Here is a 72,089-nt window from a genome sequence, read left to right as displayed (position 1 = left end):
TGTCGTTTGTTTATATAGAAACTAGACTCAAAGAGGAATCTATATATATATGGCATAACTCCTAATTATCTCTGTTTAATTTATAATGAATTTCCAAAGTCGAAACAGGGAATCCAGAAACCGTTCTGGTCCTGTCTTACGAGAACCTGAATATCTCTTAACATACTGTCCATATGATCATTTTGTTACTTTCCTATGAAAATAGATTCATCAAGGTTCGTTTACATAATTTATTCGCTATTTAATTCCATTCCTACTATTTTTAGTGATTTTCCAAATCTACATCACTGCTGCTGTCAGCATCTGCCTTTAAGGTAGACTTTACCTATTTCATAGTTTCCATGATTCAACTAGCCCTTTTAGCATAAATAGCACAAATTATGATAGTGATTAACCATTCCCATGGCCAATCCTTGTTAAGCATATCCACACCTCTCAATAACCATATCCATACCAAATGATTATAACATTATACTCAAACATATATAAGCCATTTTTGCATGGCTATCCAAAATTATACAAGTCCAAAGGGTCCATGACCCCCAACAAAAAGGGTAGTCCTATACATGCCATTTCGAAGTTCAACCAAAATTGTACCAAAAAGGGGGGGCTTTGATAGTGTGGGCGACTTCGACTTCAAAATACCGAGTCCGATAGCTGGAGAACCAAAATCTATAAAACAGAGAATCAAGGAGACGGAGTAAGCAATTTATGCTTAGTAAGTTTTGAGCAAGGGATTCCAGCACAACAAAAGTATAGCATTCATGTAGCTAAACGGATAATTTCATATGCACAATTTTTCAATATCATACTTACTTCACATTACCAACCCTTTTATTCATACACCAAGATCAACTTAGCCAAAGGCCGGTAGCTCATTTATCAACTGAGCGAATACTTATTTGTAAGGGCTCAACTAATTCAAAGCACATACGAAACATACCTCAATGTTGGGATGTTTCAAGCGTATTAACTGAAATTTTTACAGCAAGATCATTCATTCCCAAATCACGTACCTTCGGAATTTAACCGGATATAGCTACTCGTTCAAATGCCTTCGAGACATAGCCCGGTTATAGTAACTCGCACAAATGCCTTCGAGACTTAACCCGGATTTAGTAACTCGCACAAATGCCTTCGGGACTTAACCCGGATTTAGTAACTCGCACAAATGCCTTCGGATCTTAGTCCAGATATGGTCACTTAGCACAAAGCCTTCGGGACTTAGCCCGGACATCATTCAAATAACCATGCACATTTAACAATAAATCATGGCACATTCGTATTTCGTTTTCGTTAGCAAAACTCAAACACAAGACACTTATCATTCTTGCAATTTCGGCTCAATAGCCACACACAAGGAGCATGATTTTGATTTGCTTAAAACATGATCTAATCAAATCATAATTTAAGCTATTTTACTCAAGAACTTACCTCGGATGTTGTCGAACGATTCCGATGGCTACTCGACCACTTTTTCCTTTCCCTTATCCAACTGGGGTCCTCTAAGCTCTTGAGCTAATTCAAACAAATTTAACTCACTAAAGTCTCATTTTGCTAGCTTATGGCCGAATATGACAAGGAGTTTGATAGGTCATATGGCCACCCTTTTAGCTCAAATACACAATGGTCATACGCATTTTTAATCACGTCAAGCAATTTAATACAATTCATTCGAACATCAAAAGAGAAGCTCAAGGTACTTAGCCCATATATACATTAGACATTAGAGTCACATGTGTACGAAATCACAAATCGAATTCAACATACTAGCTAATATTTCCCCTTAGCCGAATATTCTAAGTCAAGCTAAAGTCATCAATAGGCTACCTATGGCCGAACATACACATAGCTTATGTACTTATTATGTGGCCGAACATACATGTCTATGTTGGGGCCGATTGCAACACTTAATACATTCTACAAGTATGGTTACTTGTATTGACTAAACACCATTTTGTTTCAAGTTCAAAACTTGGCTAATACACACATATATACACTAGTAAAGCATCCTCTCCCTTTCCATCAATTTAACACATGCATTACTCATTAATATACAAAAATTATATTCGGCCTTAGCACACAACTTGCTAGCCGATTCTTCTCCATCTAGCAACCAATGCACATATGTGCTCACTCAAAAATGCTAAAAAGAAGATTCAAGAATCATCAATCCACCATCACATGCATCATTAACAAGCTTCATATTTAGCATGCAATGGCATTAACACAAAATCCACCTAGGCCGAATATCATCCCCATGACATAGCAAAGATTTGAACCATGGGCTAATTAGAACTCAAGCTAGCAACTAAAAACATGCATGAATCTCATGGCACAACCTCAAACATACCTTGATCTAGATACAAGTATGGCCAAACCTCCTCCTAATCCTCTTCCAAACCAAACATGAAGCAAGAACTCCTTCCTCCTTCCTTAGAATTTTCGGCCAAAAGAAGATGAAAAAGGATGAACAAAATTTTTCTTTTCTTTTCTTTAACTCACGGCAATGGGGGGGAAACAACCACACATTTTTTTTTGTTTCCATTTCTTTATTACCCATACTCCTTATTTTATTTTTCCTAACATACCTCACTAACATAACATGTTTGTGACATGTTTCCACTCATAGCATGGCCGGCCACTATGCCTTAATTTGGGTAAATTGACATGCAAACCCATCATTTTCACAATATGCATTAATAGGCCACTTTGCATTTGCCTAGCACATTTCAAAATTTTCTCACATAAGTCCTATTTGATAAAATTCACTTACAATTAACAAAATTCAAACACGAAATTTTCACACATGCACATGTACATATAATGAGCATCAATTATGACGGTTAATTATTTTTATGACTCGGTTTAGTGGTCCCGAAACCACTTCCCGACTAGGGTCAATTTTGGGCTATCACAACTCTCCCCCACTTAAGAAATTTTCGTCCCCGAAAATCTTACCGGTAAATAGGTTTGGGTATCGTTCTTTCATCGAGCTCTCGGTTTCCCAAGTAGCTTCCTCGATCCCGTGTTTGAGCCATAACACCTTAACTAACGGAACCCTTTTTGTTTCGCAACTCTTTCACTTCACGAGCTAGGATACGAATCGGTTCTTCTTCATAACTCAAGTCAGATTGAATTTCAACTTCTGAGGGATTAATCACATGTGACGGATCGGATTTATAACGTCGAAGCATTGAAACATGAAAGACATCGTGAATCTTTTCAAGTTCAGGGGGCAAAATCAATCTATACGCAACCGGACCAACTCATTCGGAGATTTCGTACGGCCCAATGAATCTCGGGCTCAACTTGCCCTTACGGCCAAATCTGAGTACCTTTTTCCAAGGCGAAACTTTAAGAAACACTTTATCTCCCACCTGATATTTAATGTCTTTTCGTTTCAAATCCGCATATGATTTTTGACAATCTGTGGCTGCCTTCAGACTTTCACGGATTACCTTTACTTTCTGTTCGGCATCTTTAATCAAATCAACTCCAAAAATTTTACTTTCACCGAGCTCGGTCCAAAATAATGGTGTACGGCATTTACGACCGTACAAAGCCTCGTAAGGTGCCATCTTAATACTTGATTGAAAACTATTGTTGTAAGCGAATTCAATAAAAGGTAAATACCGTTCCCATGAACTACTGAACTCGAGGATGCAACATCTCAACATATCCTCAAGTATCTGAATTATCCGCTCAGATTGACCATCGGTTTGGGGGTGAAAAGCAGTGCTAAAATGCAGCTTGGTACCCAAAGCTTCTTGCAATTTCCTTCAAAATCGTGAGGTGAATCTCGGATCTCTATCCGGCACGATAGAAATAGGTACCCCGTGTAATCTCACAATCTGAGAAACGTACAATTCAGCTAGTTTATCCAATGAAAAATCCGTACGCACGGGGATAAAGTGAGCCGACTTAGTCAGTCTATCGACAACAACCCAAATCGTATCTTTCTTACTTGCTGACAATGGCAGTCCGGACACAAAGTCCATTGTGACTCGATCCCATTTCCACTCGGGTATCATGATCGGCTGAAGTAATCCTGAAGGCACTTGATGTTCTGCTTTCACTTGTTGACTTATTAAACATCTCGAAACAAAGTCGGAGATGTCTCATTTCATACCATGCCACCAAAACCGACGTTTCAAATCGTTGTACATTTTCGTACTCCCCGGGTGAATTGACATTCGGCTACAATGGGCTTCGTTCAGAATCATCGAAATGAGTTTCGAATTCCTTGGAACACACAAATGACTTCTGAACCTCAAACAATCATCATCATCAATTTGAAACTCCGATTCCTTGTTCGGAACACACTCAGCCCGTTTTGCAACCAATTCATCATCAACTTTCTGGGCTTCACGAATTTGATGAATCAATAATGGTTTGGCTTTTAATTCAGCTACTAACACATTGTCGGGTAGAACAGACAAGTGCACACTCATCGCTCGTAAAGCAAACAATGATTTCCGGCTTAAGGCGTCCGCAACCACATTAGCCTTTCCCGGGTGGTAATCAATGACAAGCTCGTAATCTTTCAACAACTCAAGCCAACGTCTTTGTCGCAGATTTAAGTCTCTTTGAGTCATCAAATATTTGAGACTTTTGTGATCCGAAAATACATGGCACTTTTCACCAAATAAGTAATGTCGCCATATCTTTAAAGCAAATACGATGGCAGCTAGTTCAAGATCATGGGTCGGATAATTTTTCTCATGTGGCTTTAATTGTCTCGACGCATAGGCCACCACTCGACCTTCTTGCATCAATACGCAACCCAACCCAAGTAGGGATGCGTCACTATAAATGACAAACTCTTTGCCTGATTCGGGTTGCACTAAAATTGGAGCTTCAGTCAAATAAGTTTTCAGTTGATCGAAACTTTTCTGACATTTCTCCGTCCATTCGAACTTAACATCCTTTTGAAGTAGCTTCGTCATTGGTGTGGTTATCATCGAGAAACCTTTGACAAATCGTCGGTAATAACCGGCGAGTCCCAAAAAGCTCCGAACCTCAGTAATATTTCTCGGAGGTATCCAGTTAAGTATGGCTGAAATTTTGTTCGGGTCAACTAGAATACCCAATGCGGATACCACATGACCCAAAAAGCTAACCTCTCTTAACCAGAACTCACACTTACTGAACTTAGCATATAACTGCTTATCCCGCAAAATTTGCAACACTAGTCTCAGGTGCTCAGCATGTTCGGTCTCATCTCTTGAATAGACCAAGATGTCATCAATGAACACAACTACGAACCGATCCAAATATGGTCTGAAGATCCGATTCATCAAATCCATAAATACCGCAAGGGCATTAGTGAGCCCAAACGGCATCACTAAGAATTCGTAGTGACCATATCTCGTTCTGAAGGCAGTTTTGGGTATGTCCGAATCTCGAATTCGCAACTGATAATAGCCCGATCTCAAATCTATTTTTGAGAACACTGAGGCTCCTTTTAGTTGATCAAACAAATCATCAATATGCGGTAACGGATATTTATTCTTTATCGTCACTTTATTCAGTTGACGATAGTCAATGCACAACCTCATGGTTCCGTCCTTCTTTTTCACTAACAATACTGGTGCACCCCAAGGTGAGAAACTTGGTCGAGCAAAACCTCTATCCGTCAATTCCTGCAACTGAGCTTTCAACTCTTTTAACTCGGTTGGTGCCATACGATACGAAGCTATCGAAATCGGCGTAGTCCCAGGTACAAGCTCAATACCAAACTCTATCTCCCGAACAGGTGGTAAACCCGGTAATTCTTCAGGAAAAACATCCGGGTATTCACAAACCACCGGCACAGATTCGGGTTTCTTTTCTAATTCTTTGCCATCAAGTACATACGCAAGGTATGCTTCGCGCCCTTTTCTTACATATTTCTGGGCCAACATTGAGGATATTACAGCTGACAACCCCTTTAAGTCCGTAGACTCAACTCGGATCATCTCGTTATTTGTGCACCTCAAATCAATAGTCTTGCTTTTGCAATTCACAACCGCCTCATGCGCGGTTAACCAATCCAAACCAAGAATAACATCAAATTCATCAAACGGCAAAAGCATCAAGTCCGCCGGAAAACAGGAACCTCGAATTACTAGGGGACATTTCTTACACACTTTGTCGACAAGCACGTAACGACCCAAGGGATTTGACACCCGAATTACGAACTCAGTAGACTCAATAGGTAAAGTCTTACTGGATGCTAAGGTTTCACATATGTAAGAATGAGTAGAACCGGGGTCAATCAAAGCAATTACATTAGTATCAAAGAGAGTAAAAGTACCGGTAATAACATCAGGCGAAGAAGCATCCTCGCGGGCACGTATTGTAACACCCCGAACCCGAAACCGACACCGGAGTCGAACACGAGGTGTTAACTGACTTTAACCCCTTACAAAATTTATTTTCCAGACACTGCCCAATCTGTGTACTAGTCGTTTTAAAAATCATATCTTGAGTTTCGTAACTCGAAAATCAGTTTCGTAATTTTTCTCAGAAACTAGACTCATGTGCCCATCTATGTATTTTTTTCTAGAATTTTTGGTCGGGCCAATTAGTACAGTTTATTAGTCAAATTCTCCCAAGTTGCAGGGGTCGACTACACTGACCTTTGCCCATTACGACTTGGATATCTCCCTGCACGGGGCTTCAATACTGATGCCGTTTGTTTCTATGAAAACTAGACTCAGAGAGGAATCTGTAAATATATGGTACGACCCCTAATTATCTCTGGTTAATTTGTAATGAATTTCCAAAGTCGGAGCAGGGAATCCAGAAACCGTTCTGGCCCTGTCCCACAATAATCTGATTATCTCTTAATATACTGCCCATATGATCTTTTCGTTACTTCCTCATGAAAGCAGACTCATCGAGCTTCGATTACATAATTTATTCATCAATTAATTCCACTCCTACTATTTTTAGTGATTTTTCAATCTCATGACACTGCTGCTGCCAGCATCTGTTACGAAAGTAACTAGGTCCATCTCATGCCTACCCTTGATCCAACTCAATCGAACATTCGTGCCATTTTCGCATGGCTTAAAGTTTACATGCCAAAATTCAAACACAACGTAATAGCTTATACATGCCAAAATGTTCTTCTAAGCCAACTAAGAAGAAAGTACCAAAACTTGCTATCCGGTGTGATGACTTCGATGACGGCCTGACCCCGTAAAAATAGATGAGTCCAAGCAACCTATAATGGGTGACAAGGAAACACCGAGTAAGTTTATAACTCAGTAAGTCATAAGCAATGCACTACCATCCATCAATAACATTATCACAAGAGGAAACAAAATGGAACGAGACAATTTACTCCATCCATACCGAACCATACCATAGTTCCTCCAACCTATCGATTCAATTTCATATCAATTCATGCATTCACAATCCATATACTCATCAATAGGACATTGAAGCATTTTCATAAATCAATTTATTTTCGTTACAATCAAACAACAAAACGGCCTTTCACCCATCCTACGATAAATTTTATGTACGTGACTTCAAGTATAGTTGTCACATAGGTTCAACTTACCGAGCTCAACACCAAGTATAAGCATAGCACATATTAGCCATGTACTCAAGACACTTACCCGATCCGCTGTCCGCGATCGACTCAATAGTGTCGCACACATAGTGTCCATAATGATTCACGAATGTATATTGAGCCCGCACACTCAATGCTATATAATCAACTCGCACACTTAGTGCTACGTAATCAAATCGCACACTTAGTGCTACATAGTCAAACTCGCACACTTAGTGCCGCATGGTCAATTCGCACACTTAGTGCATCATATTCATTTCGCACACTTAGTGCAACATAGTCAAATCGCACACTTAGTGCTGTACAATTTAATCCCGCGCACTTAGCGCCAATCTCATGGTCATAAATGGTTATCCCGCACGTTTAGTGCCGAGATCAACAACTCAGTACATCTTACCTCTTTTCTTTCATTCAACAATTTCATCATCACATACGTACATGCATATATATATATATATATATGTATATTTATTCATTCCATTCAGCATCAATACATAAACATTATGACCATTGAAATAATACCAACTACATGCTTAATGACTTACCTCGTGTTGGGTAAGACGGTTCCAACTCGGCTACTCAATGACCTTTTCTTTGCCTTTGCTCGATTCACCTCCTTTAACTCCTTGAGCTAAATCAAACAAATTTAACTCATTAAAGTCTCATTTTGCTAGCTTATGGCCGAATATGACAAGGAGTTTGATGGGTCATATGGCCACCTTTTAGCTCAAGTACACAATGGTCATATGCATTTTTAATCACATCAAATGATTCAATACAATTCACTCGAACATCAAAAGAGAACCTCAAGGTACTTAGTCCATATACACATTAGACATTAGAGTCACATATGTACGAATTCACGAATCGAGTTCGACATATTAGCTAATTTTCCCTTTAGCCGAACCTTCTAAGTCAAGATAAAGCCATCAACATGCTTACCTTTGGCCGAACATACACATCAACTTAGGTGCTCATTTATGTGGCCGAACACACACATGTCTATGTTAAGGCCGATTGCAACACTCAATACATCCTACAAGTATGGACACTTGCATTGACTAAACACCATTTCTATTATTTTTACTCCAAAGCCGAATGCCTCTCAAGCCCTAAGCTCATGATCCTTTCATCATTAAGCAAGTGTTATAGCACAACTAACATCCATTTTCAATTTGAACACCAACATAAAAATATTAAACATGAAAATCCATAGTCGAAACCCATACATGACATTACTCATTCCACCCATCGAAACAATATTTGTTCAAGACATCAAGCATTTTTATTTGGGTATTACATATATGAGCATTTAGAATTTATATTTTTAGCAAGATCAATTTCTTTCCTCAACACATTCTTCATCAAAACTTAAAGGAAGTAATCAAATTTCCTTCTTTAATAGCCATAGCCGAATGCTCCATCCATCCATCAAAGTTAAAAATTTTGCATGGTCTAAGTAAGAACCATGATAATTAACCTAAAACAAGCTAAAATTTCACAACTTTAACACAATATACTAACCTTATTAAGCATTCAAATGGCCGAAAGTCCTTTGCCCCTATTCCTTCCTTCACATTCGGCTTAGAAGAAACAAAGATGAACACTTAGTTTTCTTCACCCATTTCCCCCCCTTCTCAAGCTTCAAGTGACCGAATGTTTGCCCCAATTCTTTCTTTCAATCCGGCCAAGAAGACAAAGATGATGCTTTGTCTTCATTACTTTTCTTTTTATTCTTTCTTTAATCTATTTCCTTTCTTTTGCATAAAATAATGGCCATTTAATTAAGATTTAATACATATTATATATATATGACCATCATGGCCGGCCACCACTTAAAATAAAAGGGGTATTTGACATGCAAGTACAACTATTTGCAACATGCATAAATGGGCCACCTTACATTAGCCTAGCACATTTCTAAATTTTCTCACATAAGTCCTATTTAATAAAATTTCACTTACAATTTACAAAATTCAACCATGAAATTTTAACACATGCATATATACATATTCTAGACAATAAATATCACATTCAAACATTTCGGTGACTCGGTTTAGCGGTCCCGAAACCACTTCTCGACTAGGGTCAATTTTGGGCTGTCACACGTATAGCATAAGCTCTAGCAGGCGCACGAGCCTCAGATCTGGTCGTAGCATCTCTAGATCCTCTCTGACCACCACTAGCATTGCCCGTATTTTCAGATGGTCTATCTCGAGCAGTGGTAGCACCCGGTTTCCCACTCTGATTTACATTCTGTTCAGACAACCTCGGGCAATCTTTAATGAAGTGGTCAACTGATCCGCACTTGTAATAGGAGCGGTCAGGGAATCTACAACTCCCCGAATGCCATTTACCGCAATATCGACATTTCGTTCTGTCTCGACGTTCATTCCCAACACTGGCGACCGAAGTGCCTCGTGTACCCACAGGGGGTCGATCACGATCTCGTCTAAAAAGGCCCGAAGTGCCTCTAGACCGGCCCACATCATCTCGAAATTTCTTCGATGCCTGTTGAAGAGACTTTCCTGAGGATCTTTTACGAAACTCTCCAGTTCCCACATCAACTTTTTGTTTTTCTTTCTAAGCTCTTCGGCTTTACAAGCTTGCTCGACAAGTACTACGAACTCTCGTATTTCAAGAATGCCCACGAACATTTTTATATCTTCATTCAGCCCATCCTCGAAGCGTTTACACATGATAGCCTCGGACGAAACACATTCCCGAGCGTACCTACTAAGTCTAACAAATTTTCACTCGTAATCAGTAACTGACATAGAACCTTGCTTAAGCTCAAGAAATTCCTTCCGTTTTTTATCAACAAATCTCTTACTGATATACTTTTTCCGAAACTCAGTTTGGAAAAACTCCCAAGTTACTTGCTCTCGGGCACAACAGAAGTCAGAGTACTCCACCAATAGTAGGCAGAATCGCGTAGCAAGGAGATAGTACACTTTAAGCATTCATCGGGTGTACAAGATAGCTCATCGAGTACCCGGATAGTGTTGTCCAACCAAAATTCGGCTTGCTCGGCATCGTCGCTATCCGTAGCTTTAAATTTAGTAGCCCCATGTTTTCGGATTCTGTCAACTGGGGCTTATTTGACCTTATTTGGTCAGTTTCCGGAGGCATTGTAGGTGCGGGGGTGGTATTAGTCGGGAATGGAGGTTGTGGAACAGCCGTATTAGTTCGAATGTATTGGTTGAACCAATCATTCATCACGCTATAGAAAGATTGTCTAGCTTCATCATTCGGGTTACTAGCATTAGGTTGAGAGTCCGCCGGCGCTGTCCCTTGTGCGGGAGCAAGCGCTACACTCTCAAGATCATCAGCTACCGCTCGGTCGGGATCGGGATCCATTACTATAAATAAACACATTTACAATTGTCAGAAATCACCACACTATCAAATAATCACATAAAATGGCATGTATAGCTAGACCCAACGCATTACGGTAGTCCTAGAATCGACTAAACCGTAGCTCTGATACCAATCAAATGTAACACCCGAACCCGAGACCGTCACCGGAGTCAAACACGAGGTGTTAACAGACTTTAAACCACTTATAAAAAAATTTCCTAGACACTGCCAATCTGCGTACTAGTCGCTTTAAAAATCATATCTTGAGTTCAGAAACTCGGAATCCAGTTCCGTGAATTTCCCTGAAACTAGACTCATATGCCCATCTACATATGTTTTTCTAGAATTTTTTTGTTGGCCAATTAGTACAGTTTATTAGTCAAAGTCTCCCATGTTACAGGGATCAACTACACTGACCTTTGCGCATTACGACTTGGATATCTCCCTGTACAGGGCTTCAATACTGATGTCGTTTGTTTCTATAGAAACTAGACTCAAAGAGGAATCTATAAATATATGGCATGACTCCTAATTATCTTTGGTTAATTTATAATGAATTTCCAAAGTCGAAATAGGGAATCCAGAAACCGTTCTGGCCCTGTCTTACGAGAACCTGAATATCTCTTAACATACTGTCCATATGATCGTTTCGTTACTTTCCTATGAAAATAGATTCATCAAGGTTCGTTTACATAATTTATTCGCTATTTAATTCCCTTCCTACTATTTTTAGTGATTTTCCAAATCTACATCACTGCTGCTGTCAGCATATGCCTTTAAGGTAGACTTTACCTATTTCATAGTTTCCATGATTCAACTAGCCCTTTTAGCATAAATAGCACAAATTATGATAGTGATTAACCATTCCCATGGCCAATCCTTGTTAAGCATATCCACACCTCTCAATAACCATATCCATACCAAATGATTATAACATTATACTCAAACATATATAAGCCATTTTCGCATGGCTATCCAAAATTATACAAGTCCAAAGGGTCCATGACCCCCAACAAAAAGGGTAGTCCTATACATGCCATTTCGAAGTTCAACCAAAATTGTACCAAAAAGGGGGGGCTTTGATAGTGTGGGCGACTTCGACTTCAAAATCCCGAGTCCGATAGCTGGAGAACCAAAATCTATAAAACAGAGAATCAAGGAGACGGAGTAAGCTATTTATGCTTAGTAAGTTTTGAGCAAGGGATTCCAGCACAACAAAAGTATAGCATTCATGTAGCTAAACGGATAATTTCATATGCACAATTTTTCAATATCATACTTACTTTACATTACCAACCCTTTTATTCATACACCAAGATCAACTTAGCCAAAGGCCGGTAGCTCATTTATCAACTGAGTGAATACTTATTTGTAAGGGCTCAACTAATTCAAAGCACATACGAAACATACCTCAATGTTGGGATGTTTCAAGCGTATTAACTGAAATTTTTACAGCAAGATCATTCATTCCCAAATCACGTACCTTCGGAATTTAACCAGATATAGCTACTCGTTCAAATGCCTTCGGGACATAGCCCAGTTATAGTAACTCGCACAAATGCCTTCGGGACTTAACCCGGATTTAGTAACTCGCACAAATGCCTTCGGGACTTAACCCGGATTTAGTAACTCGCACAAATGCCTTCGGATCTTAGTCCGGATATGGTCACTTAGCACAAAGCCTTCGGGACTTAGCCCGGACATCATTCAAATAACCATGCACATTTAACAATAAATCATGGCACATTCGTATTTCGTTTTCGTTAGCAAAACTCAAACACAAGACACTTATCATTCTTGCAATTTCGGCTCAATAGCCACACACAAGGAGCATGGTTTTGATTTGCTTAAAACATGATCTAATCAAATCATAATTTAAGCTCTTTTACTCAAGAACTTACCTCGGATGTTGTCGAACGATTCCGATGGCTACTCGACCACTTTTTCCTTTCCCTTATCCAATTGGGGTCCTCTAAGCTCTTGAGCTAATTCAAACAAATTTAACTCATTAAAGTCTCATTTTGCTAGCTTATGGCCGAATATGACAAGGAGTTTGATAGGTCATATGGCCACCCTTTTAGCTCAAATACACAATGGTCATACGCATTTTTAATCACGTCAAGCAATTTAATACAATTCATTCGAACATCAAAAGAGAAGCTCAAGGTACTTAGCCCATATATACATTAGACATTAGAGTCACATGTGTACGAAATCACGAATCGAATTCAACATACTAGCTAATATTTCCCCTTAGCCGAATATTCTAAGTCAAGCTAAAGCCATCAATAGGCTACCTATGGCCGAACATACACATAGCTTATGTACTTATTATGTGGCCGAACATACATGTCTATGTTGGGGCCGATTGCAACACTTAATACATTCTACAAGTATGGTTACTTGTATTGACTAAACACCATTTTGTTTCAAGTTCAAAACTTGGCTAATACACACATATATACACTAGTAAAGCATCCTCTCCCTTTCCATCAATTTAACACATGCATTACTCATTAATATACAAAAATTATATTCGGCCTTAGCACACAACTTGCTAGCCGATTCTTCTCCATCTAGCAACCAATGCACATATGTGCTCACTCAAAAATGCTAAAAAGAAGATTCAAGAATCATCAATCCACCATCACATGCATCATTAACAAGCTTCATATTTAGCATGCAATGGCATTAACACAAAATCCACCTAGGCCGAATATCATCCCCATGACATAGCAAAGATTTGAACCATGGGCTAATTAGAACTCAAGCTAGCAACTAAAAACATGCATGAATCTCATGGCACAACCTCAAACATACCTTGATCTAGATACAAGTATGGCCAAACCTCCTCCTAATCCTCTTCCAAACCAAACATGAAGCAAGAACTCCTTCCTCCTTCCTTAGAATTTTCGGCCAAAAGAAGATGAAAAAGGATGAACAAAATTTTTCTTTTCTTTTCTTTAACTCACGGCAATGGGGGGGAAACAACCACACATTTTTTTTTGTTTCCATTTCTTTATTACCCATACTCCTTATTTTATTTTTCCTAACATACCTCACTAACATAACATGTTTGTGACATGTTTCCACTCATAGCATGGCCGGCCACTATGCCTTAATTTGGGTAAATTGACATGCAAACCCATCATTTTCACAATATGCATTAATAGGCCACTTTGCATTTGCCTAGCACATTTCAAAATTTTCTCACATAAGTCCTATTTGATAAAATTCACTTACAATTAACAAAATTCAAACACGAAATTTTCACACATGCACATGTACATATAATGAGCATCAATTATGACGGTTAATTATTTTTATGACTCGGCTTAGTGGTCCCGAAACCACTTCCCGACTAGGGTCAATTTTGGGCTGTCACACCAAGTTATCGCTACAAACCCCGAGATATTATTTCAGCGAGGGGTGAACAAAAATCTAGAATTCTGATTCAAAATTATCTTGACTCATCCACCAATGAGGAATTACCAAAACATTTGACCTTTCACACATTACAATATAAAGGATTAGTCAATCAAATAATAGATAGGGAATGGGTTGGTTTGAAAATAAATGAATTGCTTGTCGTAGAATATTATTCTCGTCAGACTTAAACCTAACTAAAATAACAAAACAAGGGTTCTGCCCCCTTTCCATCTGAGTTAAGGTTAAGTAAAAGGAGACAGGGGAATGGGTTTGCTTCAGATATTTTTCTCCTATTCATGTATGATAGATACGTAAGGAGATTTCCACCCCCTGTATGCTATTTTACGTATTCCATATTAAAAAGGAATTGGGAATAGAGAATCTATACTAAAGAAGGGTCTAATTCTTTATTATGTGTTCTTATTTGATACATTAGTAAGTTACATCGGCGAATTAGGTGAAGGTGCGAAAAGAGAGGGATTCGAGCCCTCGGTAAACAAGAGTCTACATAGCAGTTCCAATGCTACGCCTTGAACCACTCGGCCATCTCTCCTACATAATTATTATGGCCGATACTCCGAACGAATCGCAAGTTATTCATATTAGATTGTTCGATAGGTACGAACAATATCAGTTCTAACTAAGAAACTTGCTATAAAAATAGAGAACTTTTCATCACTTTTTTTTATCACTTTTTCTTTAGCCTCCGAGCTCGAAGAATTTTTAAAAAATGGAATGGGTACTTATTAAAATTTATAAATTTTAAATACTCCTATTATATACTCTTAATCATTTTAATTTTAATTTTTTTTAATGTGAACTGTGTTGACACTTGTGGTATCAAACTCGGTCCAGCATATTATAGTATAAATACTTACATTTCTTAATTTAATTAAAAAATAACCAATGCAGATATTTTCTTGCTTAAATGGAAGGCAAGAAGAAAAAGGGGTAAGTTATTGTAATTCTGGAATTCGCACATATTCATTTAATATTTAAGAAATACAAATTAAATAGATCGAGCACTCCTCCATGCACCGTCTTAGCTCAATTAAAAAAAATAAAATGTGAAGCTTAATCCAAGCTGTGTCGAAGCACGCATTTGTTTAGGCACATTTGAGTTGGACGGCCAAAGTCTTCCTGAGATGGGTACATGCGTCATTTTGGTTACTGAAAGGAATGCTATCTAGTGGGATTTGGCAGCTGGGCTTCCCCAAGCAATACTTCTCAACGACTTGCTTGGATTCTGGCGCTGTGCAATTTCCAATAAAGTAGGCTCCGCAAGCGCCAAATGGATCACCATAGCTCGCAAACTCCACTGCCACGATTTGCTTCTTGCCTGGACATTTCAATTCAGCCCTTGGTTTCAAATCATTCACTTTGGCTTGGAGACTACCATTTTTGGTTTCGAACAATCTCGGGGATGGTGGGTGAATTTCACTCACAGCACTGCAGATTGTATCCCTGTTGACTGTTACTATATGGACATCTTTAGGATTGCCTCCTTCTTCCTCAAGGAGGACAATCAGGTTCTTTGGCTTCAAGTATGCCCGTGGGATGTGGTACCTGCATTACATGAATTTTAGCTTCTTTCTAGTTTATAATTTATATCGGTTAAAAGACTGTTTCAGCGTTTATAGTGTACATACTCGGATTGTGTTGGCTTCTTAAGAGGACTAAGGTAATTGTTCCAATATCGGCCAATGCTTCTACCATTGACCCAAACCATACCCTTCCCCATACCAGTCATAACAATGGCAACTGGGTTGTCCCCTTCTGGTGCATCAAAATATCCCTTGTACCATGTTAATGGTCCTCCTTGGTCAGGCTTTGTCCACTGAACAGACTTTGAGCCTTCCTCAGTAAACAATTTCTTCTTTTCTCCATCAATTCCAACCTGAAAGGGGATTCCAAATTACGTTTAAGAAGCCATCTCCACCACAAAACTATTACTTGCCATCGAGATTTATTATAGAAAGTGACAAGTCCAGTGGGTACCTGGTGGCCCCAACCATTTTGTGATATGTCCAGTGTTCCAGTGTTCAAACCAAGGATGGTGATAGAACGAGGCCCAGCGAACCTTTTCTCCATGTAGGCTCCGCTATCCTGGATTAGCAAACAAAATCACATGTTAATTGATTTTATAAATTTCATTTTAAGCGTAACAAAGTGCTTTAAGTTGCAGAAGCCTTACAGGGAGTCCCACTAAGTAGCCCAAGAGAGCAATATGGTTTTCCCCTTCCTTCAAGCTTACAGCTCTCTGCAAAACAAAGCTCTTCTCAACTTTGCTCCCATGTGCAGAACCGGCGTATTCACCATTTACATAGGCATGGATTCCATGGCCAAGACTAGCAACCCGTAAAACTGGTCGGACATTTTTCTTCATTGGTAAATCTCGCCGACCCAACAAAAGGCTGCGGCCAGAAACTCATAGTTCAATATCCTTTCTATGTGTAACAGGTGAAAATCAAGGTGTTCATTTAAGTTTCAACTCACCTAGTTGTGTACCAAGCATAGTCGGTTGTATCTTTGGTCAAATGAAAAAGCTCCCTTGGCACGTCAAACTTAAATCCAAGTCCGACAGGAGGGACTTCCCTGTACATCTCCCAGTTAAAGTTCTTGTTTGCAATTTCTGATCTTACAAAGTTTCTTGAGTTATGTTGAGTTGTGACCTGAGTTAAAAAAATCAATGGTAAGTTAATTCACAGGTTGTAAAACACAATGGGGCAGCTTATGTGAGCTTGTAGAATTGGAGATACCAGTTGAGTGTTGAAAACCACGGTCTTGCAATCAGGGAGGACGCTAATGGAACGAGCCGGCAGGCGAATGTCCTGGCCCCTGAAATTCACATGTTGTGCCAGACGGGTGTTATTGTTGGCCAAGAAAGCTGCACAGGCTGAAGTTCCAGGTTGTTGCCAGACTATAGCCTGCAATATCGCAATACATAAACTTAATTCCCTAGTAAACTAACCAATATCTATTTACCCAAAAATCCAATTCGATTACTCCATATAGATGCATTGCTTACCTGTTGATCTGGACCCAGCTTTAGAGTAGTAGGAACCCCCCAAAATAGAGCCCTTTTGCACAAACTCAAGGCCCTGTGGACGTCCTTAAGATGACCCCACTTTGGTTCCCTTTGAAGACCTAAAGCATTAAAATGTGAAAGTTAGCTGCATACACAACCTCAATCCATACATCATCGATAACATGTTCTTGATCCTACCAAATTCATCAAGAGGGCCTTCGTCATAGTAACGAGTTGTTGTAAATGAGGCACTTGTCCTGCCAAAATTGGTGCCACCATAGTACTGCAGACACAAAAAGAACAGTGAGCTTTGTCTAAAAAGAGTGTCATTTAGCTAAGAAATGAACTCAGAGAAGACAGCCAATTATCTTCCTATACCATATAGTAGTTGACCATGCTTCCATTTTTGGAGAAGAATCGAGCAACTGAGTATGCCAAATCTTCAGCTGACCTTTGGGATGGTGGATCACCGAATACTCTATACCTGAATCGTTAAAAAACCCATTGAAACGGCCACAAAATTAGCCTATATATACACCAACATATTCGAATCTTCTTCAACATCTTCATATAAACTGCACCACTACTTACTGTGCAGTCCAGTTCTCAGTCCACAATGCCGGCTTGTTGCGCTTATTTGGACCATAGAAAGTATCTCCACAGTGCCTTCCATTGCATGTATTGATCTGAAGAACCAAGTATATTACATTTCTCACTTAGTTATGCCAAAATAAACACGTTTTCCATCTCTCTTTCTTTTTTTTTTTTTTATCAATTATAAACTTACAATGGGATCTGGGGCATCCCTCTGCTTGCACATGATCCATGGGACATTGGCATTCAAGCTAAGGGCCAGTTTACCGGCCCATTGAACATAACTATCCCCTTTTTCCCTGAATGCTCTTTGAATAGTGTTGTATTCATTCTCTATCTGTGCTAAAATAATAGGTCCTCCTTGTGGAGCAAACAACTTCTCTTGCTTCAGTTTGTCAACAATCAAGGTCACAAACCTTTTCATGTGTTTCTACACAGGTTAAAAGTTTGGTTCAGATTTGAAGCCTTGCATCATATTTTGTATATAACTTTGTTGATGTATTTATCCCTCAGAACATTACCTTGAAAGGTTCATTATCGGATCGGAAAATGATGCCGGGGACCTCTCTTAACCAATATGGTAATCCTCTGATAGTTTCAGTGCGAAAAAGTCAATATGGAGGACTCGTATCAATTTTAAAGAAGAATTTGGGAAAGTTTAAATGGTTACCCGTGATTCCATTCAGCCTGAATAAAGGGGCCAACCCTAACGACTGCATACAACTTATGCTCATGAATCAACTTGATGAACTTCACCAAGTCAAATTCTCCTTCAAAGTTGTACTGTCCCTCAACTGGTTCATGTCCATTCCAGAAAACATACGTCTCAATCGCATTGATGCCTCCCTGCTTAGCTTTTTTAATCAGGTCCGGCCACATCTGCAAAAACCCAGTAGTTGTAAATAATCTAAATCCATCCATCCATCAACCAAACTATATTATATAGAGAGAAAAGAAAAAGATGCATACATCTGGGGTGCTACGTGGGTAATGGATAGCTCCCGAAAAGAGAAGCTCTCGTTTGCCATTGATGATCAAGGACCTTGCGTCGTATGTCACACCCAGAGCCTTCTGACCTCCTACCTTAACTTCTTCGTCCCCTTCCTCGGTATCCTTCTGAATCTCTTCGACATTTGCATTGCTATAAGCAATCAACAATGTCGACAAAAAGAATATCAGGAGTAAACGCCGAGGTTCTACCATTGTTATATATACCAGTAGAAGAAATTACTTTTATTCTTCGGGGTTGGAGGGACGTTGCTACTATAAGTAATGAAAGAAGCCTCACTTTTACGGAAAGCCTCTTTAGCTTGGCAAAGAGGAGAAGCTCGAAGAACAACGTAGCATAAAGTCAATTATTTATAGTGTTGGGATTACTATTTTTAACCATCGAATGTTGCTGGTTTTACTATTTTTTGTTGAGAAAATTTGCTATCTTTGGAAGAAATTGAATTTTGGCTGTCACACATTATCTAATCTGTTCCCATTTTCAGCTCAACCAATTTCTAGTGGTTTTCGTGCATGTAAATCTGGCTATTTACTGTTTCTTTAGTTAAAATTTTAAAAAAGATGATTTATCTTGTGGTGAAATGTTTGTTAAATTAATATTTTTTATTATGATGATTATGATCTCATATGTTATTAATATAACCTCAAAAACATTTGTAGTATTATATTTAAGATTTGTGTCATGCAATTATTTTTTCAACTTTCAAATTTTAAAAATCTCATATGGCATGTTTCTTTTTCCTTTTCTTTTTTGTTTGGTGGCGATCCTAGTCTATCACCCTCTATTTCTTCCTCCCATCCATCAATTTTTTATTTTTGTTCGTTCATTTTATGTTTATCTCTTTATAGTTTGCAAATTTATTTTTTAAATACTTTTATTATTTTTACAAGTTGTGATAGATAGATATGGTGTTCGTTTGTTATTAAAACTTCACCCACCACCAACAAGTGGATGGCTCTTCATTAGCCTTTTAATTTATTTATGTTTTGGAAGTATGTCAGAATAATAAATAATTTCACACGTCAGTTTGGACTCATTTTTAATTGTTTAATAAGCCTTCGCTTTTAAAAGTTTTTGTATGTTGTTGTAACATATTTTTTTGTCTTGTTTTTACAAATGATTTTAGGAATGATTTTGTCGTTGTCCTCTGTAGTTAGGTGGATGCTTAGTTCTTTTGTCGATATATGTCTACTACTTTGGACCATACAGGGCTGATTTATTTATCGTATTAAGTGTTTGCAATCACTCGAGATATGTTGTGCTTAAGTTGTGACAGAACCAATTGTTATCATATCATAATGTTCTATTAATGTTGAGGTCGAAACTTTTGTTGTGCTGATAAAGTTTGCCCTTCACCACTTACGACAAGTTTTTGTTATTTTTTTTTCTCAAATTACATAATACTATTCCTAAAATTAATTAAAACATTTCCCTTCAGAGTAAAATTTTTAAAATTTTAAATTCACCATTTGCAATGAACATATTTATTATATTTTTTTCTCATATCATAAGTATAGTGTGTGATAACCTAATAAACTAGTTTCACTATTATCCTTGTTGACCTTATATTTACCTTGACCTAATGAATTTATCCAACTAATAATCTAATAAGAGATGTTACATTCTATAATTAGTCTCTCTAGTTTTATTAAACTTACGAATCGTAATTTGCTATTCATATTGTATTATTTAATTTAAATTCAAACTTGGATAATGTTATTTAAACTATTTGCAGATAAAAAACGAATATAAATTTTTAAACAATTTTTTGAATTTATATCTTAAATTTAAACTATGCATAATATTAAACCTGCATCCCTTCCTAATTTAAACTTACTAAATTAATTTTTATATTTTAAGTCTTTTAATTCTTATTTTTTTATATTTTTAAATCTTAATTTTATCGTTAACTCTTAAATTGTACCATTAAAAAATATAACTATAAACAATCAATAAGCTTCTGATACATATATACAACGTCATATCAAAACCATGTCATTAATGCTAAGTCATAATAAAAGAACAAGGATTAATTTGATAAACCATGTAAATCACATGAACTAATTAAAGAATTTTTTGGTAAATAAAAAAAAAGATTGAAAGGAAAACTAAACTCTAACTAGTCATTTTCCACAAGAATTAACTTGTGGAAAGGGTAGGAGACTCTTTAGAGGAGTAACAAGCAAAGTTGAATTCATAGTGGACCTTTGAGTTAATTTTGTCAAATGATCTATACACATGTTATCTTCTCGAAGAATGTGTCTAATTTTAACAACCCAACTTTTATTTAATAATGAGATGAAGTTGCTAAACGAGTAACACTTTATAAAATGGTCTGATTAGAAACTGGACAATTAACATTGCATCAAGCTCAATTATCAACCTTTGGATACCAACCGACTTAGCTTCCCATAAAAGCTCTGCTTGTACATTATCTAAGAGGCGAATCTTCAATACAAACCCTCGGATCCAATTACCAAACTCATCCCGACTGGCCAATGCAAGCCGTGTATGGGTTGTCACTGCTCCATCAGTGTTAAGCAAACACACCCCTGCCAGTGATCTGTTCCATTAGACCCAACGGGGTCCCCTAACAAGAGTAGGAACCGTCAACTGCATGGCCATCGTATTTTATTTAAATAAGAATTTGGGTCACTTAATTCTAACAATCTCCACCTTGACACAAATTCTCAATGAACAAGTTCTTCATCGCGAACTTTCAATAAAGAAGTTCTCCTCCTCTTCCATAAAACCCTTTAAGGGTTTAACTTCAACAATGAAGACCAACCAAGTCTAAGCAATGCTCAAACTTGGTTATAGGAAGTGACTTAGTCATCATATCTGCAGGATTTTCATGAGTACTAATTTTGCTCACAACAATATCACCACGAGCAATAATATCACGAACAAAATGATACCGAACATCAATGTGTTTTGTTCTCTCATGAAACATTTGATCTTTTGTAAAAAAGATGGCACTCGGACTGTCACAAAATACTATGCTGATTTGAAGGTCTTCATTGAGTTCACTAAAGAGTCCCTTCAACCAAATAGCTTCCTTACAAGCCTCAGTAATCGCCATGTACTCAGCTTCAGTGGTAGACAAAGCGACTGTAGACTGCAAAGTGGCTTTCCAACTGATTGCACAACCTCCGATTGTAAAGACATAACCTGTGAGAGATCTTCTTTTATCAAGGTCTCCAGCAAAATCAGCATCAACATACCCTATGAATCCATCTCTAGTTCTTCCAAACTGTAAGCAAACATCAGTAGTACCTCGTAAGTATCTTAGAATCCACTGAACTGCTTTCCAGTGTTCTTTACCGGGATTCACCATGTATCTGCTAACTGCACTGACTGCATATGATAAATCTGGACGTGAACAAACCATAGCATACATGAGAGATCCCACTGCACTAGAGTATGGAACATGTGACATGTACTCAATCTCATCATCTGATTGTGGAGACAAAACTGATGAAAGTCTGAAATGGGCTGCTAAAGGAGTACTAACAGGCTTAGCACTCTGCATACTGAACCTGCAAAGAACTTTCTCAATGTAACCCTTCTGACTTAGGTTCAATTTACTTGTTTTTCTATCTCTGAGAATCTCCATTCCAAGTATCTTCTTTGCTGGTCCTAAATCTTTCATCTCAAATTCTTTACTTAGTTGGGTTTTGACATTTCTTATCTCTCATTTATCTTTTGCTGCTATCAACATGTCATCAACATAAAGAAGTAGATATACAAAAGAACCATAATTGTTTTTCTTAAAGTAAACACAACTGTCAAAACTACTTCTTTTGAAATCATGAGAAGTCATAAAGGAATCAAACCTCTTGTACCACTGTCTTGGTGACTGTTTCAAACCGTAAAGGGACTTTTTCAGCAAGCAAACATAGTCCTCTTTTTCTGAGACTATAAAACCCTCTGGTTGTTGCATGTAAATATCCTCCTCAAGTTCTCCATGCAGAAATGCAGTTTTTACATCTAATTGCTCAAGCTCCAAATCATGCATAGCCACAATACCAAGCAAAGCTCGAATCGAACTATGCTTAACAACTAGAGAGAACACATCTGTGAAGTCCACTCCTGGAATTTGACTGTAACCCTTTGCAACAAGCCTTGCTTTATATCTGGGTTCTTCAACTCCTAGAGTCTCTTTTTTTCTTTTTAAACACCCATTTACAATGAACAACCTTTTTACCTTTAGGAAGTTTTACAAGGTCCCATGTTCTGTTTTTGTGGAGTGATTCCATCTCTTCTTACATAGCAAACATCCACTTTTCTGAGTCTTCACAGCTAACCCCCTCAGAATAATTAGATGGCTCTTGATTCGCATCTATATCTTCAGCCACATTTAAAGCATAAGCAACTATATCAGCCTCGGCATACTTCTTTGGAGGTTTAATTTCTCTTCTAGTTCTGTTTTTGGCGATAGAGTATTGTAGTGAAGAAGCAACTCTATTCTCAACTTTTGTTCTAGCTTGAGGAGTTGACTCTGTATTAATCTGATGCTCCACCTACTTTTGATTTTCTTTATTGGAAGAGTCTTTAAGAGATAAGTTAGGTAACATAGCAATTTCATCAAAAACAACATCTCTGCTAATCATAACTTTTCTATTTTCAGGACACCATAACTTATACCCTTTTACACCAGCTTTATAACCAAGAAAAATGCATTTAATGGATCTCGGTTCTAATTTTTCATTATCAACATGAGCATACGCAGGACACCCAAAAATCTTTAAATCAGAATAATTAGCAGGATTACCAGACCATACCTCTTGAGGAGTCTTTTTCTCAATGGCAATGGATGGAGATCGGTTGATTAAAAAACATGTAGAGGCTACTTCTGCCCAAAATGACTTCGATAAGTTGGCATTTGACAACATACATCGAACTTTCTCCATGATCGTTCTGTTCATTCGTTCTGCAACACCGTTTTGCTGTGGAGTATGACGAACTGTCAAGTGTCTCATGATCCCTTCTGACTTGCACAATCCATTAAACTCATCAGATCAGAACTCTAAGCCATTGTATGTGCGAAGGTATTTTATCTGTTTTCCCGTCTGTTTTTCAATCATAATTTTTCAAGACTTAAATTTGGAAAACACATCGCTTTTTTTGCTTCAGGAAGAACGCCCAAACTTTTCTGGAAAAATCATCAATAAAGGTTAGTATATAATTAGCTCCACCTCTCGAAGGCACTCTGGATGGCCCCCACAGATCAGAATGAATATAATACAATATTCCCTTCGTGTTATGGATTCCTCTAGTGAATCGAACTCTCTTTTGCTTCCCAAAAACACAGTGCTCACAGAAATTTAGTTTGCAAATTCCTTGCCCATCAAGAAGTCCTCTTTTACTCAATTCTACCATGCCATTCTCACTCATATTCCCTAGGCGCATATGCCAAAGTTTAGTAATATCATCATCTGACAAGGAAGAGGAAGCGACAGCTGCATCACCAGTAATAGTAGAACCCTGCAAAACATATAACTTGGAAGTTTTTCTTTGCCCTTTCATCACAACAAGGGAACCTTTGGAAATCTTTAAAATCCCACTTTCAGCTGTATATTTGTACCCTTTTGAATCAAGAGTACTCAATGAAATTAAATTTCTCTTCAATTCTGGAACATGTCGTACCTCACTAAGTATTCTGACAGCTCCATCAAACATCTTAACTTTAACTATTCCAACACCTGTGATTTTACATGAAGCATTCTTGCCCATCAAAACAACACCTTCAGATACTGTTTCATAAGTTGTAAAACAATCCCGATTAGGACTCATGTGGAAGGTGCAGCCTGAATCAGGTATCCATTCCTCGCTTATTTTAGAATCATTGATAGAAGTAACTAGAAGTTCACCATTGCTGTAATCTTCTACAATATCAACTTCACTGGAATTTTCTGGTTGTTTTCCCTTTTGATTCGTAGCCTCCCTTTTAATCTTATTTTGTAGCTTATAGCACTCAGACTTAATGTGCCCTTTTTTTCTTGTAGAAGTTACAAGTTTTACCTCTGTTTGAAGACTTCGATCTACCTTTAGATTTACCACACGGATTCTGTTCCTGTGTCCTACCACGATCATCATCAGCATTCTGATCTTGTCTTCCACGAACAATGAGACCCTCTCCCTGAGAGTTGGGTTTAACCACAAGATGCTTCATCTTATCATACAAGGTTAAAGAATCATAAACCTCATCAACTGTGAGAGACTCGCGGCAATATAAAATCGTGTCTCTAAAGGTTGATTAAGACGGGGGCAACGAACATAGTAGAATCAACCCTAGATCTTCCTTATCATACTGAACCTCCATGGCCTCCAAGTTTAAGAGAATTTCTTTAAACACTATTAAGTGTTCGTGTACAAACGCACCTCCTCCAAACGATGAGCATAAAGACGCTGCTTCATATGCAACATGCTTGTTAGAGTTTTCGACATACATATTTGTTCTAGCCTCTTCCATAATACAACGGCAGTCTTCTCTTTCATCACAACCTGTAAAATTTCATTGGACAAATGTAGATGTAATTGTGTTAACGCCTTTCAATCCTTACGCTTCTTCTCTTCATCTGTTAATGTCAAAGGCATCTTATCTATCCCTAGCAGGGCATCCTCCAAATCCATCTGTACAAGAACTGCTTGCATCTTAATTTGTCACAACGCAAATCTGGTGTTGCGATGTAACAGCGAAATTTCATACTTCAAAGATGCCATTACCGTGATCGAGATGAATAACTCGGAAGCTCTGATACCAATTTGAGAAAAATAAAATAAAATAAAAATAAAAATAAAGAACACACAAATTTTACGTGGAAACCCTTTCGGGAAAAAACCACGGGCCGAGGAGAAAAGTTTGCGAAGCTAGAAAAGTTTTCCCTTGAAAAACTTTTGCATTACGAGCTTTCCATAAGCCCCATAAAATAGTGACAAAGAGCATACCCCGAGGTAAACCAAAACTCACCATCATCGTCATCTTATAGTTCATTTTCAGCCAATCCGAAAAGGGCATACTGTAAAAATTTTGCAGCGCATTATCCGTTTGCAACTCAATCCAGATATCCTTAATTGATCGACAATCACATAGTATATGATTAATTGATTCAATCAGGTTACCACACGTGATACATGAATCTGGTATGGACAAGGTTTTCTTTCCTACTAACCTCATTGGTATTCAATTGATCCAAATACGCAAGCCAGACAAAAAAACCAAATGCGCTCAGGGCATTTAAAGTGCCAAATCTAGTTTATTTTTTGTATTGAATCCAAATTCATAGCAGTATTCGTCAGCCAATTATAAGCAGAGGAAACGGAGAACCAGCTTGTGCTTTCTAACCCCCATAAACATCTATCAGACAACATATTTTGATTCACCATAGGAAGTAGCATTATCGCAATGGCAAGAGCGACGGAATGCCAAAAAGAAATCAGCAACTCGCTCTTGTCAAGTAGTTACAGATGTGTTACCAATTTGTTTATAAATTGTGCCTTCCCCACCCACTAATTAGACCAAAAGCTCACCTAGGTACTAGCACCTATGCTCCATTTATAACCAAGCTCAATAATTGTTCTCGACTTCAAAAGACCCCTCCAAGTCGAAGAAATGTTCACTTTCAACTTGGCCCGCAAAATATTACAATGCGGAAGGTATTTTGTCCAAAAGCTCTGGAACCAACATGAACCATGTTGAATGAATATTCTCCACATAGATTTAGCGAGCATGGCCAAATTATTTAAATGAGCTTTATGCAGCCCTAACTCCCCAGTAGATTTCTCTCAACAAACCAAATCCCAGTTCACTTAGCGTTTATAAGAGTAATTATAACGATCCCATTTTTAGTGGTGTCAAAATACACGGCTTTGGAACCTCATTTTTGTATCTGAGTCTGTAAGGATGATAAATAATGATTGAAGAAGTTAATATGAAAATATAATAAAGATTAGTTAAGTAATTTAGCCAAAAAAGTAGTTAATCAAAATTCAATGACTAAATTGAAAAAGTCCAATCGTTATTGAGTTTTAATTTATAAAATGCTTGGGGACCTAGATAGAAATTATCCAACGAACTAAAAAAGTGAATAAACAAAATTTTAGCATGAGTTAATGAATGATGATGAATGTCCTACTTAGATTAATTAATAGTAAGATTAATTATAATTAAACATTAATTAAGTTAATTAAAGAAGTTTAATTAATGGTTAATCATGATATAAATACCAAAGTAAGTGGAGAAATATGATAATTCATCATCTTCTTCACATTCCACTTGAAGAAAACAAAAGAACCACCATTGTTGAAGTTTAAGCATTGGGCCAAGCAAATTTATTAGGTAATCAAGTCATTTTCTTGTAACTTTTATAGATTGATGATAATGAAAGCTTGATTTAACTAAGCCCGTGTATCAATTTGTTCAATTGTTGAGTTGTTAGCAAATTGCAATTAAAGGTAAATTGATGAATTAGACTTGAATTTGATAGATATTTGCCATTTGACAACCCGTGTCCCAAACCGTGTGAAACCAAAAACTTACCTAAAATCAAGCCATTTCAAGTCCAATTCACACCTAACCATTCAAACTATTTGGGCACGCATTCAAGGGATTCAAACATCATTCAAACAAACATAAACATGCCATTCCAAACATCCTAAATCACCTAACCAATATGTCATTCAAAGGTACCACAATTGTATCAAAACTAAAACAAGTCAATATTGCATATTTCCAAGCATAATAACCTAGTTCAATTAACTATCATACATGACCATTTGCAAGCCATCAAAAACATACCAAAAGAATCGTATTTACAAGCACTTAAAAGTGACCAATATGACATATCTTGGTAAGACATTAAAGTGCACAAAACCAACATAAACTCTAAAGCTTAAACATACCAAAACATACATTATAAAGATCCTATACATTCCATTATTAACCTTGGCCAAAATACACAAAATCTACCGATATGATTGTTGGATAGTGTGATAGGTTTCCAACGAGCTTCCAATCTATCGAGCTTCTGATAATCTATAAAACAAAGGAAAGTAACTATGTAAGCAACGAGTGCTTAGTAAATTCGTATAAACTAAAACATAACTTACCATTCCATTAGTACAATTCATAGATTACGCATAAGATCATTACCAAAGCCATAAGCTTAGTATAAGCCTATACAACATCATCAAACTTACAAGTTAGTTCACTTGTCCATGATACAAATGAATTCAACCTTAAGATAAGTAGATTTCCATATATAAATATACATCATTAAACTCATTAATCTTTCCATAAGATCATGATTCATTACATTTGCATATTTACCATTTCCCTTCCTTACCTGTTGAACCATCTAGAATTTCATTGGATACTTAGGAAAGCTCACACATAGTATGCATTTACATATAACCGTAATATTTCCTTTACATCAATGCTCACACGAGCTATGAAATAGGTCTGCTCACATGAGCTGTGGGTTGGAATGTAAGCTATACGATGCTGCTCACATGAGCTGTATAGAATCCGTAAAAAATGCAAGACCTTAACCATCGGCAGGACATTTAAGACCAGCATCCAAAACATGAAATCCCTAATGACATGTCATTTGTATCCTAAGAATTCTTAAGGTTCAAATGAGGTTCATTATCTGTTAATCCATCATAGCATACATAAACTTATACATAGATTCATTTACATTAAAACAACATAGCAATAGTTAATTAACTAACAGAAAGATAATCATAGTTCATACGAACTTACCTCGACAACTAGGGCGTAGAAGTAGAATCAAACACTAATCCGGAACTTTATCTTTTCCTCAATTCAAGTCTGAATGTGGTTTATCTTGATCTATATAGATAATTTCAATCAATTAAGTACTTATAGTATTTAATTTAATCATAGTTCATATTTATACAAAATTATAAATTTACCCTTAACATGTTATAGTTCAAAATTACAAAATTATAGTTCATATTTAATCCATAGTTCATATTTATTTTTTTATGTTAGTTGACAAGTCATTAATCTTTGTTGCAAAATAAACATGTTTTGTTAAGTGATTTTTGTTGAATTCTGAAAATAGGGATTAAATTGTTAAAAGTATATATCCATGGGTTTTTTTGTGAAATTTTGGTAATAATGGATCGTTTGAAGGTCTCTTGTAACATTGGTTAAGTTGGATTTATGCTAAAATGACTTATATTCAAGTTATGAGCTTAAAGACTAAATTGTGAAAAGTTAAAATGTTAAGGGAAAATTTATAATTTTGTATAAATATGAACTATGATTAAATTAAATACTATAAGTACTTAATTGATTGAAATTATCTATATAGATCAAGATAAACCACATTCAGACTTGAATTGAGGAAAAGATAAAGTTCCGGATTAGTGTTTGATTCTACTTCTACGCCCTAGTTGTCGAGGTAAGTTCGTATGAACTATGATTGTTTTTCTGTTAGTTAATTAACTATTGCTATATTGTTTTAATGCAAATGAATCTATGTATAAGTTTATGTATGCTATGATGGATTAACAGATAATGAACCTTATTTGAACCTTAAGAATTCTTAGGATACAAATGACATGTCATTAGGGATTTCATGTTTTGGATGCTGGTCTTAAATGTCCTACCGATGGTTAAGGTCTTGCATTTTTTGCGGATTCTATACAGCTCATGTGAGCAGCATCGTGTAGCTTACATTCCAACCCACAGCTCATGTGAGCAGACCCATTTCATAGCTCGTGTGAGCATTGATGTAAAGGAAATGTTACGTTTATATGTAAATGCACACTATGTGTCAGCTTTCTTAAGTATCCAATGAAATTCTAGATGGTTCAACAAGTAAGGAAGGGAAATGGTAAGTATGCAAATGTAATGAATCATGATCTTATGGAAAGATTAATGAGTTTAAAGATGTATATTTATATATGGAAATCTACTTATCTTAAGGTTGAATTCATTTGTATCATGGACAAGTGAACTAACTTGTAAGTTTGATGATGTTGTATAGGCTTATATTAAGCTTATGGCTTTGGTAATGATCTTATGCGTAATCTATGAATTGTACTAATGGAATGGTAAGTTATGTTTTAGTTTATACGAATTTACTAAGCACTCGTTGCTTACATAGTTACTTTCCTTTGTTTTATAGATTATCAGAAGCTCGATAGATTGGAAGCTCGTTGGAAACCTATCACACTATCCAACAATCATATCGGTAGATTTTGTGTATTTTGGCCAAGGTTAATAATGGAATGTATAGGATCTTTATAATGTATGTTTTGGTATGTTTAAGCTTTATAGTTTATGTTGGTTTTGTGCACTTTAATGTCTTACCAAGATATGTCATATTGGTCACTTTTAAGTGCTTGTAAATACGGTTCTTTTGGTATGTTTTTGATGGCTTGCAAATGGTCATGTATGATAGTTAATTGAACTAGGTTATTATGCTTGGAAATATGCAATATTGACTTGTTTTAGTTTTGATACAATTGTGGTACCTTTGAATGACATATTGGTTAGGTGATTTAGGATGTTTGGAATGGCATGTTTATGTTTGTTTGAATGATGTTTGAATCCCTTGAATGCGTGCCCAAATAGTTTGAATGGTTAGGTGTGAATTGGACTTGAAATGGCTTGATTTTAGGTAAGTTTTTGGTTTCACACGGTTTGGGACACGGGTTGTCAAATGGCAAATATCTATCAAATTCAAGTCTAATTCATCAATTTACCTTTAATTGCAATTTGCTAACAACTCAACAATTGAACAAATTGATACATGGGCTTAGTTAAATCAAGCTTTCATTATCATCAATCTATAAAAGTTACAAGAAAATGACTTGATTACCTAATAAATTTGCTTGGCCCAATGCTTAAACTTCAACAATGGTGGTTCTTTTGTTTTCTTCAAGTGGAATGTGAAGAAGATGATGAACTATCATCTTTCTCCACTTACTTTGGTATTTATATCATGATTAACCATTAATTAAACTTCTTTAATTAACTTAATTAATGTTTAATTATAATTAATCTTACTATTAATTAATCTAAGTAGGATATTCATCATCATTCATTAACTCATGCTAAAATTTTGTTTATTCACTTTTTTAGTTCGTTGGATAATTTCTATCTAGGTCCCCAAGCATTTTATAAATTAAAACTCAATAACGATTGGACTTTTACAATTTAGTCATTGAATTTTGATTAACTACTTTTTTGGCTAAATTACTTAACTAATCTTTATTATATTTTCATATTAACTTCTTCAATCATTATTTATCATCCTTACAGACTCAGATACAAAAATGAGGTTCCGAAGCCGTGTATTTTGACACCACTAAAAACGGGTCGTTATAATTACTCTTATAAACGCTAAGTGAACTGGAATTTGGTTTGTTGAGAGAAATCTACTGGGGAGTTAGGGCTGCATAAAGCTCATTTAAATAATTTGGCCATGCTTGCTAAATCTATGTGGAGAATATTCAGTCAACATGGTTCATTTTGGTTCCAGATCTTTTGGACAAAATACCTTCCGCATTGTAATATTTTGCGGGCCAAGTTGAAAGTGAACATTTCTTCGACTTGGAGGGGTCTTTTGAAGTCGAGAACAATTATTGAGCTTGGTTATAAATGGAGCATAGGTGCTAGTACCTAGGTTAGCTTTTGGTCTAATTAGTGGGTGGGGAAGACACAATTTATAAACAAATTGGTCACACATCTGCAACTACTTGACAAGAGCGAGTTGCTGATTTCTTTTTGGCATTCCGTCGCTCTTGCCATTGCAATAATGCTACTTCCTGTGGTGAATCAGAATATGTTGTCTGATAGATGAGAGTTAGAAAGCACAAGCTGGTTCTCCGTTTCCTCTGCTTATAATTGGCTGACGAATACTGCTATGAATTTGGATTCAACACAAAAAATAAACTAGATTTGGCACTTTAAATGCCCTGAACGCATTTGGTTTTTTTGTCTGGCTTGCGTATTTGGATCAATTGAATACCAATGAGGTTAGTAGGAAAGAAAACCTTGTCCATACCAGATTCATGTATCACGTGTGGTAACCTAATTGAATCAATTAATCATATACTGTGTGATTGTCGATCAATTAAGGATATCTAGATTGAGTTGCAAACGGATAATGCGCTGCAAAATTTTTACAATATGCCCTTTCCGGATTGGCTGAAAATGAACTATAGGATGACGATGATGGTGAGTTTTGGTTTACCTCGGGGTATGCTCTTTGTCACTATTTTATGGGGCTTATGGAAAGCTCGTAATACAAAAGTTTTTCAAGGGAAAACTTTTCTAGCTTCGCAAACTTTTCTCCTCTGCCCGTGGTTTTTTCCCGAAAGAGTTTCCACGTAAAATTTGTGTGTTCTTTATTTTTATTTTTATTTTATTTTATTTTTCTCAAATTGGTATCAGAGCTTCGGAGTTATTCATCTCGATCACGGTAATGGCATCTTTGAAGTATGAAATTTCGCTGTTGCATCGCAATACCAGATTTGCGTTGTGACAAATTAAGATGCAAGCAGTTCTTGTACAGATGGATCTGAAGGATGCCCTGCTAGGGATAGATAAGATGCCTTTGACATTAACAGATGAAGAGAAAAGCGTGAGGATTGAAAGGCGTTAACACAATTACATCTGCATTTGTCCAATGAAATTTTACAGGTTGTGATGAAAGAGAAGACTGCCGCTGTATTATGGAAGAGGCTAGAACAAATATGTATGTCGAAAACTCTAACAAGCATGTTGCATATGAAGCAGTGTCTTTATGCTCATCGTTTGGAGGAAGGTGCGTCTGTACACGAACACTTAATAGTGTTTAAAGAAATTCTCTTAAACTTGGAGGCCATGGAGGTTCAGTGTGATAAGGAAGATCTAGGGTTGATTCTACTTTGTTCGTTGCCCCCGTCTTAATCAACCTTTAGAGACACGATTTTATATAGCCGCGAGTCTCTCATAGTTGATGAGGTTTATGATTCTTTAACCTCGTATGATAAGATGAAGCATCTTGTGGTTAAACCCAACTCTCAGGGAGAGGGTCTCATTGTTCGTGGAAGACAAGATCAGAATGCTGATGATGATCGTGGCAGGACACAGGAACAGAATCCTTGTGGTAAATCTAAAGGTAGATCGAAGTCTTCAAACAGAGGTAAAACTTGTAACTTCTACAAGAAAAAAAGGGCACATTAAGTCTGAGTGCTATAAGCTACAAAATAAGATTAAAAGGGAGGCTGCGAATCAAAAGGGAAAACAACCAGAAAATTCCAGTGAAGTTGATGTTGTAGAAGATTACAGCAATGGTGAACTTCTAGTTACTTCTATCAATGATTCTAAAATAAGCGAGGAATGGATACTTGATTCAGGCTGCACCTTCCACATGAGTCCTAATCGGGATTGTTTTACAACTTATGAAACAGTATCTGAAGGTGTTGTTTTGATGGGAAATAATGCTTCATGTAAAATCGCAGGTGTTGGAATAGTTAAAATTAAGATGTTTGATGGAGCTGTCAGAATACTTAGTGAGGTACGACATGTTCCAGAATTGAAGAGAAATTTAATTTCATTGAGTACTCTTGATTCAAAAGGGTACAGATATACAGTTGAAAGTGGGATTTTAAACATTTCCAAAGGTTCCCTTGTTGTGATGAAAGGGCAAAGAAAAACTTCCAAGTTATATGTTTTGCAGGGTTCTACTGTTACTGGTGATGCAGCTGTCGCTTCCTCTTCCTTGTCAGATGATGATATTACTAAACTTTGGCATATGCGCCTAGGGCATATGAGTGAGAATGGCATGGTAGAATTGAGTAAAAGAGGACTTCTTGATGGGCAAGAAATTTGCAAACTAAATTTCTGTAAGCACTGTGTTTTTGGGAAGCAAAAGAGAGTTCGATTCACTAGAGGAATCCATAACACGAAGGGAATATTGTAGTATATTCATTCTGATCTGTGGGGGCCATCCAGAGTGCCTTCGAGAGGTGGAGCTAATTATATACTAACCTTTATTGATCATTTTTCCAGAAAAGTTTGGGCGTTCTTCCTGAAGAAAAAAAAGCAATGTGTTTTCCGAATTTAAGTCTTGAAAAATTATGATTGAAAAACAGACGGGAAAACAGATAAAATACCTTCGCACATACAATGGCTTAGAGTTCTGATCTGATGAGTTTAATGGATTGTGCAAGTCAGAAGGGATCATGAGACACTTGACAGTTCGTCATACTCCACAGCAAAACGGTGTTGCAGAACGAATGAACAGAACGATCATGGAGAAGGTTCGATGTATGTTGTCAAATGCCAACTTATCGAAGTCATTTTGGGCAGAAGCAGCCTCTACATGTTTTTTAATCAACCGATCTCCATCCATTGCCATTGAGAAAAAGACTCCTCAAGAGGTATGGTCTGGTAATCCTGCTAATTATTCTGATTTAAAGATTTTTGGGTGTCCTGCGTATGCTCATGTTGATAATGAAAAATTAGAACCGAGATCCATTAAATGCATTTTTCTTGGTTATAAAGCTGGTGTAAAAGGGTATAAGTTATGGTGTCCTGAAAATAGAAAAGTTATGATTAGCAGAGATGTTGTTTTTGATGAAATTGCTATGTTACCTAACTTATCTCTTAAAGACTCTTCCAATAAAGAAAATCAAAAGCAGGTGGAGCATCAGATTAATACAGAGTCAACTCCTCAAGCTAGAACAAAAGTTGAGAATAGAGTTGCTTCTTCACTACAATACTCTATCGCCAAAAACGAAACTAGAAGTGAAATTAAACCTCCAAAGAAATATCCCGAGGCTGATCTAGTTGCTTATGCTTTAAATGTGGCTGAAGATATAGATGCGAATCAAGAGCCATCTAATTATTCTGAGGGGGTTAGCTGTGAAGACTCAGAAAAGTGGATGTTTGCTATGCAAGAAGAGATGGAATCACTCCACAAAAACAGAACATGGGACCTTGTAAAACTTCCTAAAGGTAAAAAGGTTGTTCATTGTAAATGGGTGTTTAAAAAGAAAAAAAGGGACTCTAGGAGTTGAAGAACCCAGATATAAAGCAAGGCTTGTTGCAAAGGGTTACAGTCAAATTCCAGGAGTGGACTTCACAGATGTGTTCTCTCTAGTTGTTAAGCATAGTTCGATTCGAGCTTTGCTTGGTATTGTGGCTATGCATGATTTGGAGCTTGAGCAACTAGATGTAAAAAATGCATTTCTGCATGGAGAACTTGAGGAGGATATTTACATGCAACAACCAGAGGATTTTATAGTCTCAGAAAAAGAGGACTATGTTTGCTTGCTGAAAAAGTCCCTTTACGGTTTGAAACAGTCACCAAGACAGTGGTACAAGAGGTTTGATTCCTTTATGACTTCTCATGATTTCAAAAGAAGTAGTTTTGACAGTTGTGTTTACTTTAAGAAAAACAGTGATGGTTCTTTTGTGTATCTACTTCTTTATGTTGATGACATGTTGATAGCAGCAAAAGATAAATGAGAGATAAGAAATGTCAAAACCCAACTAAGTAAAGAATTTGAGATGAAAGATTTAGGACCATCAAAGAAGATACTTGGAATGGAGATTCTCAGAGATAGAAAAACAAGTAAATTGAACCTAAGTCAGAAGGGTTACATTGAGAAAGTTCTTTGCAGGTTCAGTATGCAGAGTGCTAAGCCTGTTAGTACTCCTTTAGCAGCCCATTTCAGACTTTCATCAGTTTTGTCTCCACAATCAGATGATGAGATTGAGTACATGTCACATGTTCCATACTCTAGTGCAGTGGGATCTCTCATGTATGCTATGGTTTGTTCACGTCCAGATTTATCATATGCAGTCAGTGTAGTTAGCAGATACATGGTGAATCCCGGTAAAGAACACTGGAAAGCAGTTCAGTGGATTCTAAGATACTTACGAGGTACTACTGATGTTTGCTTACAGTTTGGAAGAACTAGAGATGGATTCATAGGGTATGTTGATGCTGATTTTGCTGGAGACTTTGATAAAAGAAGATCTCTCACAGGTTATGTCTTTACAATCGGAGGTTGTGCAATCAGTTGGAAAGCCACTTTGCAGTCTACAGTCGCTTTGTCTACCACTGAAGCTGAGTACATGGCGATTACTGATGCTTGTAAGGAAGCTATTTGGTTGAAGGGACTCTTTAGTGAACTCAATGAAGACCTTCAAATCAGCACAGTATTTTGTGACAGTCAGAGTGCCATCTTTTTTACAAAAGATCAAATGTTTCATGAGAGAACAAAACACATTGATGTTCGGTATCATTTTGTTCGTGATATTATTGCTCGTGGTGATATTGTTGTGAGCAAAATTAGTACTCATGAAAATCCTGCAGATATGATGACTAAGTCACTTCCTATAACCAAGTTTGAGCATTGCTTAGACTTGGTTGGTCTTCATTGTTGAAGTTAAACCCTTAAAGGGTTTTATGGAAGAGGATGAGAACTTCTTTATTGAAAGTTCGCGATGAAGAACTTGTTCATTGAGAATTTGTGTCAAGGTGGAGATTGTTAGAATTAAGTGAGCCAAATTCTTATTTAAATAAAATACGATGGCCATGCAGTTGACGGTTCCTACTCTTGTTAGGGGACCCCGTTGGGTCTAATGGAACAGATCACTGGCAGGGGTGTGTTTGCTTAACACTGATGGAGCAATGACAACCCATACACGGCTTGCATTGGCCAGTCGGGATGAGTTTGGTAATTGGATCCAAGGGTTTGTATTGAAGATTCGTCTCTTAGATAATGTACAAGCAGAGCTTTTATGGGAAGCTAAGTCGGTTGGTATCCAAAGGTTGATAATTGAGCTTGATGCAATGTTAATTGTCCAGTTTCTAATCAGACCATTTTATAAAGTGTTACTCGTTTAGCAACTTCATCTCATTATTAAATAAAAGTTGGGTTGTTAAAATTAGACACATTCTTCGAGAAGATAACATGTGTATAGATCATTTGACAAAATTAACTCAAAGGTCCACTATGAATTCAACTTTGCTTGTTACTCCTCTAAAGAGTCTCCTACCCTTTCCACAAGTTAATTCTTGTGGAAAATGACTAGTTAGAGTTTAGTTTTCCTTTCAATCTTTTTTTTATTTACCAAAAATTCTTTAATTAGTTCATGTGATTTACATGGTTTATCAAATTAATCCTTGTTCTTTTATTATGACTTAGCATTAATGACATGGTTTTGATATGACGTTGTATATATGTATCAGAAGCTTATTGATTGTTTATAGTTATATTTTTTAATGGTACAATTTAAGAGTTAACGATAAAATTAAGATTTAAAAATATAAAAAAATAAGAATTAAAAGACTTAAAATATAAAAATTAATTTAGTAAGTTTAAATTAGGAAGGGATGCAGGTTTAATATTATGCATAGTTTAAATTTAAGATATAAATTCAAAAAATTGTTTAAAAATTTATATTCGTTTTTTATCTGCAAATAGTTTAAATAACATTATCCAAGTTTGAATTTAAATTAAATAATACAATATGAATAGCAAATTACGATTCGTAAGTTTAATAAAACTAGAGAGACTAATTATAGAATGTAACATCTCTTATTAGATTATTAGTTGGATAAATTCATTAGGTCAAGGTAAATATAAGGTCAACAAGGATAATAGTGAAACTAGTTTATTAGGTTATCACACACTATACTTATGATATGAGAAAAAAATATAATAAATATGTTCATTGCAAATGGTGAATTTAAAATTTTAAAAATTTTACTCTGAAGGGAAATGTTTTAATTAATTTTAGGAATAGTATTATGTAATTTGAGAAAAAAAAAATAACAAAAACTTGTCGTAAATGGTGAAGGCTAAACTTTATCAGCACAACAAAAGTTTCGACCTCAACATTAATAGAACATTATGATATGATAACAATTGGTTCTGTCACAACTTAAGCACAACATATCTCGAGTGATTGCAAACACTTAATACGATAAATAAATTAGCCCTGTATGGTCCAAAGTAGTAGACATATATCGACAAAAGAACTAAGCATCCACCTAACTACAGAGGACAACGACAAAATCATTCCTAAAATCATTTGTAAAAACAAGACAAAAAAAATATGTTACAACAACATACAAAAACTTTTAAAAGCGAAGGCTTACTAAACAATTAAAAATGAGTCCAAACTGACGTGTGAAATTATTTATTATTCTGACATACTTCCAAAACATAAATAAATTAAAAGGCTAATGAAGAGCCATCCACTTGTTGGTGGTGGGTGAAGTTTCAATAACAAACGAACACCATATCTATCTATCACAACTTGTAAAAATAATAAAAGTATTTAAAAAATAAATTTGCAAACTATAAAGAGATAAACATAAAATGAACGAACAAAAATAAAAAAATTGATGGATGGGAGGAAGAAATAGAGGGTGATAGACTAGGATCGCCACCAAACAAAAAAGAAAAGGAAAAAGAAACATGCCATATGAGATTTTTAAAATTTGAAAGTTGAAAAAATAATTGCATGACACAAATCTTAAATATAATACTACAAATGTTTTTGAGGTTATATTAATAACATATGAGATCATAATCATCATAATAAAAAATATTAATTTAACGAACATTTCACCACAAGATAAATCATCTTTTTAAAATTTTAACTAAAGAAACAGTAAATAGCCAGATTTACATGCACGAAAACCACTAGAAATTGGTTGAGCTGAAAATGGGAACAGATTAGATAATGTGTGACAGCCAAAATTCAATTTCTTCCAAAGATAGCAAATTTTCTCAACAAAAAATAGTAAAACCAGCAACATTCGATGGTTAAAAATAGTAATCCCAACACTATAAATAATTGACTTTATGCTACGTTGTTCTTCGAGCTTCTCCTCTTTGCCAAGCTAAAGAGGCTTTCCGTAAAAGTGAGGCTCCTTTCATTACTTATAGTAGCAACGTCCCTCCAACCCCGAAGAATAAAAGTAATTTCTTCTACTGGTATATATAACAATGGTAGAACCTCGGCGTTTACTCCTGATATTCTTTTTGTCGACATTGTTGATTGCTTATAGCAATGCAAATGTCGAAGAGATTCAGAAGGATACCGAGGAAGGGGACGAAGAAGTTAAGGTAGGAGGTCAGAAGGCTCTGGGTGTGACATACGACGCAAGGTCCTTGATCATCAATGGCAAACGAGAGCTTCTCTTTTCGGGAGCTATCCATTACCCACGTAGCACCCCAGATGTATGCATCTTTTTCTTTTCTCTCTATATAATATAGTTTGGTTGATGGATGGATGGATTTAGATTATTTACAACTACTGGGTTTTTGCAGATGTGGCCGGACCTGATTAAAAAAGCTAAGCAGGGAGGCATCAATGCGATTGAGACGTATGTTTTCTGGAATGGACATGAACCAGTTGAGGGACAGTACAACTTTGAAGGAGAATTTGACTTGGTGAAGTTCATCAAGTTGATTCATGAGCATAAGTTGTATGCAGTCGTTAGGGTTGGCCCCTTTATTCAGGCTGAATGGAATCACGGGTAACCATTTAAACTTTCCCAAATTCTTCTTTAAAATTGATACGAGTCCTCCATATTGACTTTTTTGCACTGAAACTTTCAGAGGATTACCATATTGGTTAAGAGAGGTCCCCGGCATCATTTTCCGATCCGATAATGAACCTTTCAAGGTAATGTTCTGAGGGATAAATACATCAACAAAGTTATATACAAAATATGATGCAAGGCTTCAAATCTGAACCAAACTTTTAACCTGTGTAGAAACACATGAAAAGGTTTGTGACCTTGATTGTTGACAAACTGAAGCAAGAGAAGTTGTTTGCTCCACAAGGAGGACCTATTATTTTAGCACAGATAGAGAATGAATACAACACTATTCAAAGAGCATTCAGGGAAAAAGGGGATAGTTATGTTCAATGGGCCGGTAAACTGGCCCTTAGCTTGAATGCCAATGTCCCATGGATCATGTGCAAGCAGAGGGATGCCCCAGATCCCATTGTAAGTTTATAATTGATAAAAAAAAAAAAAAAAAAAAGAGAGATGGAAAACGTGTTTATTTTGGCATAACTAAGTGAGAAATGTAATATACTTGGTTCTTCAGATCAATACATGCAATGGAAGGCACTGTGGAGATACTTTCTATGGTCCAAATAAGCGCAACAAGCCGGCATTGTGGACTGAGAACTGGACTGCACAGTAAGTAGTGGTGCAGTTTATATGAAGATGTTGAAGAAGATTCGAATATGTTGGTGTATATATAGGCTAATTTTGTGGCCGTTTCAATGGGTTTTTTAACGATTCAGGTATAGAGTATTCGGTGATCCACCATCCCAAAGGTCAGCTGAAGATTTGGCATACTCAGTTGCTCGATTCTTCTCCAAAAATGGAAGCATGGTCAACTACTATATGGTATAGGAAGATAATTGGCTGTCTTCTCTGAGTTCATTTCTTAGCTAAATGACACTCTTTTTAGACAAAGCTCACTGTTCTTTTTGTGTCTGCAGTACTATGGTGGCACCAATTTTGGCAGGACAAGTGCCTCATTTACAACAACTCGTTACTATGACGAAGGCCCTCTTGATGAATTTGGTAGGATCAAGAACATGTTATCGATGATGTATGGATTGAGGTTGTGTATGCAGCTAACTTTCACATTTTAATGCTTTAGGTCTTCAAAGGGAACCAAAGTGGGGTCATCTTAAGGACGTCCACAGGGCCTTGAGTTTGTGCAAAAGGGCTCTATTTTGGGGGTTTCCTACTACTCTAAAGCTGGGTCCAGATCAACAGGTAAGCAATGCATCTATATGGAGTAATCGAATTGGATTTTTGGGTAAATAGATATTGGTTAGTTTACTAGGGAATTAAGTTTATGTATTGCGATATTGCAGGCTATAGTCTGGCAACAACCTGGAACTTCAGCCTGTGCAGCTTTCTTGGCCAACAATAACACCCGTCTGGCACAACATGTGAATTTCAGGGGCCAGGACATTCGCCTGCCGGCTCGTTCCATTAGCGTCCTCCCTGATTGCAAGACCGTGGTTTTCAACACTCAACTGGTATCTCCAATTCTACAAGCTCACATAAGCTGCCCCATTGTGTTTTACAACCTGTGAATTAACTTACCATTGATTTTTTTAACTCAGGTCACAACTCAACATAACTCAAGAAACTTTGTAAGATCAGAAATTGCAAACAAGAACTTTAACTGGGAGATGTACAGGGAAGTCCCTCCTGTCGGACTTGGATTTAAGTTTGACGTGCCAAGGGAGCTTTTTCATTTGACCAAAGATACAACCGACTATGCTTGGTACACAACTAGGTGAGTTGAAACTTAAATGAACACCTTGATTTTCACCTGTTACACATAGAAAGGATATTGAACTATGAGTTTCTGGCCGCAGCCTTTTGTTGGGTCGGCGTGATTTACCAATGAAGAAAAATGTCCGACCAGTTTTACGGGTTGCTAGTCTTGGCCATGGAATCCATGCCTATGTAAATGGTGAATACGCCGGTTCTGCACATGGGAGCAAAGTTGAGAAGAGCTTTGTTTTGCAGAGAGCTGTAAGCTTGAAGGAAGGGGAAAACCATATTGCTCTCTTGGGCTACTTAGTGGGACTCCCTGTAAGGCTTCTGCAACTTAAAGCACTTTGTTACGCTTAAAATGAAATTTATAAAATCAATTAACATGTGATTTTGTTTGCTAATCCAGGATAGCGGAGCCTACATGGAGAAAAGGTTCGCTGGGCCTCGTTCTATCACCATCCTTGGTTTGAACACTGGAACACTGGACATATCACAAAATGGTTGGGGCCACCAGGTACCCACTGGACTTGTCACTTTCTATAATAAATCTCGATGGCAAGTAATAGTTTTGTGGTGGAGATGGCTTCTTAAACGTAATTTGGAATCCCCTTTCAGGTTGGAATTGATGGAGAAAAGAAGAAATTGTTTACTGAGGAAGGCTCAAAGTCTGTTCAGTGGACAAAGCCTGACCAAGGAGGACCATTAACATGGTACAAGGGATATTTTGATGCACCAGAAGGGGACAACCCAGTTGCCATTGTTATGACTGGTATGGGGAAGGGTATGGTTTGGGTCAATGGTAGAAGCATTGGCCGATATTGGAACAATTACCTTAGTCCTCTTAAGAAGCCAACACAATCCGAGTATGTACACTATAAACGCTGAAACAGTCTTTTAACCGATATAAATTATAAACTAGAAAGAAGCTAAAATTCATGTAATGCAGGTACCACATCCCACGGGCATACTTGAAGCCAAAGAACCTGATTGTCCTCCTTGAGGAAGAAGGAGGCAATCCTAAAGATGTCCATATAGTAACAGTCAACAGGGATACAATCTGCAGTGCTGTGAGTGAAATTCACCCACCATCCCCGAGATTGTTCGAAACCAAAAATGGTAGTCTCCAAGCCAAAGTGAATGATTTGAAACCAAGGGCTGAATTGAAATGTCCAGGCAAGAAGCAAATCGTGGCAGTGGAGTTTGCGAGCTATGGTGATCCATTTGGCGCTTGCGGAGCCTACTTTATTGGAAATTGCACAGCGCCAGAATCCAAGCAAGTCGTTGAGAAGTATTGCTTGGGGAAGCCCAGCTGCCAAATCCCACTAGATAGCATTCCTTTCAGTAACCAAAATGACGCATGTACCCATCTCAGGAAGACTTTGGCCGTCCAACTCAAATGTGCCTAAACAAATGCGTGCTTCGACACAGCTTGGATTAAGCTTCACATTTTATTTTTTTTAATTGAGCTAAGACGGTGCATGGAGGAGTGCTCGATCTATTTAATTTGTATTTCTTAAATATTAAATGAATATGTGCGAATTCCAGAATTACAATAACTTACCCCTTTTTCTTCTTGCCTTCCATTTAAGCAAGAAAATATCTGCATTGGTTATTTTTTAATTAAATTAAGAAATGTAAGTATTTATACTATAATATGCTGGACCGAGTTTGATACCACAAGTGTCAACACAGTTCACATTAAAAAAAATTAAAATTAAAATGATTAAGAGTATATAATAGGAGTATTTAAAATTTATAAATTTTAATAAGTACCCATTCCATTTTTTAAAAATTCTTCGAGCTCGGAGGCTAAAGAAAAAGTGATAAAAAAAAAGTGATGAAAAGTTCTCTATTTTTATAGCAAGTTTCTTAGTTAGAACTGATATTGTTCGTACCTATCGAACAATCTAATATGAATAACTCGCGATTCGTTCGGAGTATCGGCCATAATAATTATGTAGGAGAGATGGCCGAGTGGTTCAAGGCGTAGCATTGGAACTGCTATGTAGACTCTTGTTTACCGAGGGCTCGAATCCCTCTCTTTTCGCACCTTCACCTAATTCGCCGATGTAACTTACTAATGTATCAAATAAGAACACATAATAAAGAATTAGACCCTTCTTTAGTATAGATTCTCTATTCCCAATTCCTTTTTAATATGGAATACGTAAAATAGCATACAGGGGGTGAAAATCTCCTTACGTATCTATCATACATGAATAGGAGAAAAATATCTGAAGCAAACCCATTCCCCTGTCTCCTTTTACTTAACCTTAACTCAGATGGAAAGGGGGTAGAACCCTTGTTTTGTTATTTTAGTTAGGTTTAAGTCTGACGAGAATAATATTCTACGACAAGCAATTCATTTATTTTCAAACCAACCCATTTCCTATCTATTATTTGATTGACTAATCATTTATATTGTAATGTGTGAAAGGTCAAATGTTTCGGTAATTCCTCATTGGTGGATGAATCAAGATAATTTTGAATCAGAATTCTAGATTTTTGTTCATCCCTCGCTGAAATAATATCTCGGGGTTTGTAGCGATAACTTGGTATATCTACTGTACGCCCATTAACTAAAATATGTCTATGGTTAACTAATTGACGGGCATGAGGAACTATCTGTAAACATTATCATTCCTTAAAACTATGTTTAGTTTTAAATTATTTTCTTGTATCTTGTTATTGGGGGTACTTTAACCTCTCTAAAATGTAAATTATAAATATCCACCTTGTTAGCAGTGTTGAAAATGTAGCCAAATTTATATTTACATATAAATTCGTAAGTATATTCTATTTTAGTTTTAATGTCCATACTCATAATTTACTTTTAAGGAATAACTCTAGCATGTACACCATATTTATCTGGTCTAGAACATAATTAAAGTCATATTCACATATAAATTCATATTTATGATCATATACAAATTTAAAATTTAGATTTATTGGGCTAAACAACTTTTACCATAGTGGTAAAGTTCGTATTCATAAATCACACTAGCATAGTATACACAATTGTATTCACCCTCAATCCAAAACATAGCTAGATCAAAGAAACACTTTTGTAGCTAGTAGCAAGGCACTAGTGTCATGGACTTAGATTTCTGCCTTACAATCCGTGCAGCCTTAGGGGTTTTCTTCCTCCAAAAACATCTAAGTTAGCCTAACTCTCAGTAATTGAAGGTCAAACATAATTTTTCTAAGGCACCAAAGAAGAATAAAGATGAACGAATTTGAAATATAAGAACAAAGCGACAGAAAAGATAAGAACACAAAAGAGAGTTTTAAGAGAATGCTCTCAAGAATTTTATTACTCGACGAATTATTTACAATGAGGGGGAGAGGCCTCTATTTATAGTTGAGCGTCCCTAAAATCAAAGGTACAAATTAAAGTACATCAATGGCTACGATTAAAAGCTATCATATCTCTAAAATTACATTTATTATATTTTCTAAACTTACAAGTTATCTCTAAGATTGCATATCTTTGATTTGGTCATACTTTGTAGATGGGCCTTCATTCTTCCCAAGCAACGGGCCAGTTTAATTGGGCCAATAACCTCTCTTGATCATGATGGATCATATAATTGTGTCATGGTTATGGGCTCCCATGCGCAATCCATGACATTCTCCCCCATCTATTCTAGCGACACCCTCGTCGTGTCCTCCACATGGAATTGGTCTATCCTACCTTGGAACTGCCATAAGGCCTCAATAAGCTCTCAACCTACTTCACTATTAGGAAGTCTCTTCCATCGTACAAAGTACTCATACCTCGGCCTATAGTACTTTCATCTAATCACGCGGTCTGCCTCAATACTTTTGACTTTGCAATCGTAAGTGACCTTCACCCCCTTTGGTGCTCGTTCTGACTTGCCTCAATTTAGATCATCTTGATCCTCATAGAATGGCTTAAGCATACTCACATAAAACATTGGGTGGACTTTATGCTTTTCCAGCAACTTCAGTTTGTAGGCCACCTTGCCTACTCTCTTCAAGACTCGAAAATGCCCCTCATACTGATGCACAAACCCTTTGTGCAAGCTATTATGTACCAAAATTAAATGTAGTTTAGCAAGGACTGAATCACCAACCTGACATTGCACATCCCTTCAATTTTGATCGGCCCACTTCTTGTTGTGCTTGCTTACTTTATGTAGACAAACTTTGGCTACGTCATTCTTTTCTTGCCAATCCTTTGCAAATCGATAAGCTGCTGGATTCGGTCCTATATAACGGGTCACAACAGAATTGGGTGTGAGTGGTTGCTACATCGTCACTATCTCGAATAGACTTTGATTCTTTGCAAGATGTATGAGAATTGGGCTACGTCTAACAACTTTGGCCAATCCCTTTGTGTGGCACTCACATAGTGTCGAAGATATGTCTCCAATAATGCATTCACTCATTCGGTTTGCGGATGCATACTAGTTGAAAAGTTGAAGTCTAAACCCATTAGCTTGAATAGCTTCATCCAGAACCGGCCAATAAACCATCCGTCTCAATTACTGATGATAAATTGTAGCACTCCCCAATACCTCACCACATGTCTAAGGAACAAACAAGCTGCCTCCTTAGCAGGGCAGTTTTTGGTTACTGGAATGAATGTTCCATACTTGAAAAACCCCACCACAACAAGAATACTCGTAAAACCATCAAACTTAGGCAAACTAACAATAAATTCCATGGATACACTCTCCCATGGTCGTTCCGGAATAGGAAAGGGTTGTAGCAAACAAGCTGGACTCTTCAACTCAACCTTGTCATGTTGGCATATTAGACAAGTTTTCACATAAGTCTCAACATCTTCACCCATGTGAGACAATAGTAACGATCCTCCAAAAGGGCCAAAGTGTGATGCATCCCCTGATGACTAGCCCATTTCAAGTCATGACACTCCTTCATGACTTCCTTATGTAATTTCCCATAATGAGGTACATAAAGACGGTCCCATAAGTGTATAGCAATTCCCCTTCAAGCCAAAATCTCCTCGTTTTCCCCTCATTTGCAAGCTCGATCAAGTTTTTGGCTGTGGGATCCTGGGACAATCCCTCTCAATTTCACTCCAATAGGGAACCATTAGGTTAGCTGATTGTCACAAATCCATCTTTCGACTAAGTGCATCAGCCATAATGTCAGAACTACCCGGTTTATACTCCATAATAAAATTAAATTTTGCAAGGAAAATTTCCCAACAAGCCTGTTTGAGAGACAACTTTTTCTAGGTTAGAAAACAACTGTTAGCAACATTATTAGTAAATACCATGAACCTGGATCCTAAAAAAAGTGTCTCCATGTGTGCAAGTAATATACCATAGTAGCTATCTCTTTCTTTTAAACCATGTATCGTCGCTCTATCTCATTAAGTTTTCGACTCTCAAAAGCAACTAGATGTTCATCTTGCATCAATACTCCCCTAATTATATAGTCTGATACATCCGTGAGTACCTCGTATGATTTTGAATAATCTGGTAAAGTAAGTACAAGGTCCCTCGTCATTACTTGTTTCACTTGATTAAAGGTCTTCTCAAATTGGGGATCCCAATTTCACACCTCACCCTTATTCAACAAGTCTGTCAAAGGTGCTGTGATTTTCAAGTAGCCATCAATGAAGCATCAGTAATAGTTCGTCAACTCAAGGAAAGATCTCAATTCTGTCACCTTGGTTGGTGGTTCCCAATCAACAATGGCCTGAATTTTACTTTTGTCCATTTAGATCTTACCACCTCCCATAATGTGGCCTATGAATGACACCTCTCGTTGGGAAAATGAGCACTTCTCCTCTTTGACATATAGCTCATTCTTCTACAAGGTTTGGAATACCTCCATCAAATGCCCCACATGCTCTTCAAGAGATTTACTGTACACCACAATGTTGTTAGGATAAACAACCACAAAACAATCTAGAAAAGGTTGAAGTGCCTTAGTCATAAGGGTTTAAAAGATGGATAAAGCACTCATTAGCCCAAAGGGCATTACAAGAAACTCATACGAACCATAGCGCATCACACAGGCTGTCTTTGGCTCGTCCACTTTAGTTTTTTGAATTTGATGGTACCCTAATTTTAAGTCTAATTTAGTGAACCATCTCGCACTACCAAGTTGATCAAACAAATATGCAATAAGCGGAATTGGGTACCTGTTCTTTATAGTGATTTTTTAAGGCCCGATAATCGATGCACATCCTTAATGTCCCATTGTGCTTCTTTTGGAACAACACTGGCACACCAAATGGTGATTTAGATAGTCTAATGAATCTCATATCTAATAATTCCTATAATTGCTTTCGCAGTTATTCTTATTTTGGGAAGGACATATGATTTGCAGCCCTTACTAGCAGCTCCAAATTAGGCACTAACTCAACTCTGTGATTCACCTCTCTTTGTTGGTAATTCTTTAGGCAACTTGGCAGGCATCACATCTCTAAAAGACTACAATAACTAGCTCACTTCTTTTGAAACCTCACTAATGAGCTTAAAGACTTCATCGGCCTTCAATGTGGCTATGTAAAAAACTTTATCTCTACGGACTCCTTTGGAAAATTGGATCACCGTAATGTTTTTTTCCATACCTTTTTTCCTTTTCATTTGTACCATACATCGATGGTTTGGGCCCTATATCACTATATAATTGCTAGAAGGAAAAATATTCACGTTAATCTGATTAAGAAAGCTTAATCCAACCACAAAGTCTAATCCATCTAGTGGTATTACCTTAATGGGGTCTTTACCAGTCCATTCGCCGAGATGGATCTCAACTCCTTTGGTCACGCCCTCTATTTCAACACTTTTTAAATTTACGGTATTGACCAACCTGATTCCTTCTCTATTTTGAGCTCGAGATCACGAGTAGTCTATTTCAACAGGAATAAATCTGACACATCTGTGTCAACAAGTGCATTCAATCTTCCGCCCACCACAATGATGTCAGTAAATATCAGCCCACGACTCGTCTTGTCTTCGACACCTCCTAGTACCGAATTGAGATTTTTGGCCTCCTCGTCTTCCTTGTCATTTGCTTCAATGGTAGAAAGAGCAGCCTTTTATGGACAATCCTTAATCATATGTGGACCACCACAACATGGGATAACAGAACAATATCTTCTCCAATACTTCTATGAGGGCTTAAAGCCCATGGAAATGAACATGATATATGCCGCCAATGGAGGGGCATCATGACCCCCAACAGACAAGGGACTTGATATATATGATGGTTACAAATACTCAGCAATTCCAAGTCAATCCTAAACCCACTAGAAGGGTTCACTAGCTAAGTATTTCAACTTTAGAAGATAATGTCAAAAAACTTACTAATATCATGAATTCTATTTTTACAGTAAAAATAGGACCAGCCCGACTATGTAGAATTTGTACAACACCTGAACATACAACTGATGCATACCCTATTTTGTGTGACGGTACTATGGCTGATATGGGGAACTTTCTTGGACTGCCCCAAAGGCAATATGACCTTACGCAAGTACATATAACCCAGGATGGAAAGACTATCGTAACTTCAGTTATGGGGTAATCCTGCATTATAACCAGCCATACCAAAATTAGTTTCCACAACAAATGCAAGATTCAGATGCCTCCCTAGAAACCACGGTAAATAGCAGCTAATATGTTTGATTTCCAATAGAAAATACAATGAAAAACTGTTGATTTTCAAAAGAAAACAGAGGATTTTTAACAGAGAACAGTGGCATCTATAAAAGAGTTGACCACGTCAATTGAGAAAATCAACTCACAGGGATAAATGCTGTTACAAATGGAACTTAACCCAAGACAACACGCAAATGCAGTGACTTTGTGAAGTGGAAAAGAATTGGAACCAAATCCTAGCTGGAATCTTGATCAAGATTCCACCTAGGAAAAGCATGAGCACGATGAACAGGTCCGAACGAAACCTTCGTTACCCAAAATTCAACCTCCATTTTCAAGAAAAATGAAAACAATGAATAGGAAAAGTCTGCTTGCCCACTTTATGTAGACAAGCTTTGGCTAAGTCATTCTTCTTTTGCCAATCCTTTGCAAATCGATAAGTTGCTAGATTCAGTCATGTATAATGGATCACAATAGTATTGGGTGTGAGTGGTTACTACCGTCACTATCTCAAATGGACTTTGATTCGTTGCTAGTAGCATGAGAATTGGGCTATGTCTAACAACTTTGGTTGGTCCCTTTGTGTGGCACTCACATAGTGTTGAAGATATGTCTCCAATAATGCATTCACTCATTCAGTTTGCAGATACATACTAGTTGAAAAGTTCAAGTCTGAACCCATTGACTTGAATAGCTTCTTCCAAATCCAACCCGTGAACCTCCCTTCTTGATCACTAATGATAGATTGTGGCACTCCCTGTAACATCACGATTTTGGGCCTAGTCGAAATAGTGGTTTCGGAACCACAAATCCAAGGTCAGAGAAATTATTTTTGATATTATTTTATGTGTTATAGCATGATTTTATAGATATTTGAAAATTTTGGTGAATTAATTTTAGCAGTTGCATGCTTAATTTCAAAAAATGGACTAAATCGCATAAAGAGTGAAAATTATGTTCTACTAGTCAAAAGTGTTATGTAGCTAAAAAAATTAGATTTGGAGGTCCTTATTGAGTAAATAGACCACTAATAATGAGTGGTGGATGTATATGGAGACAAAAAAAATTAAAATGGTCAAAGTTGGTGGCTTTAGGTGACTTAATAGGTAGAATAATAGTAAAATAAAAAGAAATGCTATCATCTTTTTACTTCTCTTTCTTCTCCACTGATTCTTACCAAAGGAAATGGCCATGGAAGCTTGAAAATTTCAGCAACTTCTAACCCTCACAAGTAAGTATTTTGATGGTCATTTTTGATGATTTTGTATTTTTGGAACCCTTGTAGCTTAATCTAGCTAATGAAGGGACTATTTTGCAAAATGGTTGAAAGTCTACGGTTCTTCCATGATAATATTCATGTTTTTTTGCTGCATTTTTATGGAATAAAATGAATATTGGTTGTTAAATAAACAACTTTTGTTAAATAATTTTCATGAAAACACCTAAAATGGGCCATTTTGTAAAAGTTGTAAAATAGGTGGTAAATGTGTGAAAAAATGGAAAATTTGGGCTTCCCTAAGCATGAAAAAGGTTTGGCTATGCATAGGTATTAAGTAAATTGAACACATTTCATTTTACGAGCCTAGGGACAAAAGTGTAAATATGAAAAAGTATAGGGGTAAAATTGTAATTTTACCAAAAATGTGAACTTGGGCTAACTTTAGTAGCATGATGAATAAATAAATTAAATATGTTGTTTTAGATCAAGGAAGATGAAATTCAAAATTAGTTTGGGAGAAAAGCAAGATAATCGAGTAATTGACTTATTTCGTCGTTTCATATCGAGGTAAGTTTGTATGTTAATAAGCATTAAATTTGATATGTTTAAATGCTTAATTGATATCATCTATTATTTCGTATGTTATTATTGGATCATGAATAATATGAAAATACGAGATCATATTGAAAGATCAAATTAAGAGAAATACAGGGTTGAGCATGATCGAATTACGACATGTTATGAATTGACGGTAAAGACCATGGTTGGACCATGACAATATGTGTAACCATGTAAGACCATATCTGGGATATATCATCGGCATGTGATCCCATATAAGACCATGTCTGGGACATGGCATCAGCATTGTTATGTGAGCCAGTGTAAGACCACGTTTGGGACATGGCATCGGCATCGTTATGTGAGCCACTGTAAGACTATGTTTGGGACATGGCATCGGCATTTTTATGTGAGCCAGTGTAAGACCATGTCTGAGACATGGCATCGACATCATTATGTGAGTCAGTGTAAGACCATGTCTGGGACATGGCATCGGTATGAGGCATCGTGTAAGACCATAGCTAAGCTATTGGCATCGATATGAGATTTCCATGTAAGACCATGTCTAGGACATGACATTGGTATGATACATCATGTACGAGTTTTCTTAAGTATCCTTGGTATCCCAAAAGGTTCAACGGGTAAATCCAAATATTTTGTCAAAGAAATGACAAGGTATGATCATGTTGAAATGGTACAGGGTATGTACGCAAAATTCATGAGTAATGAATTCGATGTATATGTGACATTTGGTAAGAATGTAAATGAGTAAATCCGACCTATGAAAATGATCTTGTGATGACCTTGTGATTATAAGTCTATACTTATGATGTATAAATAGGTGGTAAATTTGATTGATGATCATGTGTGAGACTTTTAGGCCAAATTCAATTGAGACATGATAAGTTTAAGTTTTTTGTTGATGTATATGTTAAATTGGCCAATGAATGGCATGTAAATATTTGATAATGACTAGCTATTGGAATGGCTAGTTAAGGATATGCTTTGGTGTTATGTATGATTAAATGGATGTTAATACAAAGAAATCATGAAAGAGTAAAGTTAGCAGTAAAATAGTTCTGGATAAGAGCAATTGTATAACTTTGAAAAATCACAAAAAATTTTGGAAAGTGAATTAGAGGTTAAATAAGATATCAAATTAAATCTTATTGAGTCTAGTTTCTTATAGAAGAAACAACATAAGCAAAAGAATTTCATATTATGAGTTGTTTGAATTTTTGTGGGACAGGGTCAGGATGAATTCAGAATCCCCTATTCTGAATTTGAAAAATCATTAAAAATAGTATAATTACGAGTTATAATTTATATTTTTTAAATTATTAATGAATTTTTTTCAATATAATCAAATGAGAACATCATTCGAGTCTCGTACGAGTAGATAAATAATTTTTAGTGAAGAAAGGTCGAAAATGTTAGACAGTAGAATAGGGATGACTTTAAAGAATAAACTGTACTTATTGGCTAAACCAAAAATTCTGGAAATTTTATGGTAGAGAGATATGTGAGTCTAGTTTTATGGAAAATTAGAAAAACTTAATTTGGAGTTTCGTAGCTCAAGATATAAATAATTTAGTGACTATAACTCGCGTAGATAGCTTGATATGAACATAAGTGAATAGTGGAACTTTATGCAATTATGATTGCATTATCTTGAGAACATATTATAAGGATTGTTAAAAGCATGTTAATAATTTTTTTATTATTTACATGCCTACTTACTAAGCTATATGCTTACTCTCTCTTCCTTTCTTTTTTCCTATAGTGTCACAGATGCTAGCTCGAGTTGGAGGTCGTCGAAGATCCTATCACAATAACAAGCTATTGATGGGTAACAAGGATTTTCTAGCATTTTAAGTGTATGGCATTTATAGGGATTTGGTTATTGTGTACATAATATTATGAGTTGGCCTAGAATATTGGCCTATGCTAATTGAAGGTCATTGTTGTATAAGGCCATTTAGTGTGGACAATATTTGCTATGTTATAAGTCTATAATGAAACATTACATGGATGTGCATGCTTGTTTGGGTTGGATGAGTGAATGTGTGATAATTATGTGTGGCAAATACTAAATGTGAATGGTTGAGTAAGTTACATGTTATAATTAGTTAAGTGTGGGTGTGGTTCTGCATGTTGAATGTGATTTATAAATAGTGTGTAAATGCCATGGTATGGTCATTGGGATGCCTAAAAATGCCATGTTATGTGTTGAAAAACTTAGTATGGGTGTGCAAGTGTTTTTGGATGGAAAAAGGCTTGGTAAATAGCCTAACTATCATCCACACGGATGGCCACACGGCCTAGCACACGGGCGTGTGACATGATCGTGTGACCCTAAATGGGTGATGAAGTCATAAATAGAGAGTTACACGGGTGGAGGACACGGGCCTATCCTGAGCCACATGGGCGTGTGTGATCGCACCTCCTGCCCACACGGGGCGTGTGACTATCCAAAATATGGAAATTTTCTTAGTGTCTCAAAAGTTTCAAAAGTTCTCGGTTTAGTCCCTAACCACCTCCAATGTATGTTTTGGGCCTCGTAGGCCCATATAAGGGACTTTAACATAGAAATTGAAAATTTTTAAATTTGAACGAAATTTTATGACCTGAAAATATTTGTATGCATGCGTTTGAGTCCGGTAACGCCTCGTACCCTATTCTGGCGACGGACGTAGGTAAGGGGTGTTACACTCCCCAATACTTCACCACATGTCTAAGGAACAAACGAGCCACCTCCTCAGCAGGGAACTACTTGGTTGTTGGAATAAACGTTCCATACTTGGAAAACCTATCCACCACAACAAGAATACTCACAAAACCATCAAACTTAGGCAAACCCAGGATGGAAAGACTATCCTAACTTGAGTTATGGAGCAATCCTGCATTATAACTAGCCATAAAAAAACCAGTTTCCACAACAAACGCAAGATTCAGGTACCTTCCTAGAAACCATGGTAAATAGCAGCTAATGTGCTTGATTTCCAACAGAAAATACAACGACAAACTGTTGATTTTCAAAAGAAAATAAAGGATTTTCAACAGAGAACACTGGCATCTATAAAAGAATTGACCTTGTCAATTGAGAAAATCAACTCACAGGGATAGATATTGTTACAAACGGAACCTAACCCAGACAACACGTAAATACAATGACGTTGCGAAGTGGAAAAGAACTGGAACCAAATCTTGGTTGGAATCTTGATCAAGATTCTGCCCAGGAAAAGCATGAGAACGATGAATAGGTCCGAACGAAACCTCCATTAGCTAAAATTCAACCTCCATTTTCAAGACAATTGAACAAACAGCAGAGAGGTAAGGAGGAAAAAGAGATCCTCGAAACATTCAGAAACATCAAGATCAACATACCATTGTTGGATGTCATAAAAAAAATTCCGCAATATGCCAAGTTCCTTAAGGAGTTTTGCACCAACAAGTGAAAATTAACTAGAAATGAAAGAGTAAGTGTTGGTGAAAATGTATCTGCGGTGTTGCAACGGATGATGCCAGTAAAATGTAAAGACAGAGGCATGTTTGCAATACCATGCAAAATAGGCCACTTAGGAATTAAAAAAACTATGTGTGATTTAGGTGCCTCCATAAATGTAATGTATTTTCCATTTATGAATCACTTAACATTGGGTTTTTTTATGAAAACAGGTCTTACCATTTAGTTAGTAGACAGGTCTATTGTACACCCCGAAGGAGTCTTTGATGACGTATTAGTGAAAGTCAACAGACTAATCTTTCTTATGGATTTTTATATGGTAAAAATGGAATAGGATAACACTATTGGGTCTTTGGATATCTTGTTGGGGCGACCTTTCTTTAGTACCACAAGTACTGAGATCTACGTGCATAGCGGAACCCTAACGATAGAGTTTGAAGGGGAGATCATGAAATTTAACGTTTACGACGTTATTAGTCACCCAAGTGAAATCTTAAACATAAATCGTGTCGACATAATTGACTCATTAGTAGAAGAAACTTTTGTCACCTTATGAAGATAAACTTGAAACTATGTTTGATGATAATTTCGATTCAGGATCTATTTTCGAATCTATTAATGAATTATCGGCTCCTATGAACATTAAACTTCTACCTTCTATTGTGCAGGCACCAGATCTGAAATTAAAATCACTTCCTGAGCATTTCAAGTGCGCATTTTTGGAGAATGATGAGACCATTACCGACTTAAAAAGGATTAGCCCCTTGACATGCACATATAAGATTTTCTTGGAGGAAAATACGAAACCAAAGTAAGAGGTGCAAAGACGATTGAACCCAAATATGTTAGATGTCGTAAAAAAAAAAGAGAATTTCCAAGCCCATACGATTGAAAGAATTCAGCTAGAACAACCCCAATACTAGTTTGGTGTCAAGCTAGCAATGTTAAACAAGTGCTTGTTGGGAGGCAACCCAGTTTTATTTTTATTTTTATTTGTATTTTGTTATTTTTTTTTTATTTTCTATTTTATTTTTTTTATTTTCTTGCATGTTAATCGATTTTTTCTCTTTTTTTATGTCCAAGAGAATCAAGGAAACGAAAAATTAAATTTAGAAACGGGTGGCAAAAATAATAACGAAAACAACAAGGAGTGTGTTCTAAACCTTTTCTAGTTCATCATATTTGTTAATATTATTTTTCACATTAAGGGCAATGTGATTTAAGTAAGGAGAGACATTCCTCATTATTTCTGCTATTTTATTTGTTGTTTCTTCTGTTGTGTTGCTGTTGTTATTGTCCTGTGTTTGTTTTTGCTCACATTTATTTTTTTTAGTATATCCTACCCGTTTTCATGCCTAAGATTTTGACTAAGAATTACTCCTTTTTTGACCTGCGAGCATGATTCTTGTCTACTGAGTTAGTTGTGATTTTACTATATTGATTTCATCTCCACTGTTTTATTTCTATTAGGCTAAAATAATTATGATTAATGAAGTTAATCTTATGTTACTTATAATAAAATCGATTAAGTCTAAATGCAAAAAGGGCATTTAATACAAATGTATGCTAAATTTATTTTCACGACTAGTAAGTAATTGCCAAAACTTATTTTTGACACTTGATTGTTTTTCCTAGTCCTCCAAAATTAAAGTTCTGTTTCATTAAAAGAATAAAATAATATGAAATCTGATGATTCCGTGGTTACGAGCATAGTTTAAAATGTGACTGACTGAGTAACCAGGGTAGGGTGCTTGGGTTGTCATCTTATTTCGCATAAAAAGGTTGTATGACGTGTTAAGTAAAACTCTGCTAACTGGGAAAAAATATTTAAGAGTGTGTTGGGTTGAGTAACCGGGGTAGGGTGCTTGGGTTCTCATTCCACTTCGCGTTAAAAGGGCCAATACATTTTTAAACCAAAAAATTTAGATAATATAATAAATTAGGAATATGTTGGGCTGAGTAACCGGGGTGGGGTGCTTGGTTGTCATTCCACTTTACGTCAAAAAGGCCAATGCATTTTTAAGCATTAAAAAATAATAATAAAATAAAAATAAATAAATAAATAAATAAATAAAAGAGTTACATATGGGGACTAAGGGTGGAACAAATAGGGTGTCTTGGTAAGTTTAATAAATTATCTAACTTTAATGAAATAATTCAAGTCGATTTAATTTTTGTGTTTAAGTTGGAGTACTTTTCAGTTTTTCTTAAAGCAAGCTAAAGGTTCTCTTTATTTTCATATGCATTATGCCTAATTTTTATAAAACTTTGAAGTGATATTTCTTTCATGGTAAAATCTAAATTACACATGAGATAGGAACCATACTTGAAGGCAAGCATGGCCTAAGTAGGGGGAATACGATAATAATCTAGAATGACATACTTTCATGTGTTAATTACATATATATTTTGAGTACGATCCTACTAATTTGGGTTGTTTATGGGTTTTTTATCTTATAGGGACTAAATTAACAGCAAAAGAAAATTGGGTGCCAAAAAGCTTGAATTTAAAGACAAAACAGGTTAGCATGCAAAATAGGAAAGAAGTGGTGCCGAAAATACAAAGTGCAAAAGACTTAGGGTAAAAATTCAAAAAAGAGATTTATGAATATAAGACTTTATTTAAGTTTGAATTTTATTTTTAAGATTATTGTTAGGATTATTATGATATTGTTTAGATTTAATTTCAAATTATATCTTTTATTATCTTCTAGAGTTTAAATAAGAACAAACTAGGTTTTTTTTTATATACTATAAATAGGGGATGGAGTGACATGAATATTCACTCATCACTTCTGTAAAAAAAACTCCTTCCCCCTAAGGCTCTTAGCCTTTTGTTCATTTTATTTTCCAATAAAATTCCATTCCATTAAACTTGTTTTTTTTTTCCCAAAAAGCATGAGCCACTAAATTCATTTAGTCAAAGGTTATTGAGACTCCTCCAAAAAAATTCATGAGGCTTAGAATCCACACTTAACTCTCCTTAATAGGTATTCATCATTTTTCCTCGTTACGGGACTAACGCTTCAGTCCATGCCCTTCCAAAAGTAGTCTTTTCATCTTATGCAAAGACGGCCGCTTTGTATGTTTTGGGAAGGTTGCACAGTCGATTCGCTAACTTACTGCATTAGTGGTTGTCAAGCCTAAGAGATGAAATGGTCTGGCATTTTCCATTGAGAAATGATGATCTAGTGGAAGACGACCCCACAAAAGTAATGGTTGGCTTGTAATGACCCAAAATTTACGGGCATCAAAAAAAGTATATTAGCGGGCCTCTGTCTTAGTAAGCCGAATTCGTAAATATTTATTAGAAGTAATTATGAGTCTATTGGTGTGTTTAATTATGTTTTGATTAAGTGAATTTAGTTTAATTAAGAGAAATTAGGAAAATGGACTAAATTGAATAAGGTGTGAAAGTCTAATTATAGATTAAAAAAATAAGAGGGACTAAATAGGAAATTAAGCCTATTCCATTAAATGAGGCGGCAAACACTTATAAAAATCTTAGATTTTTGTAATTAAATATTATTTAATGTATATTATTATATTATAATATTGTAATTTATATTAATTATAAATAAGACATTATATTATGAAATAAATAAATTTATGCCAAATGTATGGTGATGATAATGTATATGTGTAAAATACATATTAATACACTTATAATTTATTTATATATTTTCTTAAATAATAAGTAAAAGATATTTATATATTATATTATTATTTATATTATGATATTGATATTATTATTATTATTATTATTATTATTATTATTATAAATTAAAGAAAGACAAGTGTATGGTGATGATAGTATACAAATGTAATAATATATATGTATACATTTGTAATACAAATATTTATTTAAGTAATAGATATTTGTTAAAAATATATTATAATGTATAATTATAAATAGGTAAATAAGATAAAGGAAATGAAAAAAAAGAAAGAAACAAAACAAAAAGAAATAGAGAGCAAATGAAAATAGGAAGGAAAGAAAAGGAAAAGAAGGATAAAGGGAAAATTAGAGATTTCAAGCTTGAAGTTTAATTGGTAAGTTAAATTAAGTTCTTTTCTTGTAATTTTTGAGTTTTTGGAATCCTAGAGATAAATACTACTTGATTTATGTTGAAAATTTGAAAGTTAGTAGATTATTAGATGTTGCTCATGTTGAATAAATTGAAGTGTTAGGGGTTAAATTGATATAATTTCTAGTTAGAAGTGAAAAAGGGATTAAATTGTAAAATAAATTATAAGTTTTGAAATAATAGGGACTAAATTGAGAGAATTTCAAAATTAGGGATTATGGTGAAATTTGAAAGTGGAAATTAGTCTAAAGTGGGATTTAAATGAAAACATGAAATTAGTTTTAAATAAAATAAAGTTAGTTTTGATTAATGGACTAAATTGAAATGTGAGCAAAGGTTGAGTATAAATTGAAATATTTAATATGAAAATTGTAGTGTATTGATGAATTTTAATTGTTTCAATTTCCATAGCTAACGTTGAGTCAGAGATCTCGGTTAAGAAAGGAAAGGACCTAATTGAAGAAAAAGGAAAAGAGAAGGCTAAGGAGTGAAGGAAGAATAAAATACATCGTCTCAACCTTTTTGTTGTAAGTACTACAAGATTTTCAAATTATCTTATTGCAGTATAGAATTACTTAGAATTAAAAATTAGAATATGGAATTATGAAATTTATTTAAGAAAATTATAAATGGAAAATAAAAGAATATATATGAATTTTGTAATCCAAACTACAATTATTTCCTAAGTTGTGGAAAATTAAGTGTTAAATCGTAAATTTGGGAAATTTTATATTAGAGATAAAAAAGTGAAGTGTATAACACTTAGAATGAGAAACATTGATGTTATAGTGTATTCTGGAATATTAATAAGTATTAAATTATGTTATATGTGTTATTAAAAGTAAAATATATTGCTACATGAAATTTTATGCTAAGGACTAAATTACAAAATATATAGAAGTGATATGTGAAATATATTATAAGGATTATTAGTGAATTATGGGTGAATACTGAATTTAGAAAATATATTAAATGTATTAAATATAGTGAAGATATAAGTATATGGATTATTGTTACAAGGATTAAATTGTAAAGTATGTAATAGCATTATACGAAAAGTGTAAAAGTGATAAGTGTGCATGATATAATTTGCCCAAGTAGACGAGATTAGAACTACTAGGACATTAGTGGCATGCCATTAAAGAACCTTGGCATGCTCTCTGATTATTAGCACGTCAATGCTCTCTGATTACTAGTCTGTTAGTGCTCTCTGATTAGCACATCTGTGCTCTCTGTATAGCACTTTAGTGCTCTCTGTTCATTAGTGCATAATAATGCACCTCTGTATTTGTTCCTTATATCCGGCGTGTTCTATAAAGTCTACTTTGGGCTAAGAATATGAGTTGTGAACGAAAGTGAAATACCAATGTGTTAAGGTAAGTTTGATAACTTACAAAAAGATAAGTTAATTTTTTTTAAATAAGGCATAACTGAAGAAACTTATATGTTTGCAAATATGTATTAATTGAATGAGTTTTAAAATATTTTTTTATGATTTATTTTCATATTTATTCTTGTAGTGCTTACTATGCCTTCACCAGATTAACGCATTTATTTTTAACGCATAAGTACAGTTAGACTCTAAGAGGTAAAGTCGGGTTAGGAGATCTCTCATCTCATCAGATCCTCAAGAGCTTCAAAAATAGGTACCATATTTTGAATTAAAATGGCATGTACATAGGTAGACTAAATGTGGCTGATCTAAGTTGAAAATAATATGTTTAAATGTTTAAATTAAATGGTATCCAACCATAACCGTTCTGGCACCAAACGTAATAGTCTTATATCGAATCCGTACATTTGGATCGGGTATAGGGGTGTTTCATGGCTAGAGTCAGGTTCCTCTAAATCGTAAGGCTAAGACCTAAGTGGAGCTGGTGGTTGTAGGCATCCTCTTCCATTATAACTGGCTTATTCGGTTATGAGAAAGATCACCTAAAAGCCTATGATTGAATCCGAGGAGGATCGAGATAGCCGGAGGCTGAAATCCCTCAAATCGAAAACCCCATTCCCTTAACTCTATTTCTTTTTACAATTGCAATTTCAATTTATTCAATTTCAACTCGTCCATATTTCTAATTCTGTTTTCTTTATTTTTTTCCAAGGTCAGACGTTCTTCTTTGGCACAAACGTGTCTAGGATTTTGAGGAACAAAAAGTTGTAGCGATCCATCCCTGAGGATTTGACCCTACTTCCCTTATATTATTCTTTTCGTTATTTCTTAGGGATAGGTTATTTTTGGTGCTTTCAACGATACACCATAAGGAAAAAATATCATCTATGGATTAAAAATTGAAAATTTTGATACAGTTTTAATGATTATCCCAAAAATCTTAAGATAATATTTCAGTTCATCTTAACTTTTTCATGTCAGAATCGTGTAAAATGAAATTCGGGAATTGGGAAGAATTTTTAAAAACTAAATAAATTTAGAAGCGTTTTTTATATATTTTTTAGTCATGTCCAATCTTTTCCAATATTTTGAAAAATGTTTCATATCCGGTAACAGAGTTTTCCTCTAAAATGAAGATGATATGGATGAGGGTATTCAGAGTTTAATTTCAAGGAGAAATATATGGTTTTTTAAGGAGAAGGTTGTTAAAAATCTTAAGTGGTTTTATTCATTTGCTCAAAAAAGTTTGTTTGTTGCAACAAAAGTCAGAAAATTGGCCTAACATACTAAACTAGTTCAAGTACGTAAATAGTTATACGAGCCTCAAGGCCTAATTTTAGTCCCATTGATGTGATGGGCTTACATTACCTCAAGGTCCAACAACCATGTCAAAGGAAAATCAAACCAAGATTCGATCAAATCCAATATGTGAGGATGAATCTTTTTGAGGAAACGAGGAACAATACATGCATGGAATGGGTGAAATGTATTAAAGTCAATTCAACCAAGTTGTCAATTTTCAAGTTGAAAAGATTAGTCAAATTGTGACAAATTTTTGGATGGGATCCAGACATTTCTAGATTAAGATGTCTTAATAGTGTTTGAAGATCTATCTCTTATCTTCGAAACGCACTTTGAATCACTTGATTCCAAGTTTGGGAACTTAAGTTATGACAGCTTTAGTGAAGATTATGCGAACAGAATTTCTCAAATGGTTTTGAATGTTAATTTAGCCACCAATGATGTACATTGAAACTATTGTATAGATTAGAGTAGTATTATATATTTAGTTATCTTAACATTATTTTAATGTTTACATTAGAGTGGTATTATGTATTTAGTATAGAATTATTTTTTAATGTGTTACAAATTACATAATATTAAAAATAACATAATATAAATTATTATAAAATTAAAAGCGGGCCAGGCTCGGGCCTTGAATGTTCAAGCCCAAGCCCATCCCATATTCTAAACGGGCCAAATTTTTTTTCCCAAGTTGTAACAGTTCGTTTTCCAATAGTGTCAGAAATAGTGGTTTCAAGACCACAATTCTGACGTGTGAGTATGTAAATATTAATTATTTAATATTTATGAGGTTATTAGTGTCATATAAAAATTTGGTTTAGATATTTAAATATTTGATTGGTTCATTAAAGAAAAAGAGTTAAATTGTAAAAGGTACAAAAGTTAGTTCTATTAGCTAAAGTTAATAAATGGTTTTAGAAATTTGACTTGAGGGCCTTAGGTGATAAATTTACCTTTATCATTTTTGGTGAACGGTTTAGTGGATGTTGACATGAAATTTAATTAGTTTTATTTTTATATAAAAGGGCAAACTTGTAATTTAGTTAATAAACAAATTAAAAGAAATAAAAGATGAAATAATCATGATCCTCATCTTTCTTTTCACCTTGGAACTGAAACACCATAGTTAAGGAGAAGCAAACTTTCTGCCAAAGCATTTTCAATAACATGGTATGAAATTTAGATTTAATTTTAGTGATTTTTATATTTTTTAGATAGTTGTAACTTAATTTAGCTAGTATAAGGATTATTTTGTGGAACTATCAAAGTTTAGAAAAATTACCATTGATGTTCTTGAAGTTTTCTTAATGTGCATGCTTGGGTTGGAAGCTTAATGGTGATATTGAGTTAGTTTGTAAAGTAATTTGGTATAATTTTTATGTTTAGGGATTTAATTGAAAATAATGAAAGTATGACATATTTTTCTCATGAAATTTTAGCATGTAAGGACTGGTTTGGAATTGTTATAAATTCGGTTTAATAGGAATAAATTTTTAATTGTGAAAATAATCTTGTTTTAGTCTTAGAGATTAACTTGAATAAAGAGTAAAAGTTTGGGACAAAAGTGAAAATTTGTAAATAGGATGAAATATGTACTAAATTGAGTATTAAATGAAATTGAAGCTAATAAATTGAAACAAACTATTTATAGATCAATAACAAGTAGATAACCAAGGAAAAGGGAAAGTTGATGAACAGTCATTAAGCTTTCGCTGTCTCTATAGATTAAGCCCGGTAAGTTCGTACAGTTTAATTAATATAAATTGAAATGTTATTTTGATATTGTGTTGTGGTTGTTGGATAATTAGACACAATTGAATTATTATAATGTGATGTGAGTCAAGAAAGTAAATGATTTAAATATTATTAATCTGATGATATATCAAGCCCAGATGAACATATAATAAGATACAATTGACATGCCAATAGGCTATATTGTTCATGGTACAGGGTTGACTTGTGGTTAGATGATGACTTTTGATTTGTTACTTTCCACTGAATATACCAATGTCTAGCATTTGTTGCAGACTATTGTGTTATATTTACAGTGATTCTGTTGTGTTTCTAGAGGTGGATATAAAGCCTACAGGCTTGACACTTGGTGCCCAGGTGTGTTTTCGGTTGGCTTGGCTCATTTGAGCATTCTGGTGTGTTCTGGATAGTTAACTGTGTATCCAAATATGTTTATACCGTTCATCGGACAGGCTTCCAATGGTTATATGACGTGTTATTAAATCTTATAAGTGTCTACATGGTTTTCTGAATGTATATTGTGACTTGGTATTGAATGATATCATGTGATTGAATATATTTTGCAACTTGTATATACACGTGTATAATCTCACTTGTTGAGTGACTATGATTGACTGTAACGTTGTTTATGCAAGTGTACACAGTCATTCAAGTAATAAGTAAGTAAAATGAGTTATCGTCTCTACGCGGATTATGTATGTTAATCGATTATTTGTAAAATTATAAATTCACAATTTGGTATAAAAACACAATAATTTGAATGGTGATGTTTAGACTAAGTGAAATTAACTACATGCAAAGATTGATCCCTAATGTAATTTTCAATCTAAATGTATGAATGAACGGTTTTAGCAACAAAAGTAATCAACATAAAATAGGCTAAGATAATAATATTAATCAACTCAATTCATTTTCATCATGCTTAACAATGTTCGGAAAACATTCCATGGCAACTCGATCTTTCATGAGTTTAGAAACCAAATTAAATCCTCTCGAATCTTTTACTTAGTGAAATATGCATTTTACTGATCATATTAGACTGAGGGCTTCTTAACATTTATGCAAGGTCACAGGGACATTTACATTTGCAACAGTTTAATCACATAAACCTAAAAACTATGCAAGATAATAGAGCTAACTAAAGATATTATGAACCTCAACTTAGTTGGGTTTAATGATCTAAATTAAGCATTGTACTTTTCAATTATGTGTCTACTAGTCGTTGTCTGGTTAGAATCACTCAGCTAATCTGAATGCACCCAATCACGTACGAATGAAATGCATCATGATATTAATTGAAAACATGATTAACTGAGCCCAAATATATTAAACATGAATAAAATAAATCTTATTAAATTAACATAATCATCCTAGCAAATAGGATTTAAAATACCATAGTTAATGTCAAAAACAATAAACTCAAAGCAAACATAATTAAAATAAATAACAAGAGGAAAGAGTAAACTCTATTCAGTTCAACAACCTTTCAGATCTATTTTGACTGATGCGCTCCTCTGTTCTGATCGATGCTTCTTTGCTAAGGGTTCCAAGGTGGCCGACCAAATAATGCTTTTGACAAAGCTTTTGTAGCTAAAGTATGGAAGGGAGATGGTGGCTATGCAAGGGGAAGGAAAAGGGAAATGGAATGTAGAGAAAATGCTAATGAGAGAAGAGAAATAAGCTATGAGGGATGATGGATGAAGGGATGAGGGATGATATTTATAGGTGAAGGTAAGGGGTAGAGTTTACTAAAAATAGAATTTAAATTCCTTCATTTTCTCTCACATATGGCTGGCCACAATTCATGGAAAAGGGAATGACTTAGTCTCCTTATTTAGAATTCAAACCAAGGCTATTAACAGTCATAGGGTAGACGATTTCAACATCAAAGTTGTTGGGCTAATTTCTGATTATTTTCCAACTGTAAGGACCTTTAATTAAATACCCTAAAGCTTGTTTTTGGGCAGCCATCTACTTGTGCTAAAACTAGGCTTTAATTCCCCCTTGTTGGATGGTTTCTCAGTCCAATAATTTAGCAGACATGACCATCTTTTAGTACATCTTTTACTGGGTCAAATTATCAACCTTATGACCCAGTTTGCATGGTCTTACCATCCACATGAATTGATAAGTAGCTCGAATACAAATATTGTTTCCAAACTTTATACTAAGTACATCATAATATTAACTTGAATCATAGTTTGCATGCATTTTTCAAAGTCATACATAACATTCACCAATCAATATGCTTTCTTTATCAACTAAACATAGCAATCCCAAGGTTTAGTTAGTTGTCTTCATAAGTTGAGCTTCGTAATTCCTCTCAACTAATGTAGTCTGTATAATCATCCAATCAATATGTCCTTTTTTAAGTTGTAATAGGGCTAGGCTAAAGGTAGGGATAAAGAGAAGTGAATTTTTAGGTTCAATAATCTTAACCCTAACTTGTCTTAGATCTTTCTGTATCACAACTTCGTACAATTAGGTCTTTGGAACACCCCCAAACTTATTTCGAGCTCATGCTCAACCTTTACTTTTCACATTTTAGGCAAACTTTTCTTTGCTTTTTATTCTTTTGAACTAACTTACCTTTGTTCTTTCATACTTTTTTTTTAACTATGTAAAGAGCATGTACATCTTTTGTATTTTTCCTCAAACTTTGATCACTAAGACAAATTCAGTTAAGATAGGTACAAAAACATAGGATAAAATTAAAAGGATGGTAATGTGGCTTATAATATAGGTACTTTGCAATAAACAGATCATTAAGCTCAAAAATTAAGTTTCAGGGTTAAATTAATAAGGCAAGCTTGAAAGGCTCAAACGATCCGAAGAAAGTTTGCCTATATCATATTAGATTCTTATACCTCCTAAAATTTTGTCTCAAGAAAGTTACTAAGTAAATTCTAAATGCTTAAACCTTCATACATGTCTATTTCTAAAGAAATCAAATTTTCATGGCAAATACTACATAAGACTAAAGGTCATACAAGCATTCCATCACTCAAGATAACATACGAATAGCCTAGATAAAATCAGAAGTCATGCTTGCATTTGAACATACATATGAATAACCTCACTTGAAACCATGTAAGGCATCAGTTCATAATTCACTTGAATTAACATAAGTCATTAAACATGAATAACCTTACTTGAAACCATCAATTTCATGAATATAGAGATACTTTCATTTAACATAACCTTTTCATTCATTTACATAGTTTTCATGATATAAGTCATTTGAATACCTACCGCTCTTTTTCTTTTCATGCTCGTTGAATCAAATGAAATAACATCGAATATTAGGCAAATACTCAAGTAACCATTTAATTCTCTAAACATACTACAACATCACGATTTAATGTATTTATAGACATAATAAGAATATATAATTACACCAAGGCATTAACATATATTATCATATTATACTAGTCAAACATTCAACTTGTATTCATACTTACGATACATACCTCACTTGAAACGTGCTACCTAAATATCAAATGATCAGAGTGTGCCATGGTGTCTTTCAACAATGGTCTTATTTATTCTCGTCTTGATGCCATAGTGCCTTTAAGCCATGGTCTTATTCATTTTCCGTCGTGTTGCCATAGTGTCTTTCAACTATGGTCTTATTCGTTTGATTCGTGATGCCATAGCATCTTTCAGCTATGGTCTTACTCGATATAATCATGATTCCATAATGTCTTTTAGTATGGTCTTATTCAATAGAATCGTGATACCATAACATTTTTCAGTCATGGTCTTACTCGTTGCTGGTATGGTGCCATAGTATCTTTCAACTATGGTCTTATTTATTCTCTGGTATAGTGCCATAGTGTTTTTCAACTATGGTCTTAATCATTTTCCTTCAAGCTAATAAACTCAATTCATATATAAACAATTAGATATAAAACAATCAAAACCACAATTAATTGATTTAATCAAGTTACAAACTTACCTAGCTAAATTTCAGAAATGTCAAAGTACAGAGGCTTTTTGGTAATTTTCCATTCTCCTCAATTTTCCACTCAATCTTGATCTAAATTAATAATTTCATTCAATTTATTAATTTAGATAGTGAAACAATTTATTTTATACAATTTAGTCATTTTGACATTTTTACAAAATTGCCCCTAACATTTTACTTTTATTCAATTTAGTCTCTGAGCCTAAAACATGCAATTTATCCATTTTTATTGCAAATTTATATCTGCTGAATATTGATGATAGCTTCTATTTCAGCCTATTTTTGCAACAATTTCACACCAAGTCCTTGTATTTTTACTATTTCAACAATTTAATCTCTAATCGTTAAATTCATTAAAATCACTTAACAAAATAAATCACAACTAATACTCCAATTTCATCATTTAACATTTAAAATCACAACGATTCATCAATGGAAACATTCAAAATCTTTAACAATTTCAAAAATAAAGGTACGAGCTAGCTTAACCTAATTTGCAATGATCTCAAAAATATAAAAGTTACTAAAAACGGGTTTAGATTTCCTACCATACAATAAGGCGAAATGTTTAAAGCATTTGAAGCTGCCAATATTTCCTTCCATGGCGGCTCATTCGGTGGGAGAGAAGAATGAAAAAGAATGGAAATTTTTCTTTTCTTATTTTTATGTTTTATTTATTAATTTAATGTTATTTTAATTATAAACATTAATTTAAACAACTAAAACCACTTATTCACCGTCAATCATAATTGAATATGGAAATATTGTCATTTAAATCCCTTCAATAATTCTATTTAACTCATTTAGCAAATAAAACTCAACTTTTGCAATTTTTACAATTCAGTCCTTTTCAATTAATTAACCATCCAAACATTAAAATTTCTTAATGAAACTTTAATACAACCTTAATAACATTCTATAAATATTTATAAAAATATTTATGGCTCAGTTTATAGAAACAAGGTCCCAATACCTCATTTTTTAAAACCACTTGACTTTAGGGTCTTATCACTTAAACCTAATTGTTCTTCCATTTAGCACAAATCATTAAATCAAAATTTTATCGATAGACCATATAATATTCGTAAATATTAAATAATAATATTTACGGACTCACATGTCGTATTTGTGACCCCGAAACTACTGTTCCGACACTTCAGAGAAATGGGCTGTTACACTTATCGTTGAATCTTCTATCGAACATAATGGTATAGAATGCCAAAGAGAAATAGAGCAATGCCAATCATTAATCAATAGACTAACAATACCTCTACCTAACGTTATGGTTAGTCAGCATTTTCATATGATAAAAATCACATCTGAAGATAAACAATTACATATGTCTCTGCGGATAAAAGAACATATAGAATACCTAGATGAGATCGTTGTAAGACACTCCGCCATTACAGCTGCATTCAAATATATTTTCAATTTGAAAACTATCCCACTAACTACTAAAGTCATCGATGATCCCACATTATTCCATTCCACTAAAGAAATCAATTCAGAAGAAATCTCGATTAACCCATTTTTTTAAAATACCATCCTTGATGAAGTCGATTACTAGTGAATAACTTCTTCTTTACTTGTTAACCAGTTCTCGACTCTAACCATATTATCACTCATTCAATCATTGAACTCTTCAGCTTCTCGCTTATGCCGAAGTATAAAATTTTAAGAACAAATGGGTAGAGATCGTAATGCCACAAAATTTAACTCTCAAGAATACGCATAACATAACATTCATTAGTAACATAAACACTATAAATCTATACTCTAACCTTTATGAGTTTCTACTCATCAAAAGCAACCTTTAATTCAGATACTTGAGTATCGCTTTCAGTATTATCACAATTAGCTCGGTTGGAAAATATCTCTGTCTAAAAGTGAAACAAATCTCATCAGAGTCAGGAGGCATCACGCTATCACATGTTATAATGACATGTATTTCTAGACTTCATACATGCTACGTTCAGCCCAAAAATCAACTAAACCGTAGCTTTGATACCATTAAATGTAACACCCCTAACCCGTATCCGTAGCCAGAATAAGGTTACGGAGCATTAACATAAAAACATTCATTTCTAAACATTTCATTAAGCATAGCAAATTCCATTCATATACATACATACCGTCCCTTAATCGAGCCCTCAAGGCCTTAGAAACACTTTAGAAACAATTCGGGACTAAATCAAAAACATTTGGAACATTGAGGAAAAAGATAGAAAAGTTAAAAATGCAGGGTCACGCGGCCGTGTGGCCAGGCCATGTAACTCACACGGCTAAGACACACGCCCATGTCTCAGGCCATGTAACAATCGAAGTAGGAACACACGGTCGTGTCCTAGCCCATGTCTGTGCCCATGTAACTCTATGAGTTGGACCATACGGCCAAGCCACATGCCCGTGTACCAAGCCGTGTAACACTTGAAATGGTCTCACACGCCCATATGCCAGGCCGTGTGCTAGGCCGTATAACTACTTGACTTGTAACCTTTAAAACCTATAGGGGAAACACGTACCCAAGCTATGGTAAGGGTATAACAATTGTCCCTAGTCAAGAGATAAGTTACAAAGTGACTTATCTCGAGACTATCCAGATATAGTCTTAGTGGGTAGCACTAGTTGCGGATGAAGTGACGGGTGGTTCAGACTGCTAAAGGTTTCCTTTCGCGTTTTAAGGATACTTCTTGAAAATGAGAGGTTACACTAACGCTCAGTTTGATTCAATGTAATGGCATAAGGCCCGCCATAAACCCTTGTTTGGTTCAATGAAATATCTATTACTGATGTTGTTTAGTTTTCTAAACACTAAATAGAGGCTAAATAGCATTCTTCGCCTGCCCCTCTGAATTGCCATTCAGAGCATGGTAGGAATGCTGAAAAGATTATTTTTTTTTCTGAAAAGATTATTTTTTTCATTTTTGCCCTTATTGTTTCATCATCGTCTCCTTTTTGTAGTTTCAACTACAGCCTCCATGTTCACTACCTTCTCCATTTACAAAGCCCTAAACACCATTTCCCCTTACCAACTGTCTGCAGTTCTTTTACTTTGTTTTTTCATTTTCTTTGTTCTTAAAGTTTAGTTTAGTAACTCAAGTTTTTCTGGCTATGATGAATCAAAATCCTCATCTATTTATTTTATGGTCATCTTTTGATATTGAAGAAAGCATTACCTCTTTTTCTTCTTTGTTTGAATTTTGTTTATTTTCCATGCTTTAATTTTGGTTTCTTTATCTTCAATCTAAGCAAGACCAAACAGCTTACCTTCCCAAATCTGAGCTAGCGCCTAAAAACCTTGAAAAGGTTAAAAAAAGAAAATCAAATAAATTAAAAGCCCTCAGGCCTCAGTACCGCCGAACCTTGTTAGTAGCCTGCTTCCCCTAAATATTTAGACCGTGGAACAACAAAGACAATTCATTAGCTTAATCAAATTGGGTATCTCTTATATCAACCTAAAATGAAGGTAAAAGTTGTATGCAGGAAGCTGTATGACTACGTTCGATATGATCTCAAAGAAATAGGTTTCCCTTCTTCATTGCCTGATCCTCCCTACATAAAAAAGTGTCGCAAATTGACTTGGCACGAGTGCTTCTTAGTACTTTTCTTTTCCAATTTCTCTTCCGCAGTAAGAGTTTTGTTTGCTTATTGATTTCTGGGTTTTAATGATGAATGATGTTAGATTTTAGGTTTCCCCTCTTCCTTTATATAATTGTATTTTTTGATGATTTATGTGATGGAGAAACGATATTAGTACTGGATTGTAGTTTAGATATTACCTCCAGTTTAAAGAGCACGGCTCTTTCATTTCTCCATCATAGTAAAACATTATAGTGAGCTTGGCTTGTATTTTATTTTATTTTGCGTCGTTGCTATTGCTGTAAACAAAACATTTTAGAATTCTAAAGCCTTTTTTTGGAAGAAAAAAAACATGGTTTTTTTTTTACTTTAAATCAAGAATGTTTGTTTGGAAGTACTTTACGTTTAAACTATTAGCAATTCTACTCAAATATGATGATTTTTCTATTTCTTTTCTATATATATATATATATATATATATTGCTTTTGTTCCATTTAACAAATTTTAAAAAAGCATAATGGAAATTTGAAATCTCACAGATGCTAGCTGGTGATCAGGGTGGAAATTAGATCATTGGGATATTGAAATGATCAAATGAGTTTTATGTACTGTTCTACTTACTTGATGGTTAACTTAACCACTTAAATGTCAAATAATGCTCAAAAGCCCATTATTTGCCTATGCATTAGGATATAAGAGGCATTTATTTTTAGTATATAATTAGTAAAAACCTGTAATCCTTTTTTAGGCCTTGAAGGAAGCCTCTAGGCTTTATACTGCAATTTGCGTAAGGGATATTGGTCCTGATCTTAGACCAAACAGTTATAAGAAGGATGATGGGATTAAAGGTAAATCCAATGGAGATAATAATAGGAATACAGAGATAGAACCTTCGACCTTGGAAGATATTGGTGAGGAACTTTACTTTGTGGTTTCTTATCTTGAAATGTTAAGATGTATAAGTTGTCTGTAATGAATCAAGACGTATATAGCATGACTTGCAAATTATACGGCATATTATATGTGTAATAAACTGTTAGATTCGCGCTTGAGACATCTTATAGAGGTCAAGGAACAAGGTCCCATAATGCTTGGGTTCAGTTAGGTTTTCATTTCAATTTCCTTCTTTAGTAGAACTTGTCTGGAGGTAGCATGGAATTTATTCATTGATTTCTTTTTCCCCTTGCTGCTCAAAGTCATCTATGACTGCATTTTGTTTTATTATGTTGTTGGCACTGTGTTCAAGTCTTATATTTTACACTTCCATTGGCATATTTTTGGTGAATCCCTTCTTCACCAGGCTAAGGTTCAGTTGTTAAGGAAGATATTAAATAACTGTTTATCTCCTATCAGTCTTAGTTATCTGGGTTTCATTATCTAGAGCCATTACCATGATGATCATACTGTTATCTTATGCTACCTAGATACCTTTTTTTTCTTCTTTTTAGTATCACTCTGAAGAATGATTGCATGATGTGCCATCTACCTGCATTCTATTTTCTGAACATCTTAATATATTTCTTTAATTGATTTTAGAAAGAAATTTTTTAACTCATAATAATTTTCTACTTATTATGTTATCATTTACCTTGTTGGTACAGCTTCTCTTTTTCAACTAAAATTTTTTAGGCCAAATTTCTCTCATCTCACCCTTTTCTCTCTCTTATTTTCCCAGTATTATAGTTTATCTTGTTAAATTTTACAGTATTTTGATGTTGTCTATGGAAATGATTTAATAGTGATTGTTACAAGGTGAGGGATGGAGACTTTGAGGCCTGCTTTACAGAGGTTATACATGACAAGGGCTTCTACATATAGAGATGCTCTATATCAAGAAAGTATCCAGCAGATCAT

At 35.3% G+C, this 72,089-nt stretch overlaps 3 protein-coding genes across 6 annotated transcripts in view; 2 read left to right on the top strand and 1 right to left on the bottom strand.

The window, feature by feature from the left end:
• Positions 1-15,321: 15,321 nt before the first annotated feature.
• LOC121229113 (beta-galactosidase 13) lies at positions 15,322-19,303 on the bottom strand. The gene is made up of 14 exons (XM_041112398.1): positions 18,948-19,303; positions 18,649-18,857; positions 18,500-18,566; positions 18,172-18,408; positions 17,976-18,070; positions 17,763-17,868; positions 17,583-17,667; positions 17,385-17,503; positions 17,116-17,283; positions 16,853-17,028; positions 16,551-16,770; positions 16,355-16,462; positions 16,006-16,253; positions 15,322-15,922 (listed from the first exon to the last, which is right to left on the bottom strand). Exons 1-14 carry the CDS (start codon positions 19,179-19,181, stop codon positions 15,463-15,465), a joined length of 2,532 nt encoding a protein of 843 aa, XP_040968332.1. The 5' UTR covers positions 19,182-19,303; the 3' UTR covers positions 15,322-15,462.
• A 19,566-nt stretch (positions 19,304-38,869) lies between these two features.
• LOC107923253 (beta-galactosidase 13-like) lies at positions 38,870-42,875 on the top strand. Its single transcript, NM_001327221.2, has 14 exons — positions 38,870-39,219; positions 39,310-39,518; positions 39,601-39,667; positions 39,759-39,995; positions 40,099-40,193; positions 40,301-40,406; positions 40,502-40,586; positions 40,666-40,784; positions 40,886-41,053; positions 41,141-41,316; positions 41,399-41,618; positions 41,707-41,814; positions 41,916-42,163; positions 42,247-42,875. Exons 1-14 carry the CDS (start codon positions 38,986-38,988, stop codon positions 42,704-42,706), a joined length of 2,532 nt encoding a protein of 843 aa, NP_001314150.2. The 5' UTR covers positions 38,870-38,985; the 3' UTR covers positions 42,707-42,875.
• A 26,403-nt stretch (positions 42,876-69,278) lies between these two features.
• Positions 69,279-72,089, top strand: part of LOC121229108 (uncharacterized) — a 3,208-nt gene continuing 397 nt past the window's right edge. The window contains exons 1-3 of one of the 4 annotated variants that reach the window (XM_041112386.1): positions 69,286-70,283; positions 70,984-71,146; positions 71,988-72,089. The exon at positions 71,988-72,089 is cut by the window's right edge and continues 397 nt beyond it. In XM_041112386.1, coding sequence (XP_040968320.1) covers positions 70,116-70,283; positions 70,984-71,146; positions 71,988-72,007 — 351 coding nt within the window. In that variant the 5' untranslated portion in view covers positions 69,286-70,115 and the 3' untranslated portion in view covers positions 72,008-72,089. Of the gene's footprint in view, positions 70,284-70,983 lie in introns of all 4 variants that reach the window. The other 3 variants (XM_041112390.1, XR_005926647.1, XM_041112383.1) reach the window with 3 other exon arrangements.

Source organism: Gossypium hirsutum, chromosome A01 (genome assembly GCF_007990345.1).
Source record: "Gossypium hirsutum isolate 1008001.06 chromosome A01, Gossypium_hirsutum_v2.1, whole genome shotgun sequence".
NCBI lineage: Eukaryota > Viridiplantae > Streptophyta > Magnoliopsida > Malvales > Malvaceae > Gossypium > Gossypium hirsutum.
The sequence above is the reverse complement of the archived record's forward strand: the minus strand, read 5'-3'. Positions and strand labels throughout refer to the sequence as shown.

Excerpts from the sequence above, each read along its gene's own strand:
- LOC121229113 (XM_041112398.1), bottom strand. The coding sequence starts at position 19,181 with ATGGTAGAACCTCGGCGTTTACTCCTGATATTCTTTTTGTCGACATTG. Across the intron at positions 17,869-17,975 it reads ACTGAGAACTGGACTGCACA|GTATAGAGTATTCGGTGATC; the intron begins GTAAGTAGTGGT and ends TTAACGATTCAG. Across the intron at positions 17,668-17,762 it reads GCATGGTCAACTACTATATG|TACTATGGTGGCACCAATTT; the intron begins GTATAGGAAGAT and ends TTGTGTCTGCAG.
- LOC107923253 (NM_001327221.2), top strand. The coding sequence starts at position 38,986 with ATGGTAGAACCTCGGCGTTTACTCCTGATATTCTTTTTGTCGACATTG. Across the intron at positions 39,668-39,758 it reads CCGATAATGAACCTTTCAAG|AAACACATGAAAAGGTTTGT; the intron begins GTAATGTTCTGA and ends TAACCTGTGTAG. Across the intron at positions 41,317-41,398 it reads TATGCTTGGTACACAACTAG|CCTTTTGTTGGGTCGGCGTG; the intron begins GTGAGTTGAAAC and ends TTCTGGCCGCAG.